Raw genomic sequence first — 72,089 nt, forward strand, 5'->3', positions numbered from 1 at the left:
TTTTAGTGAAAAAAAATTTTTTTTTCCGTGTACATATTTTTTTCTCAATTGTCCTCAACAATACCTACAACTTTGCCGAAGACACCAAATTGATCAAAAAATTCACTCAAAAGTTACAGCTGTTTGAATATTTACATAACATTTTTGTATGGACAGCAGCCAAAATTGTATGGAGACTTGTATGGGTGAACCAATGACACAAAATAGCTTATTTGGTCATAGGGAAGGCCCCCACAAAGTTTGAGTCAAATCAAAAAATACAAAAAATAAAAATGGTCGAAATCGGCCGATTTCGTAGAGAGTTGCTCAAGGAGTCAAAATAGAATTAAAAAAACTAAAAAATTTAATGGAAAATGAAGTATAATAAACTGCACAAACAAACAATTTTAAATTTATTTTCAAGCGTTACCTTAGAAAGTTTTTTTTCCTTAGTATTTTGATATTTTGAAAACTAATGATTCCAAAACAACTGGGCAGGTGAAACATTTTAAAACACTTTTCTCATTCAAATATTAACACCATGATTTGTAATTTAAATCATCAGAGTCGGGGGACATAAACTTCAAAAAATATTTGTAACGACCTTATCATTAAAAGTTTAATTTCCAAAATATATTTTTTAATATATTGCATTTTTTGTAAGATTAGGCTGGTTCAAATTTTATTCAAAGTGGGGCCGAAAAATCAGGGGTCAAAAAAAAAAAATGTTTTCAAAAAACATCAAAATTTCAATGGAAATATAAGTGTAATCAGCTGAAATCAATTTAAAATGCTTTCCCTTGCGTTTAGAATTTTTGCATGTTTGGGTTGATTTAAAAATCTTTTGAATTTTTCAAAATGTTCGATCTTTAGTATCGCAAAAAGTTTTTTTTGTTGAAATTTTTGTTTTCGTCAAATCTTACATTTTTTTTGAAGACTTATGATTGTAAAACAACTGAACTATAGTGTAAAATGCATTTTAAAACACTTTTTGCATTAAAATGTTGAGACTATGGCTTGTTATTTCAATTTTTATATTTTTTATAAAAATGCTGACGAACACTTTCAAAAGGAATTCGAATCAATGAAAATGATTTTTTCTAATTGTCACCTGCTTAGCCTGTAATTTCCAATTCAACATTGTCGTGCTATTTTGTCACACGTCGCTTTTGACGTTCCGAGAAAAACGCGTTTTCATGTTTGACCTTGAATAAACAAAAACTAGAGCACGCAATGAAAACAATAAAAAACACGTTTTGTTTGGCTGACCATTCTGTGAATTATTCTGAAGTTTGGTTGAATTTGGCTGCCGGAATCCCGAGTTATAAATAAACAATTTTACGGTAAACGCGTTCTGACCTGAATTCCCTTTGGCAAGTTGTCGCACTTAGGGGAGTGTGGGGTAATTTGGACACCCTAAGGAAATTGCTCTGCCACGGGTTGTATGGATATTTTAAAGGAATGTGGATGACACCAGAGGATAACAAAGACCATATTCGATGGAAAAATTTCATTCATTTCGATAAATTTTGATGAAAAACTCATTTTTATCGCATTAATTAAAAGGTGTCCAAATTACCCCCACATTTTTGTGTGGGAGTAATATGAACACCCCTATGGGGTAATTTGGACATGCCTTGTGGGGTAATTTGGACATGCCTTGTGGGGTAATATGGACATACCTTGTGGGGTAATATGGACACCTTTTGTGGGGTAATTTGGACACATGTGGATGAATAAGTTAAACATTTGATTTTTTGAGCATGATTTTTAACCTTCAACCTGGTTTTGTAATAGCTTTATATTTTTAAGTGTTTTTTTTGCTCACAATATTTTATCAAAGGTTTAAATAATGTTTTGTGATAGAACTATAATTCAATAGGAAGATAACAAATAGTTCAGTGTAGTTACATAATTAAATCATTTATCAATTTTGATTAGAACATTGATTCTGGATTAGGCACATGTTTAGCTTTTAGTGATTAAGGTATTATTTATCTTAATCAATCTTTATACAGAACTTATTAAACTGAAACCATTATTTTTTTTAATTTAACATTCCGTAGCCCTTCAAATTTAAATATTATTGTAAACCAGCATAGAAATTAGAAATGTCAAAGAAATTAATTCTCGATTAAATTTTCAAAAGGCCTTTTCTGCATAGGAAACCCATGAGGGATAGGTTGTTTTGAAAATTAAATCTAGAATTAAAAACATTAGAGTCTAGTTGAACGCCAAATGTGCATTAATCAGATTTTCATCCATTCAAATATTGAAATAAATGTATCTAAATTAAAAAATAGGAGTTTTTTTGAAAGATCTCATTGCTCACATTCCGAGTGTGTTGACATTTTAAATCCCTCTAAATTTATCTAAATCCCTTTAAAAACTCAACCAACCATGAAAGTAATTTTTTGATGATAAAAATGCAATTTTTGATGATACGCACATATATCAGGCATCGTCCAAGCAACCCCCTTAAACAAAAATTGTCAACTTTTTTGCCATATAATCCCTGCAAAACCTTATTTCCCAACCCTCAAATATTAGAACTTAAGGTAGTGCCAACCGGCCTTTGGAAACTTTTACATATTATACCAAAATTACTCAACCTATTCCAACTTTTTTGGTTTGTCCATACTCCTAGGCCATTACTAGTACTAGCCTTATCACTTAAAATGCCGTTTTAACTTTATATCCGAAGAAAAGGTGATTTTTAAAGGGATGTCCATATTACCCCAAACTCCCCTACAGCAAATTTTCAGGCTGTGTCAAGATAGCACGACGAGATTGAAACTTCTTTACCTGAAATGTTTTCGGTTTTTATTGAATGTCTCAGGATTGAAATCGAATTTCATCTGTACAGGTCAAAAGGTGAGGAATTGTGAGCTGCACAAAATGGCGTTCTAAACTCAATGGGACGAATTCCTGAAAAAAATGGACGTGCGACAAGTTAGCACGACAGCGACGATCTCACCACACACACAGACATTTGCTCAAAAGTTCATTCTGAGTCGATATGTATACGTGAAGGTGGGTCTAGGAGCTTAAATGAAGAAGTTAATTTTTCGAGTGATTTTATAGCATTTCTTCAGTGTGGTGAGGAAGGCAAAAAAGCATTTTAATATTGTAAAACTCCAAGAAAAATTAACTTTTTATATGCAAGGTGCCATTAATTTTTTTTTTGTTTTTGAATGTTTACTCTAACAAATTGTATAAAGTTTAAGAGAGGATCTTTTTTTTATCAAGTCAGATTTTATCAATCATACTATTTTAAATAAGGCAGTCAAAACCGGCAGTTTGACTCGTAATTCAAAGGTTGACAGTTCAAATCCTGGAATGGAAGGTAGAGGTTTGGGTATACTCTCAAATCAAACGTTCGGTTGCCTTGATTCGAGTAGGAATCTTGGAATGGAGACTTCCAATACCTGTGTGGGTTGTTAAGCGACTGGTTTCGTTTCTATGGCAAAAATAAATATATTTGCAGGAAAACTCTTCCTGGTAACATGTTACAACTAGTTACCGTTCACCGCTTGATGCGCAAATTAGTTGTTTCCTCGCACTATTTAAAAGTTTCAACGTGAACTTTGATTCCACGTTCTTTGTGTTTCCAATTTAGTTCTTCTCTACCGCAACACTGTTATTTCTTTCTGAGTTTTGCCATCCTCCCCTCGTGTGGTGCGGTTATAACTAGGTCGGCCGAGCTTTAGGTTCTCAACTGGGAAAGTGAAATGAGAAACACCAGCCAAGAGCATTTGCATTCTTTATGCAGCTTGCGATTAGTGCAAACAGCTGCACGTACCTACCTACCTCCTATACAAGTACAGTTGTGGGCGCCGAGCTCCTTGCAAACCGCATTCAACTAGCTTTTCTATGTTCTTGGCACGAAATCCGTTTTCTTAATCAGCTGTGTGGAGTGTGTGTTTGTGTGTGTGCGTGTGTGGTTCGTTCGGACATTCTCGCCCCTGACAGACTTTGGATTAAGGCTAGTGAGCCAGTGCTGATGCCCTTGGTAGCTGGAGAAAGCTGATTGTACTGAGTATAGAAAAAATCTAGCTGTTTAATGTTTTTTTGTTGGTATAAATCAAGGTACATATCAACATTTAGTTTTCTAAAGATTTTGCTATTTCCACCACAGTGGTAACTAAATAAGTAAATTAATCCCATTCCCCCCTCCCCCAAGAGATCCAGTGGCAAATACACATATTTTGATAGTATCCCAACTAACAAATTAAGTTTTCTAGTAGGGTGCCAGAAAAAATGATCCTCTGCTCCACAAGCGGAAAACGTTTTTTTTTTGGGTTGTTTTAAGCATCTGTGCAAATTTTTGAAATTGTTTGAGATTAACCCATTGATACCCGAGACTTAAGTTGGTAAAACAATGTTTTTCATACAAAAATGACTATTTTAGAGTTGTAGAGCATTAAATTTTCATTGAGAATCTCACTTTTGGGAATATTTGGATGAAAGTAGCGCATCGTGCAGACCAATCCGTAAGAAAATAGGGGTTTCCTAACATTTTTTCGATTTTTCCCATTCACCTTTCAGTAACAACGAGTAAATGTTGACCGATTTCGCTCATATTTGGCCCAGTGTCCTAAAATAGCTCAATGAACAATGATCAGCTTGTGGAGCACCCTAAGGAAGAGGCATTCAAGCTTCATTTGCTGAAATTGAAGATACATTTTGTTTTCTTCTAAGAGCAAAATGCCCAATTTTCTTTCGAGTTGGTTGTACTTTTCTTGTCAATATTATTTAAAGACTTGACTAATTTTTAAAATGTTTACAGTTTACCACGTTGGCTTCATCCATAAAGTACGTCACGCTAAAATCAGCCAAAATTTACCCCCCTCCCCCCCTTTGTCACGCTTTTCCTATACTTATATCATGCAATGTCACACTTGCTCAGACCCCCCCCCCCTCCCCCCCTAGAGCGCGACATACTTTATGGATGACGCCTTTATTGTCACGTTTTTCAATTTCGATGTAATTTGTTCGAAAATAAGTGAGGTTTTGTACCTTTTGTGAGAATGATTCTAAATCACACTCACAGCTCACATCGACTTTTGCCCTCGCCAACCAAAACTTCCATGTGGTCTACATTGGTTCGATGGATTAATATGGCATTAGTGGGCACCCTAGTAGAGCCGACGATTTTTTTTATGTTTCAATATTTTGACCACTATTTCAAAACAATTTGTACACCCAGAACTGGGCATCGGCATACGAGAGGATAAAGAGCACGATTCGGTAGTAAAATGGTACTGTGTGCGGACGGAGAGGATAAATCCCGAAATTACCGAGAGTACTTTACTCATGGTTCATCTTCAAAAAAGTTCATCTACCAAAAAAAAGTACCGGTCCCGAGACTCGAACCCAAAACCTTCGAACCGTGCCTTTGCCGTATGGGCCACCAAGGTTCGGTGACTAAGTGGTAGTCATTTGTCCATATAAGCCACTCAATAGGACGAACTGTTCCAATAAACGAATGAACACACGAGAGGACTATACTCTCGCGTATAGCACTTTCCTCACGTTTCTTTTAGTGAGGACTATCCCCTCGTTCTTTAGCTTTGGGTGTACAGAACAATGAAATCTGAAGTCTTTTTGAAAAGTCTGTCTAAGTTTTCTCATGAAATAAATGCTTTTATGCAGAAAAATATTTATTTCTACATAATTTTTTTTGCCTGTCATCGACCCCCTTTTCCTGTAGTGGACCCAGGTCCACAATACAGCGATTCCACGTCAAACAGGAAGTCTACAAATCAAAAGTGCTCAAATATGGCATGGGAGTTCCTTTGCCAAAATGATAAGACCCCTTTTTTTTTGTTTGGCGATTAGGGTGCTCCTATTCGAATAAGAGTGGTCCTAAAAATGGAATTTTTCGTCGATTTTCGAAAAAAGCACATTTTTAAAATATTCATATCTCCGGAACGGCTGAACCAATTTTTTTTTCTTTCTTCACGATTCAAAAGAAAGATTATTGGTTGCGTTTTTATGAAAATAACATGTTGAGGTTCGAAAAAACTAGCTGAATATTTGAAAAGGTCCTAAGAAAACTTTATTTGCTAATTTGAAGGTCTCGGGACCAAAGAGCTCATATTTGAAAATATGTTTTCCTGATTCCTTGTAGTATTTTACATAACATATACGAAAATTGTAAATATCCATTAACACGATCCGGGGATTTGTTTTTTTTGAATATAAAAAATGGGTTTTAGACGCACCGCGCGCAAAACCAAAAAAATGACAAAAACGGGTAAAAATCAACTTTTTTCCACTAAAACTGCGATGACTTGAAAAAATAAGCGATGAATTATTCTTGTTTGGGTACCAAAAATTGCGTATTTTAATAATAAAAATAAAATTTGCTTTTTGCGAAAATCGACGGAAATGCCATTGTTTGGACCACCCTAATTCGAATAGGAGCACCCGAATCGCTAAACAAAAAAAAACGGGTCTTATCATTTTGTCGAAGAAACTCCCACGCCAAACTATTATTTTTACAAAAACTTTAAATGAAATTTGTGCCAGCCTAATCTATATAAAATGTTATGATGCAGGGTTAGAGCGTCCAATTTCCCGGGGTTACAAATTTCCCGGGAAACGGGAAATTTTCAGCCAATTTCCCGGGAAATCCCGGGAATTCCCGGGAAATTTAAAATTTATTTAAAATTGTTATGATCTTGGTTTTATTTAATATTATGCAACAAAATTGTATAGGACATCAACATTAATGGTTTAAATAAGTGTAAAGATCAATTAACAGATTGACTGCATGTAAAAAATCATTCAACTACAAGAAAACGTATTTTGGTATTTTTTGATGAGAAATTTTGAACTTGCCTCTGTGACCAGTTAATTGAAATGAGAAAAAAAAAAACATGCAGAAATTATGTTTTTCATGACAAATACTGGTTTCAGCTCTTGAACAAATGGCAAAGCTTTTTAGTGTTGGTTTAACTTCAAACAACCCAATGTTTTCAAATATTTGAAGCAAGCTTTGAATATATTTTTGCATTTTTTGAGAACAAACAATAGAAAGTAATTTTTCAATGATTTTTTTGTATTATTATGCAACATGATTTAAATTATACGATAAATTAACATCATTACACAAAAAGCCTTCTATTTTTTTTACATTTAACCCTCTAATACTTGTAGCTGCACCAGTGCTCCATAATTCTGTTACTTCAAATTGTAATTTCTTTAGTACTCGGTATTCAACCAATTAAATTAATTCTTTTTGCACAAATTCGATTTTCATCTTATTTGTTTACGGTAAACAAAAACGTAAAAAAAATCTCAATTTTAATTTAGAGGTAAGGAGTTAATATTGTTTTGATGAAATAACATCAATCTGTTAAAAGCTTACCTAATTGTAATAATTTAATTCTCATTAAGCAAGATCTATTCCCAGTTGCTTCAAAAATTAATATTATCTGAAATAATTCTAAAATCAAAATTTCTGATAATCTGATTAATTATATATAAACCAAACAATACATTTAATTGAACAAAGTCATGTTGAGTTTGTTCGTTTATTATTTTTCAGAGCATTTTCAAAAAAATAGTTCCAAAAATTTAAGAAAATGTATACTTCCACGGGAAATATTTTTTTTCGGGAAATCCCGGGAATTCTCGGGATTTTTTTTCCCGGGACGGGAAATTGGACGCTCTATGCAGGGTGTATTTTGTTAATAAATAAACCTAACCAAACTTGAAACACATTTTTCCAAAAATGATCAAAAAAGGAATGTAAAATTGTCCATATCAATCAGTTAAATAGTTCATCAAAACAATTCATGTTTACAGTTTTTGATAACACATTTAATTTTCAAAAAAAAAGTTTTGTTATTGATTTATTATTATAAAATATAATTTCAAACAACAATAATAATGTTTCAACTTAGTACAATAAACTATAGTATTGATTCATGGTAAATTCTTACGGTTTCAGCAACTTTTGTACTTTTAACATAAAAACAGTTATTTTTATACTCATGGTTGAAAAAATATGCAATAAGCTGATCAAAACAAGTATTTATTGTATGTTTGTGAAAAACTATTGCTCAAATACACAGTTTTCATAATTTTTGTAGGTTGAATTTAAAAGGAGTCTAGTTTCGGAAAAGTAAGGATTTTCGTTGTCCTATATTGGACCCCCCTTTATTTTTGCTCTAAATTGAGCAGTTCCTATCAGCGATGGAATAATCATCATCAAAAGAAAATCTCTAGACGCTCATCAAGAGAAAAAATCCGAAAGGATCATGGCTCTCCTCTCTCACGCACGAAAGATCGGTAAAAAGAATCTAAAAAAATCATCATCTTGATTATTCGGTGGAATATCCTTTTCACTACTACACTTGCAAGTGTACCGTCACACGTCGAAAAATGACCTGTCACATTTTGTAGATGGGCAATGTGTGTAAACAAAGTGAAATAAATATTATTAAGTGGTGCTGACAAGGAAATTCACAAAAAATCATCAGCAGATTGATTTTCTTGAGATTTTTGGGAGCGATTTTCTTTTGCGTGATTTGCCTCCTCTCTCTTTCGCGGGTGAAGAAAGTTCGCAAGCGAAATTGATTTTTTTGCGATTATTCCATCCCTGGTTCCTATTGTTGTTTCAGTAAAGTTCCTTAAATTTACATTATTTCGACTTGCTGCTGTTTAATAATCAGTCAAAAATGTAATGGATAGTTAATTGAATCATATAAAAGAAACGTTGTATTGTTGTGAAAATGCTAGTGGCCATGAATGATTTCAGATGTAAAACTCAAAACACTTATTTTGGCGAAAACGACAATGTAATGTCAGTCAACAATGTTCAATGATGCTAAACATGCCAAACAAAAAAAAAGTTGAAAAATATCTCCTTAATATTGTAATTTGATTGAATATTTCATCAAAACATCTTCAGGGGTCCACTAATGGATAACATACCCTAAATAATAAATAAACATCCGAGAATACCTGAAAATGTATAACAAATAATTAAGCGGCCAGTACTACAATGTTTTGCTTACCGCAGAGAGGATTCCGAAAACAGATCGCATTTCACAGAATCAACTGGGGAGGAAGGAGGCGTGGACATACCGTACCAAACGCTCCGACAATGTCAAACACAAACTAACACAGCCGAGCTAATGGCATGCCAGATTTTGAAGGATTCAGACTAAATCGAATATCTCTGTTTAGTACCATTTTTCAAATATAATGGCAAAATTTGCAGTAGCGGGCTCATGAATCCATTTTCAAGTTTCTCGCAAATAAAACAAACAACACAAACTGACAATAAATATGCCAACATCGATCGTTTGTTTACGATTTGCATACCATAACTCGCAGCGTTATGCCGGCTTGGCGAAGAGCTTAAAAAGCTCGAACATATGGACGACAATGGCTCGATAAGCTTGGAGGCAAATTTCAAGTTCAATAAACACTTGTACCACAGCTTAAGCCTTACGACGAGAGTACCTGGCACGTACGGCGAAATGAAATCCGTTTTGGGGGCCGTTTTCTCGAAGGTCATCTAAGCTCATGTTTGCAGAAATTAATAGCGCGTGAAACGACCGTTTCCTTTATTTATTTTTTTGCATGCCTACCAACCAAGCTTATCAAAGGGTTTTTTTTCACTGCCACCGCGTAACGATGCTGTCTGTAATTAGAACTCGTGGGTAGATTGGGTGACCGCACGGGAGCAAACGAAAAGTCATTCTGGCCTGTGGGATCGGAAGTTTAGCATGACGGATGTTTGTTTAAATTTAACCCTCTACAACCCAACTCCGCCTTTAGACGGGCTTCGATTTAAAAAAATCGCCAAAAATCCATTTTTCAACCAATCTTTGATCTTCAAAAAGCATTGGAAAGAAAAACTCTTAAAATTTTAGAAAATGTATGGGTTGGAAGTTTTACTTGTTTAATGTGACTTCGCCAATGTTTTTAAAAATGTATTTTTTTAGGGGTCAACTTTGGCTGTGTTTTTTACTTACATTTCCTATTTTTTAAGTAAAAAGAAGTATGCAGGAATTTTTCAAGTGCCTCAGACTATGTCTCTACGCATTTATTAACAATTTAAATGATAATGGTGCCATTTTATAGCAGAAAATGTGAAAAACATGCAAAAAATTTACAAAGTTACTGTTAAAACATGAAAAAAATAGATAGGCAAAATGTTATGATAGGAGGTGGTAGAATAGGCCAAATACTACCGAAAACAAACATAAACTAAGCAAGATAAATGCAGATTAAAATATTAAAAATGAAGCAAGAAAAAGATAAAACAAGAGAAGTTATGTTTTTCGTAGAACAAAAGTTGCTTAAAATGACCTCCTGAATACGAGAAAAATAAAAATATTCGAAAAAAAATTTGGGCAGTAGAGGGTTAAGATAATTTTTTTCCGTTGCGTGATCCGCTCGAGTCAATTGTTATTATGATCAATTTTGAGCTTGACTAACCCTTAAGCTTAATGGTGATTGGCTATTCTGCGTAACTAATTTGGACACTTGCTTGGCAGTTCTGTTCAGAACACTGGTGTTCAGCAAACGTTGAGTAGTTTTATTGAAGTTGCTTGTTTTGATTTATTTTAGATGATGATGAGGCAGCAGAATTGCTTTAATTTGTGAACTATTACTTTAAAGTGGGTTAGTTGACACAATTCGATGTATTGCTTGGCTTGTGAAAACTCGTTACTTTCATCCTATTTCAGCGCCATTTCATACCAAACAAGGTGCACAAAAATGCTCCAAGCACGTCATTCCTCGGCAGACGGCCTAAAAATGCATTTGAAATGTGCCGAAATTGATTCCTGTTTTTTCGACTTCACTATTTTTGAGCAAAAAGCAAACCAAAAAAACCCATCCAAAAAAAAAAAATGCTCATGAACATGAGGAAAAATGGCCACGATGGAAGGATTTTCTTTCAATTTTCTTCCAGTGGTCTCCAACCAGTACCATTTTGTTGAGTAAATTTTGACTGTTTCTTATGTTACTTTTCTTTTGAAAAATGTTGATAATTATGAATTGTGTTAGTTTTTATGTTATTTGATTCATGTTTTTTGAGGACCACTGCCCTTCTTTATGCACCGACATGCTGCATTTGCCACACCTGAATGTGTGCTACCGTACCGTGCCTATTTGTATGAATGAAACGAAAATTGGAATGGCCACAGTTTGAAATAATCGGACAGCCGCATATCGAACGATTTTTTGTTCGCTTCTTCAAATCATTTTCGTCTGTCTTTGCTCTTCTGCCGGTTTTGGTTGGTGGTGAGGCAGATAATTAAATTGAATAACATCATGAAATTTGACAACGCTGTCGATTTTCGGTGGTCGATCGTTTGGCCGCACCTGATGACGTGAATTGCGATTGCTAATAATGGTGTGTGATTTGGAATGTGCTCGCGAGAAAGAGAGTACTCGTGGACAAGTGTTTTCAATGAGCAAAAATCCAAAAAAATCAACATTGTTGGCATGTCTCTTACTCAATAGGCTGAAATGACCCACATAAGCTGTGAATTTTTGACTGTAGGAAAGATTTATGATCGTTGGAGAGGTGCGGTTTAACCTTGAATCAGTACCGAAATGAGCTTTTCGTTGGTTTTAACATGTGATCATCTCCGTCGGAATAAAATGATCATTTTTCAACATAGGCTCATCTGCACTATGCATCCTGAACATAAGTAGATATTAGGTAGCTTGCTTTAAACGACAAACAACAAACAACAAACAACAAACAACAAACAACAAACAACAAACAACAAACAACAAACAACAAACAACAAACAACAAACAACAAACAACAAACAACAAACAACAAACAACAAACAACAAACAACAAACAACAAACAACAAACAACAAACAACAAACAACAAACAACAAACAACAAACAACAAACAACAAACAACAAACAACAAACAACAAACAACAAACAACAAACAACAAACAACAAACAACAAACAACAAACAACAAACCATTCGATTATCCAAAGGCCTTGAAAAAAATTCACTTCGAATAGTCGAATCATCGTAAAATCAAATCAAGAAAAAACAAGAAACATGTTTTTTCCGATATCTTATTTTTGATTGTCGAGCTAAACCTACTCTTAAGTGATTTAGAATTTGTATATTCAAAACCACGGTGAAGGTTATGGTGAACGATAATAAAAGACAACAAAAGACAACAAAAGACAACAAAAGACAACAAAAGACAACAAAAGACAACAAAAGACAACAAAAGACAACAAAAGACAACAAAAGACAACAAAAGACAACAAAAGACAACAAAAGACAACAAAAGACAACAAAAGACAACAAAAGACAACAAAAGACAACAACAGACAACAAAAGACAACAAAAGACAACAAAAGACAACAAAAGACAACAAAAGACAACAAAAGACACTAAAAGATAACAAAAGACAACAAAAGACAACAAAAGACAACAAAAGACAACAAAAGACAACAAAAGACAACAAAAGACAACAAAAGACAACAAAAGACAACAAAAGACAACAAAAGACAACAAAAGACAACAAAAGACAACAAAAGACAACAAAAGACAACAAAAGACAACAAAAGACAACAAAAGACAACAAAAGACAACAAAAGACAACAAAAGACAACAAAAGACAACAAAAGACAACAAAAGACAACAAAAGAAAACAAAAGACAACAACAGACAACAAAAGACAACAAAAGACAACAAAAGACAACAAAAGACAACAAAAGACAACAAAAGACAACAAAAGACAACAAAAGACAACAAAAGACAACAAAAGACAACAAAAGACAACAAAAGACAACAAAAGACAACAAAAGACAACACAAGACACATTGCCCCCTGTGTCATATTTTTTCAAAAAACTTAAAAATGTCAATGTAAATTTAAGTGCAATCAGCTGAAATCAATTTAAAATGCATTCTTCTGCGTTTAGAATTATTTTTAGCATGTTTGGGTTGTTTGAATTTTTGGAAATTTTCGATATTTATTATCGCAAATACTTTGTTTTTTCGCTGAAATTTTTGTTTTCGTCAAAAATACATGAGAACGAATGATTGCAAAACAACTGAACTAGTGCCAGAGCCAGAGCCGAGGCACAAAAACTTTGAAAAATATTTGCATTGGCCCTATTTACGGAAAATTATCTCATGTTTGGTAGGTTAAGCACCGGCTTCAACTCCATCTGATTTGCTGATTTTCTCTATTCAAACAACTTGTTTTAAAAACAAAAAGACAAAAAGACAAAAAGACAAAAAGACAAAAAGACAAAAAGACAAAAAGACAAAAAGACAAAAAGACAAAAAGACAAAAAGACAAAAAGACAAAAAGACAAAAAGACAAAAAGACAAAAAGACAAAAAGACAAAAAGACAAAAAGACAAAAAGACAAAAAGACAAAAAGACAAAAAGACAAAAAGACAAAAAGACAAAAAGACAAAAAGACAAAAAGACAAAAAGACAAAAAGACAAAAAGACAAAAAGACAAAAAGACAAAAAGACAAAAAGACAAAAAGACAAAAAGACAAAAAGACAAAAAGACAAAAAGACAAAAAGACAAAAAGACAAAAAGACAAAAAGACAAAAAGACAAAAAGACAAAAAGACAAAAAGACAAAAAGACAAAAAGACAAAAAGACAAAAAGACAAAAAGACAAAAAGACAAAAAGACAAAAAGACAAAAAGACAAAAAGACAAAAAGACAAAAAGACAAAAAGAAAAAAAGACAATAAGACAAAAAGACAAAAAGACAAAAAGACAAAAAGACAAAAAGACAAAAAGACAAAAAGACAAAAAGACAAAAAGACAAAAAGACAAAAAGACAAAAAGACAAAAAGACAAAAAGACAAAAAGACAAAAAGACAAAAAGACAAAAAGACAAAAAGACAAAAAGACAAAAAGACAAAAAGACAAAAAGACAAAAAGACAAAAAGACAAAAAGACAAAAAGACAAAAAGACAAAAAGACAAAAAGACAAAAAGACAAAAAGACAAAAAGACAAAAAGACAAAAAGACAAAAAGACAAAAAGACAAAAAGACAAAAAGACAAAAAGACAAAAAGAAAAAAAGACAAAAAGACAAAAAGACAAAAAGACAAAAAGACAAAAAGACAAAAAGACAAAAAGACAAAAAGACAAAAAGACAAAAAGACAAAAAGACAAAAAGACAAAAAGACAAAAAGACAAAAAGACAAAAAGACAAAAAGACAAAAAGACAAAAAGACAAAAAGACAAAAAGACAAAAAGACAAAAAGACAAAAAGACAAAAAGACAAAAAGACAAAAAGACAAAAAGACAAAAAGACAAAAAGACAAAAAGACAAAAAGACAAAAAGACAAAAAGACAAAAAGACAAAAAAAAACAAAAAGACAAATAAATACCTGTTTTTGAGGCGAACAAAAAAATAATTAGACACTTTATGTAATCAAGAGAATGAAAAAGTGAAATAAATTGTCGTGCATATCATGACTTGCAGACAACACCTCGACGCTGACATCTATAATTTTCGCACTTAAGAAGATTAAATCACCACACTCTTATGTCCACCTCTAACGTAGAACAATGTGTTCTGCACCATGTAACCTTGCAACCAATTTAGCCATGTCGGCCATTCCGGGAAGTGTCGCGCGGCCTTTACTGGTTAATGTGTCTGCCCAAGTTCACCTTCTTTGCTCTCTCGTAGAAAGCCCCCCCCCCCCTTCCTTCACGGGCCAACCCGCGCATAATGGCGCACGGAGTGGCGTGATCGCGATCGCACCGAAGGTCTTTGGCAGAAGGGCAACCGCCAGCAAGAAAGCTGCGCACGAGCAAGTCCGGCCAGACACACACGAGATTTGTGCGCCGCCGAGAGCGATACCACGCAACTCTCGAGGTTAAGTTATGGAAAAAAGAGTTGGAGAAGTTGGAAAAAAGTGGTCGTGGGTTTGAGTTGTAGTACTTCTTCATCGACTTTGCGTATTGAGCGAGCTGCTTACTCGTTTTTTACTTCGCTTCTCTATTTAGCCTGTTGTTGCTGAAGTTGGTGTTGTTGTTGTTGCTGCACTTGAATATCGCAAAGCTTCTCGCGTGAGGCTCCGCCAAGCATGGTCGCAGTCTTGGCGCGTCCGTTGAATTGAGCCGTTCGCTTCTTTTGCGCGTCGCGATCTCTGGCAGTGCGCGCGTACTCGCATGCAAGTTGTTGGTGCAAGTCAGGAGAAGTCCGAGCAAGTCCAGCAGTGGTGCAGTGTGTGCGCAAGAAGCTTTCCACAATTGGTACGCGAAAGTTTGATTAGAAATACTCAAATATTGTTGAATATCTGGAAAATATCAGGAAAAAAACTAGCAACAAACCCCTGTTCAGTGACCACCACGTGCTCCCAACCAAGTGTACTCAGTGCAGAACTAAGGAGTGGTGTGTGTTTTACGGCAAATTTCAGTGGTTTCAAATTATGGCCCAACAATCAAAGTCCGTGTGTGCCGTGTTGGCATTTGATGTGTGTGGAGTGCAGCAACGAAGGCTCTTACAGTCTTACAGTACACACCAAGTACATGCCGCTGGTGTGTGGATGGAAATAATAAACGAAATTAAAGTGAAAACATTCACCCTGGCCTAATAGTCAAAGTGATCCAAGGTGGTGGTGGTGGTAGCAGCAGCTGTTGCAGACATCGTCGTCGTCGTCGTCGTGTTGAAAGATGATATTTTCGAGCTTCCGAAGAGGGGAGAAAGAGTGCAGCAGAGGCTTGCTCGAAGCCACGGCTATGCAGCACGGATGCAATTTCAAGTTTCGCAGAGCGATGGGGAAAAAATAGCATGCTAGGGAGCATGGAGTAGGGTGACCGGGAAGAAAAGTGGAAATCTGTGATTGATATGGAAAATATCACATTTCAAATTTAAATGACAAAATATTGAAGTAAAATTCATACGGAATATTATCAAAGAGGCCAATATTTTGTAAAGTACAGTAGAAGCCCCCGAAAAAACATTGAACAATCTTTTTATTTGAAAAAAAAAATCTTCAAAGTTTCGATGGAAATCGAAGTGCAATAAACTGAAAACAATTTCCTGCGTTCATAATCATTTTTAGATTGTTTATTTTATATTTAGGAAATTTGGATATTCAGTATCAAATAAGTTTCCAATCTCTGGCATTATACGCCAATTTCGAAAATCCAAATTTGATTCGAATTGAAAAATAAACCCCACAATGTGGGGTAAGGTAGGGCTGCGGCACAAGCAACCTAAGAAATTGTTCAAAATTTGGTCTGGGGATAAACGCTAATTGATGTCATTTGATCGTTTATAAAGCCGAGGTAAATATTAAAAAAAGTTCCTTGACACTGGTCAAAATCAAGGGGGAAGGGGGCAAAAAATAAAAAAAAAATAAAGGAAAATTTTAATAATATTCTATGGTTAAAATTTTTTTCTTTAAAATGCTTTATAGCACGACAAAAATGTTTTTGGGATTTTTCAACATAGAAATATTATTTTTTTTTCAATTTCAATTAGTATTTCATTAGAATTTAACAGTTCTGCACCAGGACATTTTATTTGCAATTTGAAGATTTGGAGATGACATGATTTATGGATGATCTCTTACAGTTAGATTGGATGATATTGGGCATTTCGATATTACCTCAGAATGTAGACTTGCTCATTGCCAATTTTATTCATTCTAATTTTTTGTACACCCCTTATCAATTTTCAAAAAACTGAGAGGGTAAAACAAATAACTATAAGTAAAATTTAAATTTTGTATTTTTTAAACTTGTAAAATTGATTGTAAAATATTTAGAATACATTGCATGACGTTTTGACATATATTTTTCAAATAAAGGCTTTTTAATCTATTTACATTTTTTGCATTTTGGGACCACACATCAAAAACAGACATACGGTGGCGTCGTCGATGACGATAATATTATAAACCGAGGTACCCCATCGGAGATGTATATGTAGAAAATTTTGTTTCACCGGCCTGAATCAGAATCTGTATGTATTAAAATATTATATTGGTAAAAATTGCGCTTTTAAAAATTAAAAGATTTTCGATTTTTGGTACGGATTTTTATTTATTTAATTGGCCTTATAAAACATGAATTTTGACAATAAAAAGTCCGTACTAAAAATCAAAAACCTTAAAATTTGTAAAACAATTTTCACCGATAGAATATTTTCATTTAAACAGATTTTGATTCAGACCAGTAAAACAAAACTTTCGACGTATAAATTTCCGTATTTAGGTTAATAATATTTTGCTCCAGCCACGCCGTGTGGACCTATTGTTAGAGGACACTCGAGCTAGTTCATGATATTAAGCTTATATTGTTAAGTGAGTTCTAACATGCCAAAAAATAGGTGTGAAATATACTTAACATTCCAACTACCATAGTTTCAAAAAAAAGTTGGAACGGTAACTTCAACTCTCTGGTTCTCGGGCAAAACTCAACCATTCAAGACGATTATTTTTTTCAGTGATTTGTTAGGATGGCTTAGATGACTTTGCAGAACTCAATTTGATCAAATCTGTAATTTTTGCGATCAAAAACATCGTTCCAACTTTTTTTTTTTGCGCGTAACAAAAATCTCCAAAAATTCCGCGGAGGTTGCCCGAGAACCAGCAAGTTGAAGTTACCGTTCCAACTTTTTTAGGAGGCTTGGGCGTCCGTGTAAGTTGGACATGCGTTGGTCATTCCAGTGTTAAGGGGTCACATACACGTAATCGGCAAAAATGTGAAAACTTTTTTAAATCTGTTTTCAGGGAATTAAAATATAGATTTTCAACTATTAATAAAATAATTTTGAAAACATTTAGTTGAATTATTGCCTGCATCTCACCTTTTAAAGTAGGGTTGAGTAGTCATCAATGAGACACGGGGAACAATGATAAAATGGCTCTCACAAATCGTAGTTTCAACCAATCAAGCTTATATTTGGGGGAAAGGTGTGTCTACTGGATACACGTCTGCCATAATAGTGGCTTTGGATATGAACGCTCCTTTGAAAAGTTATTCATATATGTTTGATTCTGGGGTGTAAAAGAAAACAAATTACTCTTTCGCTCGTAGGCTGCCATTAACACCAAAACTAACATTTCTTCAAATTTCTTTCGACATTCCATAGGGAATGAGTTGGGCTACAATGTCCTTTCATTAGGTTTGACCACTGATTTCAGCCCATGGGTAACAATGAGACACTTTGATTTTTCTTCATTAAACTTTTCAAAATTTATGGAAATCTTGCAAAACATGAATTGAAAGTTATTTTTGGCATATTTATAGAGCTTAATTCATTTAACCAAAAATACAAAGTTATTTAGTATCTATATATATAAAAAATTTCGACGGTTTTGTTCGAACGCGAATCACTTCAATACGGAGCGTCGGATCGAGGTGCTCTTTGTTGCGTTGGGTTCGTATAAGCCCAAGGAAGGTTCTTACGCCAAAAACTGGCAAATTTGGCCACTCTGGAACCGATTCCGGAAAATCTGCAGATTGTATGGAAAAAGTTGCGTAAAATCAAGTTTGATCATAGGAGGCTGAACAAGGAAAAAGCTAAAAACGTCAACAAACGAAAAAAGGAAAAAACGAAGTTTGTCGGGTAAGGCTTGTCTATATATATAAAAATTTCGACGGTTTTGTTCGAACGCGAATCAGTTCAATACGGAGCGTCGGATCAAGGTGCTTTTTGTTGCGTTGGGTTCGTATAAGTCCGAGGAAGGTTCTTACGCCAAAAAGTGGCAACTTTGGCCACTCTGGAACCGATTCCGTAAAATCTGCAGATTGTATGGGAAAAGTGGCGTAAAATCAAATTTTGATCATAGGAGGCTGAATAAGGAAAAAAGCTAAAAACGTCAACAAACGAAAAAAGGAAAAGACGAATTTTTTCGGGTAAGGCTTGTTTAGTATAAATATATGGATATGGAAAATTTAAATGGGTAATTCTCCGCCAACTCACACAGCAGTTGCCCCGACCCCTCTTCGATTTGCGTGAAACTTTGTCCTAAGGGGTAACTTTTGTCCCTGATCACGAACGGAAAGTGGGAGAATTTTTAAAACTTTTTTAGTGTTTTTTTCGATGAAAAATACGTTTTTTCGGAATTCTGAGTACGCCATCAAATCGGGCGTCTAATTTTACATAAAAGTCCCTTTGACACCAAATTTCTATCTCATCACCGTTTCAGGCTGGAAATTATTGAAAAACACCTCTTTTTTCGCATGTTCAAAAATGGAAGGGGTCGTACCGCCCCTCCGTCACGAGATATCAAAAATCGGACCTCGGATTCGTGATCAGGGACAAAAGTTACCCCTTAGCACAAAGTTTCACGCAAATCGAAGAGGGGTCGGGGCAACTTTTCCCGATTTCGTGTGAGTTGGTAGAGAATTACCCAAATACTTTTTAGTATAACTTTTGTTAATGAAAGTTTCATTTTGGCAAAATTGCTCTAAAATGTTCAAGGCAAGTCACCTGCAATGGAACAATACAAAAACATGATGTTTTACTAGAAAAGTATTGATTTTCGTAGAGTGTCTCATTGTTCCCCAGCTGTCTCATTGTTCCTGCTAAGTGCGTCTACAATGAGACAGTTGACTCTGGCTGTAGAGGTCGGATCGATCTCATATTTTGGTCAATGTTAGAATTAAAAGAAAGAAAATGCAACAAAAAGGTCATTAAAACATGCTGATGAAAAAAAAAAAAAATAGTTGAAAGTTGAAAACCAAAAGTGTCTCATTGATTGACCCTAAGCTGTTTCAAAAAATCGTGTGTCACGATATCTCAACACTGTTTTGACCAAATCGGCTCAAAATGTTGTTATGTTAGAAATCTTTTTAAAAAACAATTCTGTATGGGTTTTCAACCATAAAACAAAGTTTCCCTTCACACTTAGGTTACAAACTTGGTTTTTGTTTGTTTACGCATTGTATTTATTACGTAGTTTTATTGACTAGCTCGTTTAAACAGAAAAAAATAACATGATTTCCTGCGACTAGTCTTTTTGGCAGTTATTCGCAAAAATAACCTTACTAAGTTATTGTTGCTTTGCAACGCAAAAAACGGCTGGTTTAGCTTTGGCAAATATTCGCAATATAAATTTAAAAAAATCTTTCTCATGATTTGGCGATGGATACTTTTTCCATGCGTGGTTGACCACTACTTGTAGGTTTGTACGAACCTTTCACGTCAGAGATTTTTCAATTTACATTTGAAATAGTGTTCACCCTATATTTTTACTTCTGATTTATTCGCAGGATGTACACAAATGTTTAGATATGTTGAGCTCTTATTCGAAACCATGGAAAATGACTTCAACTAATGGGTGTAAGCTGGTTAAGCCTCATTTGTAAATTTATAACCTCCTGCATAAGAAATCAAAAACCACAATTAAAATAGCTTGTATTTCAAATTGAGCTGAGATATTTCAAATTGTGATTATTATTGTTGATTTTATTAGGGGAACTTTAACCCTATGAGTCATTCGCTCTCGAAATTGTGATTGGAAACTAGAGGTGGGCAAAACCGCTCTTTTTTAGGAGCCGCTCATTTTTGTTCGCTCATCAAAAAGAACCGCTCTTTTGAACGGCTCCTTCGCTCTTTTTCAAAACTTGGATGAAAAGGTTTTTTTAAAGAATCGTGTGATTTTATAAGTTATTTATTTGACATTGGACTTTTATGATTTATTTGTTAAAATAAATTAAAACTGAAAACGAGAAGATGCCCGTGAAACCCCCTTGATTTCTACTCGAACCTAAACATTCGAGTAATTGAATGGCATCCAAACTTATATCTAGGATGCCGGAAAAAATGTTTTGAATTTAAAAATTGCGCAAGAATTCTGCAAGAATTGAACTAATGCTGGTATTTAATTTGGAGAAAATATTCTGTGAACTCTTTTCTACATTCTGATTTAATCGATAAAGTCTATGAATGCTAAAGTTTGATCGGACAAAAGGGTATATTATTTTTCAAAAATCTCTAAACTATTCAGTAGATTTTTGGTAATATTTTAAAATTATGCAATTTGAAATGCTCAAATTTGTATTCCGGTAATACTTTAATGTTCAATCAGTAGTAGAAAGAAAAGTTTTTTTCGTTTTGTTTACTTTTTACTTTTGGAATTAATTTTTATAAGCATTGAAATTTTTAAAATTGTATTTCTCAATTCTCAAAAACAAATTTTATACTACATTTTTTTGTAAATTCAATAAATTATATTTATAACATAAATCATGCCATCTTGAAACGTTTCCCACCTCTATTGAAAACATAAAAATAACTTTGTTTGAATGAATGTATAAGAAACAGATACTCAAAATAGATAAAAAAAAGTGGTCACCCTACCCCAAGGCAGGAAGGCAGGAACAGCAGCTTAACCGCTTCCACCCTCCTTCCGAATGGGGGAGGTGGGCGGTGGGTGGTGTGTGTTGTTGGAAGTTGCGGTTGGTCTACAACATCAGAGCAGAGAGAAATCATGTGATGGAGTGTGCCTAAGTGAAATGCATTTCGCGTGCAATTTGCCGTCATACCATCACACAGGCAGTTGTTGTCGTCGTCGTGTGGCAAAGGGAAAAGCGCTGGAATTTTAATACACAAACACTTGTGGCGGTGGCAGAGTGGAAGGGCTGCAGCCCGCGGAAAATTCGATGAACTGCGGTGGAATTGTGATTTGTGGATTGGAAAACAACGTGTGTGGGATGCGTTTTGCCCGATGAATCGATAAGTATTCGAAGGAAAAAAAATGGTTTCGTTTCATCGACGATTGGTTATTAGTCGTAGTTTAGCAAAAGGAATTTTTAAATGACAAAAAATTCCTTAAATTCCCTGTTGTTTAAATTTTTTGAGTTGTTTATCCGCAACAAGAAAACATGCTTCTTTGAGTTTATTCTTCCTTGCTCTTCTGGAAATTTATGCTTGTTTATTGATTGGCTACTTCAAAAGTTGGCATTGCTCAAAGTCAATTTCGCTGAAACTTTTCCTCCAGCAAAAAAGAAAAAAAAAAGTCGAGTTGAAAAAGTATATGCATTGCATTTAGTATTTCCGTGAACGAGGGCCTGTTGTGATAAACATTGCACTTTTCCGGAATCGCCTCACCACAAAGAGCGGAGGAGAGAGCTCGGTGATATGGAAAATGAAAGAGAAAAGATAACCGGAAATCCTCGTTAGTTATTGGTGTTTCTTGGGTCAGTGCCAGCAGCCAGCAGCCAGAAGCAGTAGAAAAACATCCCGTGTGATTGATTGCCTCGTACATATTTGCATACAAAGTGTGGGGGCTCGGCTGGTTTTTTTTGCTTTTGTCGGTTCATTGTAGTTATGAAGTGGATTTTTAAAGTTTTCTTTTAAAGTTTTTTAAAAGGGTAATTCTCTACCAACTCACACGAAATCGGGAAAAGTTGCCCCGACCCCTCTTCGATTTGCGTGAAACTTTGGCCTAAGGGGTAACTTTTGTCCCTGATCACGAATCCGAGGTCCGTTTTTTGATATCTCGTGACGGAGGGGCGGTACGACCCCTTCCATTTTTGAACATGCGAAAAAAAGGTGTTTTTCAATAATTTGCAGCCTGAAACGGTGATGAGATAGAAATTTGATGTCAAAGGGACTTTTATGTAAAATTAGACGCCCGATTTGATGGCGTACTCAGAATTCCGAACAAACGTATTTTTCATCGAAAAAAACACTAAAAAAGTTTTAAAAATTCTCCCATTTTCCGTTACTCGACTGTAAATTTTTTTGGAACATGTCATTTTATGGGAAATTTAATGTACTTTTCGAATCTACATTGACCCAGAAGGGTCATTTTTTCATTTAGAACAAAATTTTTCATTTTAAAATTTCGTGTTTTTTCTAACTTTGCAGGGTTATTTTTTAGAGTGTAACAATGTTCTACAAAGTTGCAGAGCAGACAATTACAAAAATTTTGATATATAGACATAAGGGGTTTGCTTATAAACATCACGAGTTATCGCGATTTTACGAAAAAAAAGTTTTGAAAAAGTTACTTTTTGCGTTTCTCTTTGTTTCGTCGTCCGTGTCTGTCGCGGGTGACCATGAACGGCCATGATCAACGACGACCAACATTTTCAAAACTTTTTTTCGTAAAATCGCGATAACTCGTGATGTTTATAAGCAAACCCCTTATGTCTATATATCAAAATTTTTGTAATTGTCTGCTCTACAACTTTGTAGAACATTGTTACACTCTAAAAAATGACCCTGCAAAGTTAGAAAAAATACGAAATTTTAAAATGAAAAATTTTGTTCTAAATGAAAAAATGACCCTTCTGGGTCAATGTAGATTCAAAAAGTACATTAAATTTCCCATAAAATGACATGTTCCAAAATTTTTTACAATCGAGTAACGGAAAATGGGAGAATTTTTAAAACTTTTTTAGTGTTTTTTTCGATGAAAAATACATTTTTTTGGAATTCTGAGTACGCCATCAAATCGGGCGTCTAATTTTACATAAAATTCCCTTTGACACCAAATTTCTATCTCATCACCGTTTCAGGCTGCAAATTATTCAAAAACACCTCTTTTTTCGCATGTTCAAAAATGGAAGGGGTCGTACCGCCCCTCCGTCACGAGATATCAAAAAACGGACCTCGGATTCGTGATCAGGGACAAAAGTTACCCCTTAGGACAAAGTTTCACGCAAATCGAAGAGGGGTCGGGGCAACTGCTGTGTGAGTTGACGGAGAATTACCCAAAAGAAACCCTCCTAACATCGTAGTTGGGTGTCAAGCTGATTCAAGTCACAATTGCAAACCTTCACGACTTATCAAACATGCATCGTTGGGTATCAGCACCTACCTTCATGCATTTGTTGCTTACACAACTCGATGTTTGTCCCTTCTAATAGCAGCATCTATCAAGATCGAACGCGGAAGCGTTCCCCCTTACCCTCCCTTCCTGGCTTGACGCAAGTGATGGAAATGAATACACTAACCAACGGACCTTTGATCCGACGTGGGTCACGACAGTGATTGCATAGCTTGGAACGACCAATTATTTCACAGGTGAAGGAGGTTGATGGCATCTTTTACGAATAGGTCGGAGATGATTTTTATTGTGAAATTTCGTCGTAAGTGGCAAATAAAAAAATGTTAGAAATTCAATATTTATTCAAAATATTCAGTACCAAATAGCGTTAAGCTTTTAGCATGATAGTGCTGTAAGCCAATCAACCCGAAATCCGCGAAATTTTATTTTTGTTTTAATGGTTATGTCATATGTGGGATTGGCTGTTGTTTGCCGCCAAAATTCGTTATATATGAACTCGTCTTTATTCGATATTCGAGAGAGGACTGAAAGATCGCGGCTCTGATGACATGATTAATGCTTTTACATTGATGTTTATGAGTTTTTGGTGTTGCTTTTCCGGAACGCATCAAACTCACAGCGACCCCAAATGTGTATTTTCAGTTACAGCGAGTAAACTTGCGATGGAAACTATTAATTGCATTCTTAAACAGTAAACTTGTACCTCTAAAAAAAGTGAGACGTTATCAGAAATGCTGACGGGAATCTCTCCCAAACTCTCAAAAAAACATCAATTAGTAAACGAAATATTCATGAATATGTTTGAGTGTTTTCTCTCAGCAACTTCTGTGACGTATTGCTAAACAGATTTTGGTAGATCCGTTGTAGATTTTCTTAAAATATGTCGTTCGCATCGATCTGACAAAAATCCACCTAAGTTTAAATAAATTTTAACTTTCTACAAAAGTCCTTGATTTGAGCACCGATGTTTATAACGGCTTTCCTTTACTAAAAATGAAATGTTAAGACAAAACTAATATGTGGGATCAAAACCTCTCAATAGGCGCACACTGTTAAAAAAATGATGTAAACCCAATGAACGAAGAATTAAGAAAAAAATATTCCATTCATACCGCATAATGTCGCAAAAATGTAGCGTGCGTAGACCTAAATTTGGTCTAACTGGAATCGTTAAAATAACAACAAAATGAAAGCATGGCATTGAAGAACAGTGAGGGGTAAATTTTAATCGTCGTTAATTTTTTGTTATTAATAGGGTATATGACCCTTTTTTTGACCTAGTACCTATTTTGGACCTATTTTCATTAATCGAGGTAGTTCAAGCTTTTAAAGTACGAATTCACTGAATCCAACCAACAGAAAGTGTAAGCAGGATCGTTTTGTAGCTTACCTCTTCCAAAAATGTAAACATTTTTGATTATTTTCGCTTTTTCAGCCACTTTTTCCAATGCCACTCGTATTTACTACCGTTTTCCTAGCACATCGATTAGGTCCAAATATTCCAGCCTCGTTGCTTATCAGATTTGGCTCGCGACACCTTGATGATTTTTTTCTGTTTTGCACTGACACCAAGCAATTTTGTCCGGTTTCCGAGCAATGTAACTGTTGTTTATTTAATTCTTTGATGTTTTTCGTCACTAAACCATTGAAATAACTATTCTATCACCGAAAAAAACGCAATTCAAAATATTTTTTCAAATCAGCCGCGTTGGATCAGTTTTTGGAGCTACTTTGACGTCGGTTCAAGGCTATCACCAACACATGTAAAACAAGGTGTTGCCAGTTTTGTTTATCAATTTATTTCGATATTTCATTGAAATTAATTGATTTTTTTTAATTTAATATTTTGAATTGCATTTCTTTACTGTAATTATTTGAAAGAAATCTAAGCTTTAAAAAGCAAATGATTAACAGAAACAATGAAAATAAGTTTTTTAAACGATAAAAATGCAAATTGATGATAGAGATTTAAATGATTTTTAGGACCGATTGCAAAGTATCCCAAAATTTAAACTGATGTTGATTTATTTTTGTCTTAACATTATTATCACCAATTTAGCTGCATATATTTTTAATTTTTGCTTCAAAAAATGCAAACTGGCTACCCTGTTGGAATTGAAGGGGAAACGATTGAAAAACCTAAAGGGTCTAGTTCATTAAATCGTCAGCTGTCACCGTGACAGGAGCTGTCAACATTACTTACGAGTGGTTTTTGAAAAAGTCGTATGAATTAAATTTAAAAAAATATTGAGTTAGTTTTAAAAGATCCTAAGCGCTACTTGTAAACAAATCAATATTCCGATCAGTTCTCGATCATTTTACGAACTATAAATAAAAAAATGCTTTGAATTGTCATCTGCACGTCTTTTAAAATGCTCTTTACTGGAAAACAAACAAAATTTGGTTAGATTCAGAGAAAAAAATCAAATAAGTGTCGGAGATCGTGATGTTACGACGTATTGCAAACTAATAAGAGAAATATACACATGGAAAATATATTTTTTGTAAGTTTTAACTGATTTTTGCATATCTATCTATATGTGTCCCGCTAGTGTGGATCAATCGGACCGCGCACTGGACTCCAATCCAGAGGTCGCCGGTTTGAATCCCGCGGCGGGCGCTCTAAAATTCTTTGTGTAAATATGGGTATTCGGCGCCGTCGCTCCGTGCAATACTTTCATACACTTAGGAGCCCAGGGCGGCGAAGTCCTTGTAGATAAGAAGGATGTGGGTCTCGTGGCGCAGGGGTAGCGGCTTCGGCTGCCGATCCCGATGATGCTATGAGACGCGGGTTCGATTCCCGCCTTATCCACTGAGCTTCTATCGGATGGTGAAGTAAAACGTCGGTCCCGGTTTCTCCTGTCTCGTCAGAGGCGCTGGAGCAGAAATCCCACGTTAGAGGAAGGCCATGCCCCGGGGGGCGTAGTGCCAATAGTTTCGTTTTAGTGGTTGGTACTAGCAATGGTGGCCGACAGCTATAAAGTCAACTTCGTTTTTTTATCTATATATAATTTTTAAAAATACATGTATAACGTATTTTTCCACAATTGGCAACGTTGGCTTATAATAAATCACACTTTTAGGTTTTACCGTGTCAATCATGTTGGAAACACAATTGATCCAGCTAGAAAAACAACAATCTTCGAAAAAAACTAGCATAAGAGGTTAATGCGATGTTAACTTTATGAATTTTATGATTTGAGACATATCTGATTACCGTAAATCTGGGTGACTTTGATAGCCGAGGTGACTTTGATAGGTTTGAGATTTTTCCGCAAAATGAAGAGTAGAAATTAAATACGTACGGAATGGTATGGAATCATACTGACCGTGGTAGAGAAGTGCTCAAAGTACCTCATGAAGAAGTTTTCATGAAATTTTGAAAAGTTTAAAAAGTTAGTTAATTATAATTAAGAAAATGTTGATAAATAGCTTTATTTTAATCTTCTCAAAGTGTCATGATTTTCTCAATGAACATGATTTTGAATCGTAAAACGGAATGCATTTTCGGATTCTTCGGACAATCTTCTACTAGGAAAAGGTAAAATAAGTTTAATATAAATATTATTAAATATTATTTGTTTTTGAAACATAATTTTAAAAAATCTCCCAATTAAAATGCATTTTCAGTAAAACAAATTTCATATCAAATGTAAAAACTTTATTTGAATTCAGTTAAACATGTTAAACAATATAAATTTATAATTTATAATATAAACCTATAATTTAATAAACAAAACTAGTTTCAACGAATTTCAGGCAAACTTCTGAATTTTTAGCAATTTTACCTAAAATATATATGTATTATGTTAAAAGCTTATAAACATAGTTAACTAAATATTGACATAAATAATTTTCTTAAAAAATATATCAGCTACCTAAGTGATGGCAAGTTCGAAGAAAAAATAATGTTTGAACATCTCAAATCTGCTTTTAACAAGACAAACTATGACTATCAAAGGCACCCTGGTATATAAACAAAGAGTTTTTCAAATATGACATTGTTTTTAAAAGTGCAACGGGTTGTCTTTTATGTTCTAATGCTTGAACAATTAGTTCGTAAGAATACGCAAATTGTAAAAAGGACATAGACCTGCTAAAGATGCGTGAGTTTCCATTCAATATAATTAAACACGTTTTCAAATTCAAATCCATTGTTATATCATAATTATTTAATTTCTGAAATAAATATTTTCCAAATTATAATCGTGGATAGGCCCTTTGGTTTATAAAACCGAGTTTTTGTAAGTGTGCGTGTTGCCGCCACACACCGCAATTCGAGTTGGCCAAATTTCAACCAATCAGAGTGTGGGTCCAAAATAGGTTCAGCGATGTCTCCAAAATACATTCAATAAGTCCAAAAAGCATCCAAAAAATGTTTTACTTGAAATGCTTATTACAATGAAATGGTTAAATTATTTTCAATTTTCAATAGTACACTTTGTTAAGCATAAATTAAGGCACAAAACAATCCTGAAACGAGCCAATTTAGTTAGACCATTCCTGAGAACCATGCGAAATATGTTGACGCTTTGCATAGTAGGTCCAAAATAGGGCCATATACCCTATTATTTATATATAAGATCAAAACGAGTGCGTTTACCTTCAAATTTGACTTTTGAACTCTTAAATTTGAAAAAAATATCATACAAATCTCACAGTGTAGTTTTTCGGAAAGTTAGTCAAATTTAGTACAAGTTTGTATCTAACCACTCTTGGATACATTGCAACATATTATGGTTATTTTTTATTGCAATTGGCTTCATAAGCACAATAATGACTTATATGAGCCTAGCGCAACATATCTACAAAGTTGTATTGATGTCGGAGAAGGTCGAGTAAACAATTAGCCGAAAAAATCTGTTTTTAGAAAATTGCTCTATTTTTGACCTAATCAAACAAAAAGTAGCTTGCCAACAACAACTGAATAACCGTGATGAATTGCAAGCGGCTAAATCAAACGCGTTGTGCAACCTTTCCCCAAACACGCCAAACCATCATTTAACAAGTGCCACTTTTAACACTTGCTCCGGGGGAGGAGAAGCATCGCGGTTTGAATTGCCAGTCAGTATACTTGCGGCACTAAAATTTCGTGGACCCCAATTGCTCTGCACACGAATCTGTCGAGGCCACCACACGCTAGCCTCCTTTGACCGTCCCGCCGGCGCGCAATGATTCGTTTCAATTGAAGTTGCATAACTTTGCCAAACCTCCCGTGCCCGTGTCTGACTGCCTGGCAGTGACTCCCCATGGAAATATGAGTCTCCAACGCTGTGGCGTCAGGAGGCCAGCCCATGGCGCGGGGAGAAACATAAGACGAGGTCATTATGCCTCACACACACACACCCAGTAACGTAACGTTGTTGGAAGAGGCTGCTGAGTCAAAGATATCTTTGCCACCGTAGCCTAATCTGCATTTTGATTGTTGATTGCTGAGTAAATATCCGGCAATTATCAAGTTTTGTTTTTTTTTATTACTTCTAAATATTAGCTTTTTTGCCTTGCTTCTTCGTTTCTCGAAAATGAGCTGTAAATAACTTTTGGGATAATCTTACTGAACATTGCTATAATATTTGCGCTCTCTATTAAGTCAAAAACTATAGGCTATATAGCTCAGTCTTAAACTTTAATCTTGCAAGGTCTTGTCGCTTAATTGAAACCCTGATTTGACAGCTCGAGTGGAAACCCGAAAGTAACATATCGCCTCTCCATATAGGCTATCTAGGAAAGACTGATTGTTACACTTCGTTTTTGGCCCAATTATTTTTTTTTGCTTGATTTATTTTTAATAGTTTTAGTGAAACCTGCAAAGCAAACTTAATTTATTTGGGTTAGGAAATCTCTTCTATTTTTGGGTTTCTTATTTTTCATCCAAATGGAGTATAAACATTGAATTCGTTTTTGTTTTATGTTCAGGCCATTTTTTCCGAATTGGTTCAGGATGACTTTTCTCCAAGGATGAACTTTCGATCAAAAATAACATAGTTTTTTGTAAATTATCTAAATGCCTTAAAATTTGGTTTACTTCATTCAACACAGATTGAAACCCTACAAAAAAATATTGCAAACTGACTCGGGATATGTTCATTGGCATTGTACTTTAGAATATTTTGGATATATATATTTTTTTTTAATTTTCGCTTTGACTCCAAAAAATCTTCTTCCAATATAAAAAAGATAATAACAAATTTCAAGCCTAGTTTTCAATAAGCCGATACAAAAAGTATTACAAAAAGATTTGTACATTATTGCAGTTATTCATGTAATTTTCAAAATTGTGCAAATTATCAATGAATTATTGATTTTTTTTGCCAAAAGTATTCCGTTTTTTTCAATCTGTGGTCCTAAAATAGAAAAAAAATGCAAAAAGCTTAACAGTGCCCAACTTAAAAAAATACAGTATGTAAAAAAAGTATTTACACCCCTTAAGCACTATGCACATTTTGTGATGAAACATGTAAAAAATTTAAAGTTTGACAGGAACCTAGTACTACGTTTTGTTCAGAAACTCATGCCAAACATTTTGCTACAAAAAGCTCATGAAAAGATGATTTCTATAAAAAGTTATATAACAAATACTATTACGAAAATAAAAAAGGTGCAAAAAAAGTTTGTACACCTTTCGAAAAATTAACATAAATAATGTTATTTGTTGACAAATCACCATAAATCCAGTCTCCCAACTCCAAATAGGCATCCTTGACTGATTAAAAAATAATTTGGATTGAATATAAAGTTTACTAACTACTTAGTATAAAAGTTTATATAACTCTGGAAATTCTATATAAAACTTATCTAAACTTAATTTTGCAAACTTTTAATTCAACTAAATGTCAATATATTACCATAGAATTGCTAAATAAACATTTTGGAGTGGGTATAACACCGTTTTGGGGGTATTAGTATCGATAGCATAGATTTTTCGTTGGAATTTCGTACCAACCCGGAATTACGTCGTAGGAAAATCCGCCGGCATCCGAACCGGTCCACGATTCACAAGTCAACCTATGTGGAATCGGAAAGGGCATAAAATTTCCGATCTTTTGATACCCAAACATCTAGGTTTTCTTTAAAACCTACGTTTTTAAATACCTGGGCAAAAAGTAAGTTTGATCCACGAGAACAAAAATTACGAAATTCCATACATTTTTGGCAGGTTGCTCAAACGAAACCATAACAACGTTTTTGCTTAGGTATTTAAAAACGTGGGTTTTATAGAAAACCTGGATGTATGGGTATCAAAAGATCGGAAATTTTATGCCCTTTCTGATGCCACATAGGTTGACTTGTGAATTGTGGACCGGTTCAGATGCCGGCAGATTTTCCGACGACGTAATTCCGGGTTGGTACGAAATTCCAACGAAAAATCTATTCTATCGATACAAATACCCCCAAAACGGTGTTATACCCACTCCAAAATGTTTATTTAGCAATTCTATGGTAATATGTTGACATTTAGTTGAATTAAAAGTTTGCAAAATTAAGTTTTGATAAGTTTTATGTAGAATTTCCAGAGTTATATAAACTTTTATACTCAGTAGTTAGCAGGGATGGAATAATCGCAAACAAATCATTTTCGCTTGCGAACTTTTTTCACCCGCGAAAGAGAGAGGAGGCGAATCAGGCAAAAGAAATTCGCTCCCGAAATTCTCCAAGAAAATCAATCTGCTGATGATTTTTTGTGAATTTCCTTGTCAGCATTACTTGAAATCATTTGTTTCACTTTGTTTACACACATTGCCCATCTACCAAATGTGACAGGTAGTTTTTCGACGTGTGACGTTACACTTGCAAGTGTAATAGTGAAAAAGATGTTCCGCCGAATATTCAAAATGATGATATTTTTAGATTCCTTCTACCGATTTTTCGTGCGCGAGAGAGGAGAGCCATGCTCCCTTCGGATTTTTTCTCTTGATGAACGTCTAAAGATTTTCTTTTGATGATTATTATTACATCGCTGGTAGTTAGTAAACTTTATATTCAATCCAAATTATTTCTTTAATCAGTCAAGGATGCCTATTTGGAGTTGGGAGACTGGCTTTATGGTGATTTGTCAACAAATAACATTATTTATGTTAATTTTTCGAAAGGTGTACAAACTTTTTTTGCACCTTTTTTATTTTCGTAATAGTATTTGTTATATAACTTTTTATAGCAGCGATTCTCAACCTTCTTCTAGGCTGGTACCCCCTGCCATGTAAATCAAGTAGGCCCAGTACCCCCGTTGAGAATCGCTGTTTTATAGAAATCATCTTTTCATGAGCTTCTTGTAGCAAAATGTCTGGCATGAGTTTCTGAACAAAACGTAGTACTAGGTTTCTGTCAACATTAAATTGTTTAGATGTTTCATCACAATATGTGCATAGTGACCAAGGGGTGTAAATACTTTTTTTTACATACTGTATATACGATAATTATCATATTCTGAGTAGTTTACAAACGTTAAAACGAGTGGTATCATTATCGAATAGTAATGCTAGGAAAAACTCACATTAATGATGATTTCAATAGTTCATCCATTACTACGCAAAGAAATCAAGGCTGTTCAATAGGGTGGTTCAAATTTGACACTTTGCCTCCCATCGCAGAGCTGAATTTTCTGGATGTTCTGAGCTTAAATCTCAAATTAGAGCCCGATTGGACGAAAACTTGAGCTGCCCAATGACGATTTTGAATAGAAAATATAAAAAAAATATTTTCATATTTGTCTGACTTCTGACTACACTATCTTGTAGAATTAATTTATAAGTAGGAATTTGAAATTAAAAAAAAATCTTAAAAACTGCATTATGCTTGAAAAATGCAGTTTGACAGTAGAGTTACTTCATGAACAGTCATTTTTAATACTTTTACCTTTCATACCTGTATGTAGAATAAACATAAGAAAAAATCGGCTAGTCTGAATTTTATATAGCAATACATCCGATGGTAAAATCGCATGAAAAAGCATGCACATCACCTTCGTCAAAATAAACACTTAATATTACACGCTGCATGTACAATTTTTGCAAACACAAAAAAAAGTTGCAACCTACGGGATTCAAATCCAGCACCAACAGTAAGGACTGGCGCCTAAGCTCACTCGACCATCATCAGACCGGTGAATAGCTGTAAAGATAAACGCATATATGAGCTTGGCATTTCGGTCAAGTAGGTTTCCCATACTGATGGACTACATATTTCAGGGTGTAATATTACACAGAATTTCATAAAATAATGCAAAATTTATTTTACACTGAGGCCTTTTACACGCAGCTGGATTACTACTTTATTTAATGTGTACATAGGTCATCCTTGTGGCCCTTTTAGTTATCACATCAATTCAAATCAAATCAAATGAGTTCCTAAAAGCTTTATTTTTATCCTCAGCCATATTACACCATTACATTTTAAAACATTTTCGAATCAATCGCAATTACACATGAGTTTTTTTATGATTCTTGTGAAACAATTTCCATGAATTTCATCATAATTTGATATTATTTTCATGTTTCAGCAAAATATTATCAACATTACAAATATCTGAGTAAGCGGTGTTCAACATGTAAAAGGGAATCAATTCCAGAAATATTGCAGAAAGTCACTTTTTATATTATGTAATTGGGCATAGCTTATATTGAACAAAAATTGATACTTTTTTTCAGCAAACTTGTTCTGCAAACTGTTCTCTATAATGTGATTGATTCAAAAATGTTTCAAAATGAAATTGTGTAATATGGCAGAGGATTGAAAAAAGATGTTAACCTATTAGGTAATAAATAGCTTTTTGATAAAATATTCTAGTAAAATACTAAGTTTAGCATTATTTAATCCTAAAATATAGTCTGTACAATATATTGCTTTATATTCATTACAAAATGTATCCATAAAGTAGACTTTTATTCTCGATCTTGGTTCTTCCAGCTTTGATTTTTAAGTAATTTCAAAGAATGCAAGAAATCTGGTATATTTTGCCAGGGAACTTTCAATTGGAGGTCAAATATTGGTCAAACATGTAACTTAGAGCCAAGGCATATTCATCGATTTTCAACAACTTTTCTAAAAAAAAATCTAGAATAGGTTGTGCTAGACCCCCGACGCAATATGTCGATTCACCCCACAAAATGTTGAGAAAGAGCCTTTCTTTCATGGTGCAAAATAAGTTTATATACTTAATGTCTCCCCATGATACGGTTTCCCTGAACTAGGACAATCAAGCCGGCTACGCGTTGCGGTGGCAAGTGCCTGCCAACAAAGCAGCTAGCTCAGAGCCCTGGCAAAATTGTCTTCTGATGAAGAATGCGAATTTCATGAATACCCGTACGGTCACGTGCGCCCGGACTTTATGGGATAGTACCTCTACATTTCGCTCGGCTATCCTCCCCCACCCACCGTGTCGTGGCCCCTGGATGGCAGCAGACTGGCAGTCTCCGGATTGGCGAAGGTGGCCAAGATTATGGGTACTTCACAAACCGGGCAGAGCCGAACCGAACGCCAAAACCCGTCCGTGCATGCCAGCAACTTTCACAGAAAAAAAAAGAAGTGAAAAAAAAATCTTCACGCGCAATGAATTTATGCTTTATTTTGTGTGTACTCTGTGTGTAGTTTGGGGGTACTTGGTCTCTGGTGGTGTGTAGCTGACGCAGCATGGTCTGGTCTTGTGCTGCATGCCATGCTTTATGTTTGTGAGTATACTAAAGCAGTAGTACCAGCATATCGCGATTATCTGGTCGCTTTGTTGCGGAGAGGACAGATATTTGTACATAAAACCGGACCAGGTGACCATCTCCAATACAATATACCGTGTCGGAGTCGATGGATGGAATATTATGCGCAAGTGATGTTTTCGATTAACTTCATTAGCGTAGTTTATGGTTTAATTTTTGAGATGTTGATTACAACATATGTCCAGCGGTGAGGGTTGATCTTTTCAAATAACCTGGTGGTGAAACGTTGACAAACAATTTGTTTGAAGATCAAAGAGTACCTAGAGACCTTTTATCTTATTAGCAAAGTTTTTGTTGTGAGCAATATGGAATCAGTGGGAAATTTTTGAGTCACATGGAATTACATGTTTTTATATATGCGACACTGATTACGTTTTGGTTGAATGTTAAGACAAGAAACAACAATATTTTTTAAATCTTTGATTCAGTTTTATTTCAAAAATAAAATTTCTATGAATTGATCGATCTTATGGTTTATTTCAATTTGGCTGTAACTTCGTGGAGGGGTTGTCCATGACTACAAGAAGGCATCATTAAACAAGTCTTTGGATTTCGGCAGCAGTCATTACAACAACGATATTTTTTGGTTGATGATTAATAATTCCCATTGATTTTTGAACGTTTTGGATGATGCCGTTGCAAGATAGGCCGTTGGTATTCCTTTCAGAGTTTGAATAAACTCCACTTCCTTTGAGTCAGGTTCTTAGCACGTTTAAAGTTTAGTGACTAGTATTTTTAGAGTGATTTTTAATGACTTGTGGTCATAGTGCCCTTTTTCAAAAAAGATTAATTTGTCTTTAATTATTGTAATAAAATCACAAACCGTATCAAACATTGCCCAAATACAACGGACGATTCATGGATCATGGTTTTACTTAATTTTAGTACTGACATCATCTTACTCTTTTGTTTTGAAAGAAACACGTTGTTGACTTTGAAGTGTGTAGACCCGACATTAGCATAAATATTTGGATCTGCTAATTGTTCGTTTCTTGAAGAGACTCGAATAAATTAAAATGTACAAAGTCCGAGGCACATTGTTTAACGTTACATTTTAATACAGCCGACTTTCTGGCTGTCGATCTTCTCGATGTCATTACTGCTCCACCTGTCAATACATTTTTCCGTATTTTCAAAATCATGCGCTCTCGACGGTCCCTTCAATATCGACAGAGGGAGAGTCCACTGTAACAAATTGCAGTAATATTTCGGAATTTATTATAGATAATGAAAACAAGCTATGATCATGAAGGACATCGATTAGAACAAATGGACTCTCTTTCAATTCTGCACTCCATGCATCGACACTGCAACTTTTCGAAAGTTCATTGTACATTATTTACCAACGGCGGCTGCACCAACTCTCCAATGGCGGAAGAGTTTTGCATGTGCGAGCAAATCGTGGTCACGGTCATGGCCTCGAAGCATTAATTAATTAAAGGCCAAGCGGTACGGCCCGGCCAGCTTGGGTATAGGCCCGGCCCCAGCACAGTGGTTTGCATTTTACGGTCCAACGCCAACGACTTTGATGTGGTGCATAAATTAATCGACAAGCTGTGACAAAAACTGCACTCTCCAAATAGCTTTGCCACCGAAGAGTTCATCGAACTGTGACTACACGTGGCAAATAATTACAGTTTTCGCTGGGACCGGTGACACATATTGCTCAGCTGAAATTAAATTAAAAATGCATCGAAATAATCATCATTTTTATTTGCTTTCTTTGCAGGTCATTCCGCATGTTCCCGTTGAGATCAGCTGTCGGAGGGAACAATGTGTAACGAGCTGCTTCCGGGGATAACTTTAGCGAGCTGAGCTAGGGGACCATCCACAAACCACGTGGACACTTTTTTTGGTAATCTCAACCCCCCCCCCCCCCCCTTGTGGACGATTGTCCATACAAAAAAATCTTTTTTGTATGGAGCGTGGACAATCGCCATACCCCCCCCCCCCCCCCTAAAGTGTCCACGTGGTTTATGGATGGTCCCTAGTCTTTCTGTCTACCTATTTCAACTTTAGAGCCTCCTAGTTGATCACTTCTACCTAGATGCGTCTGTAAATAGCTTAACAAAGCAATCTTAGCCAATCCATAGTGTGCCAAAATGTCAACCCTATCACATCCCTACAAAGACTGTCCGGAACCGAAGGAAGTTCCCACCGAGTACCGGAAGGACGTGGACGCGCTGTTTGAGTGGTACGTACAGTTAGTTTTTTTTTTCGAAATATTACCAAAAATACAATAATTAAAAAAAAATCAAAAATACTGAAATACTAAAACACTAAAATACTAAAAAAAAAAAATACTAAAATACTAAAATACTAAAATACTAAAATACTAAAATACTAAAATACTAAAATACTAAAATAATAAAATACTAAATACTAAAATACTAAAATACTAAAATACTAAAATACTAAAATACTAAAATACTAAAATACTAAAATACTAAAATACTAAAATACTAAAATACTAAAATACTAAAATACTAAAATACTAAAATACTAAAATACTAAAATACTAAAATACTAAAAATACTAAAATACTAAAATACTAAAATACTAAAATACTAAAATACTAAAATACTAAAATACTAAAATACTAAAATACTAAAATACTAAAATACTAAAATACTAAAATACTAAAATACTAAAATACTAAAATACTAAAATACTAAAATACTAAAATACTAAAATACTAAAATACTAAAATACTAAAATACTAAAATACTAAAATACTAAAATACTAAAATACTAAAATACTAAAATACTAAAATACTAAAATACTAAAATACTAAAATACTAAAATACTAAAATACTAAAATACTAAAATACTAAAATACTAAAATACTAAAATACTAAAATACTAAAATACTAAAATACTAAAATACTAAAATACTAAAATACTAAAAAACTAAAATACTAAAATACTAAAATACTAAAATACTAAAATACTAAAATACTAAAATACTAAAATACTAAAATACTAAAATACTAAAATACTAAAATACTAAAATACTAAAATACTAAAATACTAAAATACTAAAATACTAAAATACTAAAATACTTAAATACTAAAATACTAAAATATAAAAGTTGGAGTGTCTGATATTTCAATATAAAAATATTCGTTCAGGAAATTTCACAAAGGTTGAGAATATTTCTGTGTACAATCGATGTCAATAATCGATTCCTCTGTAGACCATCATGAATCGATAGATTTAGTCCCTTCTTAGGCGTCATCCATAAAGTATGTCACGTAAAAATCGGCAAAAATTAACCCCCCCTCCCCCCTATGTCACACTTTGTCACGCAAGGTTGAACCCCCCCCCTCAAAAAGTACGTCACATTTTGCCAGACCCCCTTCCCCCTTGTTTTCGATGGGATTTTTTTTCTAGTGTTTATTTCTTTAAACTCTCATAATTTTAGTATTTTTTTCAATTTTAATATGAAGAAAAATAATAAAATGTCTAATTCTTATTTTTTTTGGAATTAACATTGCGATATAAAAAAACTATTTTGTATCTTTTAAAAATTAGAAGACCTGGTATTACATTCAAGTATTCAAAAATCTTGAAAACTATTTTTCACAGCTAATAAGTTCAAACCGTTTATAGCAGTTTTCTTATGAACGCCCTGCTTTCAAAGAATTCATCGAGCATAAATTTGCAAAATATTGAATTTCCAGCTGAATAAAAAAAATGTGTCTATAAAACAGAGACGCATCGAGCTCTACAGGCTCAATAAAAACTCCTTACCTGCTCTGTATGGTAGAACAGAGCTAAGCTCTGTATGCAGCGAACAGAGCCAGCTCTGTATGGGGAAAAATAATATTGAATTGCATATATCTCAAAAACGATAAGTTTTAGAAAGTTGACATGTTCTAGAAAGTTGCTGGTACCAAAAGGTTCTATATTATTGTCTCAGACGTCATTACAATTTGATAGATTTTAGTTGTGCAAAACAAGAAAAAACTATTTATTTTCTAAGATACAAGGTACAGAATATTTTTGTTTTCGACAAAGTTGCTCAACTACCAAAAATGAACAACTCTCTCGAAGAAACCAAAGCTCTATCTTCAATAGATACCGAAATAAAAAATAAAAACTATTTTTATAATAAATACTGCTTGCGACAAACACAAAGCGACCGCGTCGTAGGCACAGGTAATATGAGGCATGTTTGGTAGAGATCGTCTGAAGTGAAAACTAGTATAGCAGAGTGTTCATAGAGAGTTTTTATGTTAAATGCTCTCGCATGGATGGTTGAAAGAAATTTAAGATAAAATTATACAAATTTATAAAATTATAATCTTTTTATTGTACTGGTAAGTAATTAAGATTAGAAACAATAAAATTATTTTACTGCTATTTTTATATTTGTCTTGACAAAACAAATGTTAAATCTTCTAACAATTATTTTAATTTGAAAAAAAAAATCAGTGAACATATGTTTAACCTTATAAAGATTTCAGGAAACTTTGCTATTTTATTTAATTCAACAGAAAAAAAAAACTATATTTTCCTTATTTTTCAAGCAAGATAACCATTAGAAAGTTTCAAGCTCTAACTAATCTCTATGATATTTTTTTACATTTTGTCACCTTTTTTAAATAAAATAAGAAATTGAAATCAAATAGCAAAAACCATTTTTTCTTTATTTCTCAAGCAAGGAAATCAGTGAAGAGTTTTTAGCTCTAAATGCTCTCTATGGAAATTTGCCATTTTATTACCTGTATTCTAAATATTTTTTTTTTATTTTTCAAACATAGGAAAGCAGTGAAGAGTTTGAAGCTCTAAATGCTCTCTATGGAAATTTGCCATTTTATTACCTGTATTCTAAATATTTTTTTATTTTTCAAGCCTAGGAAAGCAGTGAAGAGTTTGAAGCTCTAAATGCTCTCTATGGAAATTTGCCATTTTATTACCTGTATTCTAAATATTTTTTTATTTTTCAAACATAGAAAAGCAGTGAAGAGTTTTTAGCTCTAAATGCTCTCTATGGAAATTTCGCTTTTTTTATTACCTGATTTTAAAAAAATAAAATTAGCCATTAAAATAAAATTAGAAAAATCCAAGGAAATCAGTGAATAGTTAAAGCTCTAAATGCTCTTTTTGGATTTTTTTCAATTTTATTGCCTGATTTTTAAAATAAATTTAGCCATTGAAATAAAATAGAAAAAAAAACTATTTTTCTTTACTTCTCATGCAAGGAAATCAGTGAAGAGTTTTAAAATGCTCTGCTAAATGCTCTCTATGGAAATTTGCCATTTTATTACCAGTATTCTAAATATTTTTTTATTTTTCAAGCAAGAAAATCAGTGAAATATTTATGTTCTGCATGCTCTCAATGGAATTTTGCCATTTTATTGCGCGTTTTTTATTTCCTTGCTTGAAAATAATTGAAAAGAATTGTTTTTTTTTTTAATTAAATTTCGAATGCTTTTTTTTTTAAAAAAAGGTAATAAAGAGCTTAAACGTTTCACTGATTTCCTTGCTTTAAAAATAAAAAAAAATATTTAGAATACAGGTAATAAAATGGTAAATTTCCATAGAGAGCATTTAGAGCTTCAAACTCTTCACTGCTTTTCTATGTTTGAAAAATAAAAAAATATTTAGAATACAGGTAATAAAATGGCAAATTTCCATAAAGAGCATTTAGAGCTTCAAACTCTTCACTGATTTCCTTTGTAAGAAAAATAAAAAATATTTAGAATACAGGTAATAAAATGGCAAATTTCCATAGAGAGCATTTAGAGCTTAAACGTTTCACTGATTTCCTTGCATTAAAAATAAAAAAAAATATTCAGAATTCAGGTAACAAAATGGCAATTTTCCATAGAGAGCATTAAGAGCTAAAAACTCTTCACTGATTTCCTCTTGAGAAATAAAGAAAAAATGTTTTTTGCTATTTGATTTCAATTTCTTATTTTATTTAAAAAAGGTGACAAAATGTAAAAAAATATCATAGAGATTAGTTAGAGCTTGAAACTTTCTAATGGTTATTTTGCTTGAAAAATAAGGAAAATATAGTTTTTTTTCTGTTGAATTAAATAAAATGGCAAAGTTTCCTGAAATCTTTATAAGGTTAAACATATGTTAACTGATTTTTTTTAAATTAAAATAATTGTTAGAAGATTTAGTTTTTTATTTTTTTAATTTGCGTATTTGAAATTGTTTTTATCATAATTTGTTGTACGAAACTTGTAATTTTGTTAAACATTTGTTTTGTCAAGACAAATATAAAAATAGCAGTAAAATAATTTTATTGTTTCTAATCTTAATTACTTACCAGTACAATAAAAAGTTTATGATTTTATAAATTTTATAATTTTATCTTAAATTTCTTTCAACCATCCAGGCGAGTGCATTTAACATAAAAACTCTCTATGAACACTCTGCTATACTAGTTTTCACTTCAGACGATCTCTACCAAACATGCCTCATATTACCTGTGCCTACGACGCGGTCGCTTTGTGTTTGTCGCAAGCAGTATTTATTATAAAAATAGTTTTTTATTTTTTATTTCGGTATCTATTGAAGATAGCGCTTTGGTTTCTTCGAGAGAGTTGTTCATTTTTGGTAGTTGAGCAACTTTGTCGAAAACAAAAATATTATATACCTTGAATCTTAGAAAATAAATAGTTTTTTCTTGTTTTGCACAACTAAAATCTATCAAATTGTAATGACGTCTGAGACAATAATATAGAACCTTTTGGTACCAGCAACTTTCTAGAACATGTCAACTTTCTAAAACTTATCGTTTTTGAGATATATGCAATTCAATATTATTTTTCCCCTTACAGAGCTGGCTCTGTTCGCTGCATACAGAGCTTAGCTCTGTTCTACCATACAGAGCAGGTAAGGAGTTTTTATTGAGCCTGTAGAGCTCGATGCGTCTCTGCTATAAAATCAATTATAATGCGATAATTCATAATAAATGTGCGCAAACAATTTTAGAAAAGAGGATTTAATTTAATTGAGTTCATTTAGAATTAATATTATGCAATCATAAAAAAAAACCAAGCGTGACGTAACAACGTGTCACATCCCCCCCCCCCCCCCTCAAAGCGTACGTACTTTATGGATGACGCCTTATAGCATGCTTTGATTTTTTGTTTTATAATTTGATACCTCTTACTCTTGACGGTCCATTAAAAATCGACACAGAGAGAATCCACTGTATTGTGATTCATTGCACAAAATACAGTCGACTCTCTGGCTGTCGATCTTGTCGATATCAATATTGGCCCTGCTGTCAATAAATTTTTCAGTCCCTTCAAGAAGCATGCTTTGATTTTTTGTTCTATAATTTGATTACTCCCGCTCTCGACGGTCCCTTCAATATCGACAACGAGAGAGTCCACTGTAGTTGAAAATCTTTTTTTGTATTTCTGGTGAATCTAGGTGAAAAATTACACTTTTTTTCTCTGAATATCTTCATAAGTTAAAAAAAAGTTGTAAGCAGCTTTCTAAAATTTTTAAATAAATTAAATAAATTCCTCTGAATCTGAATAAAAGGGCTGTTTCCGAAAAAATCCTCCACAAAGATGGCATCGAATCATGATTAAAGTCCTATTTTTTTGCTTTTTGTATTCCCTTCCCACAGGATCAAGCAGCAGCCCCGGTTCCCGGCGTTCACCCTCAACCATGCCCATCTGTTCCTGCACGCGTGCCATTGGGTCATCGAGGACGCCAAGAAGGCCCTGCAGAAGTACGCACACATCCACGCCACGGCGCCGGACATTTTCGACAATCGGGACATCCTCTCGTCCGGGGTGCAGCTTGTGCTGAACATGACGTAATTTTCCCCTTTCTCGTGCCAACCCCTTTCCTCGGGCAATTCAAACGAAACCCCAAAACTACCAACTACTATTGATACTGTTTGTTTTGTTTTTCTCTCTCGTTTTACGCCACCCTCCTCGTTATGTCTGGAATTCTTTGTGTAGCCACATGGTTTCGCTGCCGAAATTAACACCGGAAGGATATCGATTATTGTGTTACCGCCTGTCCGAAACCGATCCGTCCCGGATGAACTTTGCCGAGGCGGTCAAGACGTTCTGCATGTTCAACGACGTCCAGATCAGCAAGGACGGTCCGATTGAGGGCTACATCGTGGTGTTCGACATGAAGGGAGTCCGGTTGGGTCATCTGGCCCGGGTGCAGTTTGGCCCGCTGCGGACCTTCATGAGCTACATCCAGGACGCGCATCCGGTGCGGCTGCGGAAGATCTACATCGTGCACACGGCCTCCTTCATCAACCAGGTGATGGCGCTGATTAAGCCGCTGATCCGGTCCGAACTGCTGGGGCTGCTGCAGTTTTGCTCGTCCGGACCGATTGATATCCTGCCGGCGGAGCTGCTGCCCAAGGTTGGTGTCTGGTACTTTATATTTTCGAAAGATTTTTTATTCTAAATTTGGCTGATTTTATTGTCATAGCTTAAACCTTCCTTCACCCCTAAAGTTATTCTTTCAACAAATGAAATTGCATTACCAGGTTTTGTACAAAAATGCACAACATAGTTTTTTTTTAAATCAACTCAAATCCCCTCGCGATGTTGCCACCATGATGCCGCTATTCTTCCATCAGCCAGTCAGTCACTCGGTGTGCTGTTGATAGTTTGAAAAGTTGTTTTTGCCCGTCAATTGAATTTTTCATTATTAATTTGTTTGCCCTCTGCCGCTTCACCAACGTTGACCGGATCGGAGATAAACTGTGTGGAATGGTACAGAATATGGAATGAGTAAAGGTATTATTTTTTCAAGCTCGTGTACACTGTTTTAACCTTTCCGGTGAAATGGATACAAAGTTGTGGGAACTTCCGGGTTGTGGTTTCATTCGGGTGGGTCCATCAAAATATAGATGAATGTCCAAGCTTTGGGTGGCAAATTATTTTGGGGTGAACTTGACCTTCCCTGGTTTTGTTTTGAGTATAAAAAATAATTTTCATCATTGACCGAGCCACGTAGCCTGGTGGTAACGCTCCCGCCTAGTAAGCGGCAGATCGGGGTTCAAATCCCGGCTCGGACCAACACAACTGGTGATCTTTTCCCTTCTGGAATCGATTGCTTAGTAAAGGGAAGGTAGTGTATCGTCACAAACTGTACCTTATCACGACACCTTAGGGAGGCGACCTATGGAATGTTAACATTAACCTTAACATGTTAACATTAAGTTGAGAATGAAATTGCCACTGAATCCGCTTTGTAAATGCCGGCCCCGATACTCTTCAAGGGTGTTCCCCTCAGGAACTGGGAAAGATTTACTTTACTTTACCAGCAAAAAAATTACGATTTAGAAACAAATGCTTTCTAGTTCGTACGAAATGTTCAGGGCTGATTTTTTAACCATTAAAAAACAATTTTTCTGCAAATAATAAATGCTTTCTTTGGAATGTTGAACCAGAGTCTTATTTTTTAAATTTTTGAAGCATAACTCTGCAGTTCATCACTTTTAAATTTGAATTTCTGTATAAATTTATTAAAAATCGAATCATAGCAGATAGAGTTGGATTTAAGGTATTTGTTGCGTTTGTTTGACCTTAAATATACAAAATTAGAGCACGCAATCAAAACAATAACAGAAACTTATGGTTAAATTTGATGGCTGAGGTCCAAAGTTATAACAAAAACGTTACTTAAGCCACCCTAAGGTGGTTAGTGCCTTCCTCACATTAAGAGGGTAATGCTATCCAAAACAAAACAAAGGTGCTCTGTCAATGTTCTATCAACCAACAGATTGGAGAGTCAGATCTTCATAATTTAGGGCACTTATGTGCTTACAACTTATGATAGGGTAGTCAGATCTCCAATCCAATTCGTGCACGTTGAAAAGGTCTTTTAATTACCTATCCAAAGGTAGGTCGCATCATAGATCCGGACAACGTTTCCTTCAAAATATCTGAGATCCGGCCTTCATAAATAACACTTAAGTACTTATAACTTTAAATAGGGTTGTCAGATCTTCAATGTTTTGGACGCATTGAAAAGGTCTTTTGATTACCTATCTAACGATAGGTTTCATCAAAATATCTAAGACTGCTAAATTCTAATAAAAACACAAATTGGATTGAATTGAAAATAACACTTGAGTGCTTATAACTTTTGATAGGGTTGTCAGATCTTCAATATTTGGAAAGGTCTTTTGAATAACTAAAGATGTATAACAATGTGGGGTTTCTTTTAAAAACTACCCTTTTCAAAATCTTCCGGACTTTTGGTAAAATCGTTTTTTTTGACTTTTGAAGTACTTAACTAAACTTTATAATTTTCAATAGCGGCTTATGGGACCATAAGACGGATCGAAAGAGACCAAAACAGACAAAATCGGTTGAGCCCGTGCCGAGATAATCCAGTGCAAAATTTTTTGATCAGTGTGTGGTGGGCACACATACACTTGCTCAGAATTTGATTCTGAGTCGAATATCATTTTTCGAGTGATTTTTTTTTTGCCTATTTTCAGTAAGGTGAGGAAGGAAAAAATGCAACAAGTTGACGTTAATATAAAAGGGACAAAAGTCCCTTTATGCAATTCTTTATGAAATAGGCTTGTTTTAAATTAAATTTTTGTTTTTTTTTTTAAATCTGGCTGAAACTTTTTAAGTGCCTTCCGTATGTACTAAGAAGCTATTTTGAATCACCAGTTTGTTCATAATAATTCCATACAAATGTAATAGCAGTCTATTAAAAAAAGTATGTGAAAATTAAAAAATCTGTATCTTTTGAAGGAATTTTAGGATCGATTTGGTGTCTTCGGCAAAGGATAGATGAGGACTACACGGCAGTCTGCCGTTCTACGCATAATTGTCCCATGTAATTTTTGGACGATTCTGACTTTTTATCATTTTTAAGTTTAGTTTGACGTATGTTGTTGTTGTTGTTAATTCATTTATTTCTGGCAGCTTTAACCTTCTTGGTCATTCGCTGCCCTAGTTTGCGTATACTTTTCAAAAAACTCATGAAAACTTTTTTTTTCGAAAAAACTTTAACGGCCTTACAATATTGAAAATATTTTTTTGCGACTGCGACTTTATGCCCAAAAATTTGCTTATACGGTCTACTGTTTCTGTTTGCATGAATAAATGGGTTATTGATGCAGTTTGGTTCGAAATCTTGGGCTCTTTCAGAAAAACCAAAAATATCCAACATTCCAATATTGCTTAAACCAGGGTGACATTGACAGGATTTCGATTTATTTTTGAAATGTTATTAAAAAAGTAAGACTTGTCTCAAGATTTATATTTTTAAAACATGTACTGGGCTGGGTTAGGCAACTCAATATCCATGTAGGTTTTTTTTCAATTGTGCTTTCTAAAATATTTTCGTTGAAAATTGGTATTTCAAAAACAAATTTTTGGCTAATAGTGCGCAAATTGAATTAATTCCGTCAAATTGATCACTAGTAAGGTTTCTTTTAATGCTTCATTTGAAAATAAAAACAATAAACTAAATTTGAGGATAGTTAAATACAAAGTTACAAGTTTGATCAAAATTGATTAAAAATTGAATTTTTGATTCAAATATTAATTTTTGTTGCAAACAACCCATTTTTGCAGGATGATTCATAATTTTGCTAATTTTACTTAGAAAATTGTTCCACTGGAAATGCTTATAAATCTGAAGATTTTTGATTTCTGTTTCTTTTGAAACTTAAAACTTGTGACCTAGAAACTTTTTCAGCTGTTCTTTGTGTAAAATTGTCTAAAGAATCCGGTAATCGGTCCGTTTTCCAATTCGAACAAATTGCCAATAAGAAAAGCATGACATTATGAAAGTATTTTAACAATCCCATTCATCAATGTATTCATAATTATAGTTAACTAACTTTTGACATTTTTCAAAACCTTTTTGTTGCCCTTGCTGGCAACAAGATCGAGGATTTTTCCGTATTTGTAACCACCGAAGAAATACGCTCAGTTTTTGCTTAACTAGGTTTGTATTTGGCGATTTGAGCTGGTTTTAAACGGCTAGTTACAAATTGCCTAAAAATACAGATTAAGATTAACTATTTATCGTTTTAGAAAAATCCAAACTAACGTTTAGTAACTCGATACAAAAAATGTTCTTTTTTTTCCAAAAAGACGATTTGGGAGCTGCATGAGCACATGCATGATGATGGCAAATCTAAATGATTCTAGGTTAGACTTGCATTGTAAGAAATGCTAAGGGAGGAGAAATTATCATGTTAAGAACTTCTAAATTAACTATTCTAGTGAAACTTACTACTGCTTCACGGGGTATCCAGATGGGACTTAAATTCAGTATTCACTAAAATTAATCGCGAAATATATTTGTTCGTGCACAAAGTGCACTTCTACTCGTGACTCTGGTTGATCACCGGCAAAGAGCCATCGCGAGATGACTTTCGATTAAATGTCAGTATCTTCTGACAACACGATTGCCAACGGGTATGCGCCGGTAAAGACGTGAGGTGCGTTTAGCGCTTTTCCACGCGTAACACTGTTGAATTTTTTTTCTTGAGGTACTTTGAATACTTCTCTACCAAGCTTAGTATTATTCCATATCATTCTGTTTGTATTTAATTGGTATTTATTATTTTGCCAAAAAAATCATCAGCCTATCATTGTCTTTCCGGCTATCAACTTTTAACGTTAATATTCAATGTCGCAAATTGTAAATTACAACGAGTTTTATCTCTTTACATACTCACACTTGGATTTGTTTAAAATTTATTCTGGCGTAAAATAATGTAGGGAACATCATGGCAGAGAATAAGGAAAAAAGTTAGAGAATTCGTAAAAATTAAAAAAATAGCGTTGTGTGGCATTTGAGCGAGGAAAATACATTTTTTGCAATTCCGTTGTGAAACTACTTACCTTTTCTGTCGTTCTCGAATGACAAAACGGCATATGGTACCAAAAATAATAAATCTGGAAAGTACTTTTCAGCATCCATTTGAGTGCTGAAAAGTCATCAACCAGAGCTTTTACACCAAGATTTTTGTTATAAATATTTTAGTAGTTCGAAACTACGGAAACTATCGATATATTTTTTTTATTCACCTCCTATAGTACTGTCTTCTAAGCGATTTACAACATAATTTGCCTATTTTTACAATCGGATTGTTACAGGATTGGGTCTGTAAGTTTGTCAATTTAGGAATAAGAAGACAAAAACTTCCTTGGTTGCTGTGCACCCTTAACGTAATACTTTTCGATATTGTTTTGGTTGGAATTTGATGTATTTATCCAACTCGGTAAATAGTTGTGGTCTCGACGGTCCCTTCAAAATTGATAACGAGAGAGTCCATTGTAATAAATTCATGGTAAAATTACATCTGCGAAGGGGTACATCTTTTATGCGAGAAAACTGTGTTATTTTACCTCTGAAAATGTGTAATTTTACCACTTTTCTGGTGTAATGTCACTTTTTTATTCTAATTTGAGATAAAATTACATCATAAAAGGGGTAATATTCAACCTTCCAATATTACACCATCCAAATTTACAAAAACTTACTGTGAAGTTGTAGTTATGGATAAGGAAATAAATACCCTGATAGGTGATCGACAATTTCATCATTTTTTTCCCTTTATCTGTTTTTTTCCAAGGACTACGGTGGCCCACTTACGGAGCTGGCCGCCATGCACGCGGAGCAGAAGAAGGAAATCGAAACCGACTATCGCGAGTGGCTGATTGACTCTGGCAGCCTGAAGGAAGCGCCCAAAAACAGCACAACGTCCTCCTCGGGCTCCAGCTCGATAAAACCACCGGTGAAGGGCTTCCGGGGGTTGGAGATCGATTGATTAGTAGTGGGGGTAATTTCGTACGAAAGGATAAGAAAATTTAAAAATACACATACATATCACCTACCTTTACTCTGGTGTCAAGACAGGAGAGGACATCGTTACGAGGAGCGCGTGATAGATTATGGATCATTTGGTTGAGGCATATTTTAGAAATTTTAGTCGTATAGCGTGTCAAATATTACAGAAAAAATCCACAAGTTTGTATGGAACTCTCCGTTGTTTATTACAGCTAGTAATTTATTTTGTGTATGGTTTATCTCATGTTCTGAAAGAAAGTCCTTACCGATCTTTTACTATGATACCGTTATAATAAGAAAAAGGTCCATCAGATTTGGTATGCAGATGAACCGGTCTGTTGCCAAAGTTTTTAGCCAGATTCTCTAACAAAAACGAAACGCAAAATCCATAACCCTACGAAATGGTTCACCTCACAAATAAAACAACCCAACAGGCGAGCAAGCTGGCAAACAAAAAAAAAATCACCTGCAAAATCGCGAACATTCAACAGGGGGCTTTATATGCAGTTTGCCAACCTCAGCTGGCATAAAACCGTGGCGAAAACCGCTACTAAAAAAATCCTTACAAACATTAGCTTTTACATCCCGGCCGACCTGTCCGCACCGCACCGCCACCAGGCCAGCAGCTGCTGCTGCTGAGGTGAGCTTCGCCGTGTGTCGGCTGTTGATTAAAAGTCTATTGGTGTTTTCGCCTCTGGCTTTGCGATAAGGGTTTTCCCCAGAGAAAGAGAGAAAGAGCGTACTCTGTTGATAAAAACGTGACTTTGTGTGGTCACCTAGTAGGGAGATTTGCATTATTACGAATCGGATGGGATTTATCCAAAGTTTGCATGAAGAATTACACAGTTAGTGAAATTTCACGATTTCGCGGGCAGCGTGAAATCCGCGAAATTAGGCTTTTTCCGCGAAATCCCGTGAAATTTTATGTTTGTGTGAAACTGTAACGATTTATCTCAAAATAATTTATCAAACTCAAATAGGAATAAAAATAATCTTATGAACTACTGTAGAATTAAGCGGTTGAATATCCTGGTTTAATTACTGATCTAGGGTTAGTGATTTTCGACGATTTCGTAGACGGCGTGAAATTCGTGAAATTTATCAATTTTCTCAAATATTTATTTTCAAATAGTAACATAATAAATATTACATCCATAAAGATTATTTAACTAAATTTTATTAGTTTTCAATTGAAAAGGTTGGTATGAACAATTTGAAGAATTGTTCAGATTTTTCAGTTTTCTTATAAACTAACTAAATTTAGTAATATTTTCATTCGCTGTAATAAACATTTTACTGCTTTTTTATTTGAAAGGTATAGTTTCAAAAGAAATTAAAATAATCAAGCTTGGTTTTATTCAAAATAATATGAAAAGTATTTTTAATTTTTTTTAAAAGGTCCAATAAGCTATTGTGTTTCATATGTTTATAGGGCCTTTTATAATAAAACTCTGGATTTTTTATCTTTGAAACCACATTTTAAAAACATTTCAGATTTTTTTTGAGTTTAATTTTAACGATATTTGATTATTTGGGTGGATGATTCCCGTGAAAGTTCAAAAATACTTTTTTGTTTTCTGTTCTCATTTTGAAAAAAATCGTTTCCGTTGCAAATTATATTATTTTTGATTATTGATTTTATTTTTTTTTAAGTGAGATGAAAACCTTAAAAATTATGTTTAATGGGCTAAACGTCGCAGAAAAATCAAATTATTTGGACATAGAGCTCATCCCTAAACTAGGTGGATGTTTTTTTTAGAAAATAAGGAGATTTTTTTTGTCACATTCAAATTTAGTGAAGATTTTTTTTAGTTTATTGAAGAATAATATATAATCAAGCAGAAAAAGTAGTTTCTGTGATTTAAACGTAAGATTTTGAGAGTTATTTTAATTTTTTTCAAGTTCCGCGAAATTTGCGTGAAATTTGGTGTTTAAAAATTGAGGTGAAAAATCACTAAGCCTAAACATCAGGGATACCAACTGACTCAATTCCTTAGGCAAACATAAGTAACTGTGCCAATTTTGAGTCAAGTCGGTTAAGGTTTAAGGGTCGCTATAGATTGTTAAAATGGTGAAAAAAAAAACTTTCAATACAAAAACGTCTTCTTTAAATCGGTAATTACTCGTCAGGGTTAACTCGGGTCGTTTTGCGGTCTTCGACAAAATGATTTGACACATTTAAGGCCACCTTTTGGTGGAATTTTGAAATTTTTGCTTTTACCTATACACAGTGAAAAATTGTGTAAAATTGGAAGGTTCAAAATTACCTCATTTATGATGTAATGTTATCTCAATTAAGACTGATAAAGTGGCATTACAGTAAAAAGCGGTATACTTACATATTGTTGAAGGAATTCCTAGATGTATATTACTAGGCTTAGTGATTTTTCACGCTCGAAAATTGCAAATTTCACGGGGACCTCAATTTTTAAACACCAAATTTCACGCAAATTTCGCGGAACGTGAAAAAAATTAAAATAACTCTCAAAATCTTACGTTTAAATCACAGAAACTACTTTTTCTGCTTGATTATATATTATTCTTCAATAAACTAAAAAAAAATCTTCACTAAATTTGAATGTGACAAAAAAAATCTCCTTATTTTCTAAAAAAAACATCCACCTAGTTTAGGGATAAGCTCTATGTCCAAATAATTTGATTTCTCTGCGACGTTTAGCCCATTAAACATAATTTTTAAAGTTTTTATCTCACTTTAAAAAAAATAAAATCAATGATCAAAAATAATATAATTTGCAACGGAAACGATTTTTTTCAAAATGAGAACAGAAAACAAAAAAGTATTTTTGAACTTTCACGGGAATCATCCATCCAAAAAATCAAATATCGTTAAAATTAAACTCAAAAAAAATCTGAAATGTTTTTAAAATGTGGTTTCAAAGATAAAAAATCCAGAGTTTTATTATAAAAGGCCCTATAAACATATGAAACACAATAGCTTATTGGACCTTTTAAAAAATTAAAAATACTTTTCATATTATTTTGAATAAAACCAAGCTTGATTATTTTAATTTCTTTTGAAACTATACCTTTCAAATAAAAAAGCAGTAAAATGTTTATTACAGCGAATGAAAATATTACTAATTTTAGTTAGTTTATAAGAAAACTGAAAAATCTAAACAATTCTTCAAATTGTTCATACCAACCTATTCAATTGAAAACTAATAAAATTTAGTTGAATAATCTTTATGGATGTAATATTTATTATGTTACTATTTGAAAATAAATATTTGAGAAAATTGACAAATTTCACGAATTTCACGCCGTCTACGAAATCGTCGAAAATCACTAACCCTAGATCAGTAATTCAACCAGGATATTCAACCGCTTAATTCTACAGTAGTTCATAAGATTATTTTTATTCCATACTCAAATGAGTTTGATAAATTATTTTGAGATAAATCGTTACAGTTTCACACAAACATAAAATTTCACGGGATTTCGCGGAAAAAGCCTAATTTCGCGGATTTCACGCTGTCCGCGAAATCGTGAAATTTCACTAACCCTATATATTACCATGATTTTTTACTGCGTACATTTTTTCTTGTCACCCTACTTAACAGTCAAAAATATTAAACATTCTCGTTTCTATCTCTACTTTTTTTTATTTTTCAGGAAAAAACGTTACTTAATCCACCCTAAGGTGGTTGGTACCTTCGTCACATTTAAAGGGTAATGCTATCCAACTGGGATGGGATAAACAAAGAGAAAAAAAACCTATTGTCAAACTAAACCACTTTCAACATGGCCGCTTCTGTCAACCTAAACCAGTCCTTTCTTATGAGGAGAAAATGAGAAGTATTGTAATTTGAGTTGAAAAAAAATAAAACAATTTTAAATCAATTTCACAAATAATTGTAAATTGCATTAATAGATTGATTAAAATATTTTCAATTGAAAGGCGTTTATTTCTATCGTTCACCGAATGTCATTCATCAATGTCAGCATTTTCATTTTAAAAAACGTTGTAATTTTTTTTGCGCGTTATTTAGAAATGTCATCTAGATTGAACAATATTAAACCTGTGCTTCCCGTGAAATTAAAATGTTGCGTGAAGAAACAACATCGTAGAACTGGTTTTGAAAAGCAAACAAAAATAATGGCCACAGTTTAGCCTATTTGATTTGTTCGCACTTTTTCATTTCAACACGTTGCCACAAATTGAAAAACAAACTTTTTTGCTCTTTGAAGTGAATGAATTGGTACAAATGTGAATTTTTGCCAGACATTTCGGGTAATCGAATCATTCTCTTTTTTTGTATTTTCTTATTTTATTACTTTTTGCATGAAATTCGAGTTTCGCAACCCCATTTTAGTCAAATTTGAATAGTTGATTGACTTTTGAATTACAAAATGCATTTTTCAGTGTTTCATCTTATTTAACTTTGAATGATTTCTATGGACCTGGAGGTTCGACTATGGGCAGGCTTATTAATTATGCGAAATCTCAGACCCTTAGTGTCGTGACGATTAAACAAGGGTGTTTGTGTGATGTGTCCCTACTCATATTACAAATTTCCGTTGTTTTGGACTCTACCTCCACCAATTTGGACCAAACTAAGAGGGGACGTTCAAAAAAAAAAAAAAAAAACTATGAATTTCCTATGCAAAAACGGTTGCGCCAAGTACCAGTGCATTGAATTACAAACCCCTGAAAGTATGCCTTGAGTGCAAGCATAGGCCTCGTGCATATTTTTGTATAGGAATTATTCAAAGGCTGTTTCTCGGCAATGCACAGTGGGATAAAATTCGGAAAAAGGCGATTACGACCACATTTCGGAGCGTGGCTGGCCCCCCATTATGTAAAAAATCTTGGGAATCGTTACATCGTTGCATTTCAAACGTCATGATTTCAACAGAGTAGCCTACTACTAGTGTCCAATTAGTATAACAATCAATTCTGACCTACTGCGACCGGTTCCAGGTGCTTTGGAGAAAGAATTGGCCACTTTGGTCAAGTTAAAAGGGCAAGATATGCATCTTGCCCTTTATGGAGCAGCCGTGGCTGACTGGTCACGGTTTTCGCTTTGCAAGCGAATGATCCTGGGTTCGATTCCCATCTGGTCCCAACGAGAAAATTAAGGAAATATGAACTTTTGAAACTCTAAACATGAACGAAAAATCAAAGTCGTTTGAACCGGGGTTCGATCCCCCGTCCTTTGGATTGGTAGAATTAGGAATACTATTACTACAAACTATATACACGCTGGGCCTTTGTCCATTTGACAAGGGCTCGGAAGTTCTAAATAACGTTTGAATCCGATTGATGCAAACGTTCTTTAGGGCGGGGCTTGTCGATTCAAGCTGAGGTACCTCGCGCATGGCTAGCCTGCGTAGAAATGGGTCACCGAAGCTCGGCAGAGCTAACACCGTCCAAATGCCTATGCGAGTTATTTGCATGTATCGAATACAAAATCTAAAATACATGGAAACAACTCAATTTGTAAGAGGCGACCGCGTGGTCCCGTTTGGTTGGTTGCACACACACACACACACACAAGATATGCATCTTGCCCTTTTAACTTGACCAAAGTGGCCAATTCTTTCTCCGGGGCACCTGGAACCGGTCGCAGTAGGTCAGAATTGATTGTTTTACTAATTGGACACTAATTGGATCGCCTCAATAGGGAGCTCTGATTTTCCCTGTACATTTTATTTGGACCATGCGAATTTCGGTGACGCCAGAATGAATTCGCCTCAAGGCATGACAAGAGGTCTCAGATCGTTTTGCACCCTTCAGAGGAATTGTTCCCCAATCCATACCCTTTGGACCCCATGGTATGTAAAACTCGCCAAATTGCTCAAGTCTTACGGGTTAATTCACATTTAAACTTGTTCCTGCTCAAGGCAAGCCAGTATTCAATCAAATGGGCTGAAATTTGGGCTAGAGGCCCCGTTTTCAATACTCTTTCGGCAATTTCATATAGGGGAAATATACCCATTTTAATCACTCTAAGCCGTTCGACCAATTCTCATCACTTTTGCAGTTTTCCGCTATTAAATCAACATTTTAGATACATCGACAATGGAGAGTTGCTTGCTCACTTTTATTTGAGCTATTTATTACTTTGGAACAGTCAAAAACACTTTATGAAAGCTGTGTGAATGGAAATAGGCTGAGAAAGGGTATATTTCCCTTTCCTTTTTGATTTGAGCTACTTTTTTTTTAACTCGGGCTAATGGGTATGATGTCAGGATTCACCATTATAGTTGATTTTTTTCAGTCAGCAGTTCGAAATTTTATGTGTTTCTATTTTCAATGCATCTTGTTTCTTATTGATTGAATTCTATTAGTTGCTCAGGCTATGTCAAATGCGACTAATGCAATCTTGGTTGTTCTTGAGTTAAACTTGCATTCCTCTAGTATTCTCGTCCGATACAGTTTATATCAGTCTATGCTCTACTAAAGCTAACAAGACTCATCGTTCTTGACGATACCATTGGAGTCGAACCCCGCCGAGAGCTCATCGATTTCAATCATTTCAGAGATCATTCTGTGCAGAACCTTCAATGCAAATATCATAGCTAGTCAGTTCTCGCAAATAAAAAAACATGGCTTCGCTTCCCATGGTTAGAAATCTCCAGGTATGGAAAAGAGATTTGAAACGCATTCTGATTACAACTCGTATCGCTTTCAATGATACAAACAGTAACTAAACTGCTCGATACCATGTGATAAAAAACTAGTCCAACGCACACCGAGAGAGAGAGGGAGCGTGCGCTCAGAAATTAAAACCAAGAGCACAAGGATAACGTAAAGAGAGTATGATAGCGAACCAAGCACGGGACTGTGTTCGTGCTCCTTGTTGGTGTCCATCTATTTTCAAACGCAAAATACACTGAATGACTTTTCGGTGCCATTTACCCTAATCCGCGTGACGACGACGACGTTGCAGGGTGACCACCACCCAGCACCCACCCCCCCCTTTCCACGCTCGTGTGTGAAAAACTCCACTCTTCACTTTGGCGCGCGCTCTCTCTCACTCTCTCCGCTCCCACAATCGCACCTTCCGCTTTGAGCCTGTTCTTCGTTGGTGACCGCGCGCGTGAGCCTGGCAGTGCGCCGACGCGGGAGCTTTCGGAGAAAGCTTTCGACCTTTTCCGAATTTGGCGTCCCGCTCGAACTTGGGGCAGCTCGTATGGGGTGGTCTCGTTCTGGCACGGCAGGTAGTTTGGCGCAGCCACGGTAGGTGTCGTCGTCGTCGTTGCCGTCCTCAATCGATGATGTTCCGACACCGTCGTAGAGTACCGTGTACAACCAGCTCCGGAGCGGATGGTGTGTGGAACCTTTGGTGACCCATTTTTTCCACCGAGCAAAAGTGTGTGGACGACGGGCGGGACGTTTTTTTCCTGGAGACTTTTCCTCGTTGATCTTGGCTAGGAAAAAACGATTGGAAAATTTGGACAGGAGTGAATTTCGTGGTGTTCGCGGTGCGAAGGACGATCTCCCGCAGGAATCGATGACCTGGGGCAGGTTTTAACCTGCGGCCGCACGAGACTGTGTGTGTGTGCGTTCGTCTCAAGAAGTTCGATTTTTCACCAAAGGAAAAACCCTCTGAGCTGGTGTGAGCTTCCCCTTCGCGAACGGGGACTAACGGTGTGTCGGGAAACCCGGAGATCCGTGGTACGTGGTGTGTGGATTGAAGTTTCCGACAAGCCGTGGACGGGAAAAGGAGAAAAACTCCGGATTTCTAAGGTTGAAGAAAAAAAAAACGCAAAACACGTAACTCGATTATTAGATAAAGAAGGTAAAGAGAGCTCAACGAACCAAAGAATTCGAAAGGTGGCTGGGAAAAGTTTTCCTCCGGTTCTGCCTGTGTGTCTGTGTGCTTTTGTGTGTATGGGTGTGTGTGTGGAAAAATTCCAGCCGAAAAATGGTCCACGTGCATGTGTGAGTGTGTGTGTGCTCTCGCGCGTGTGTTACGAAAGCATCGTGGATGCAAATGAGTGAATAAATTATCTCGGTCTAGGCCTAGAAAATCGCGAGCCGAACCCAAAGAAGAAACAACAATTGTTCTGCCAGCGAAAAAAAGTTGCGAAAAGTGGTTTCAGAAAGTCGATACCAGGACACACGGAGCGAGTGCCGAGAAGCGCAGAACCAGTGATAAATCTTCTAGAGTAAAAGAAAAGTTAATTAAAAGTTTTGCTCCAAATAGACGAGAAAAAATTGGCTCTTTTTCGTCGCAAAGCAGGAAGAACTAAATCAGACAGTGAGGTGAAAACGAACAAACGAAAATCCATAAATCGCCCAATCGTTCAGCATCGTGATCAACGCGAGAAGAGGACCCACACAGAGTGTGAGAAAGTTTTCCACCGAGCAGCAGTAGCACAAGCAGTGTCAGCATCGCTGCACAATTCACTTAGTTCCAGGATATCTCTCAGCCACCCACCCCCACAACACTCCACAACTCCAACCCACCGGCTGAATCTGTGCGCTTCCCATTAGGAGGTTTCCCCCCTCCAGCAGCGGGACCACTTTTTTGCTGTTGTGGTTGGTCCCGGTCACGGTACGGCACAGCTCATTCCACTTTTTCCTCACTTCTACTTTGATCCTTCAGCGTTGCCAGCTATGGAAAAAAAAGTTCATATCTTAATTGCATGAATATTGTATTTCTGAGAAAAATTCTTGATTACGTTAACTTTACTTAAGTTATTGCTACATGCTGGTATTCCAAAGAGTTTTATTTTATTGTGTATTTGAAAATTTTGCATTAATCACAGATAAAAAAAAAATCTTTCTTCTCTTTTTGATTAACATAAACAACCATGCGCACCCCCTTATTTTTTCTACCTCAACAGATACACGTGGGAGCGCATGGTTGTTTATGATAATTCCATAGCATTTATTCCCGAAATTTACAATAGTATGAATTGAGGTGAAATTCTCTAAAATTCAATTATGTCAATTGAAGCCCAGATTCAGTGAGCCCAAATCTATCATACCTGGATGAAACGGAATCGACGTAACACCTTATAATGTGGTCCTCTTAAACCTTGCAGTTTCGTCAACGGATCCACAGGCGTGTATCGTTCTTTTTGCGACAAGACTCCGCCTCCCGGGTCTCCTAAGTGTGAAGGTATGGCGTACCTATATTAATACAATTTTTTGCGTCCGCCTCGGGATTCGAACCGGCGACCTTTGGATTGTGAGTCCAGTGCGCGGTCCGATTGATCCACACAGGCCATACCTGGATGAAACTGAACCGTTCACTGACATTAACTTTAAAAATGTCGAGTTGTGTTAAATATTTTATGAAGTTATATGCAATAATACACACATCAGTATGGGAAACAGGCTTGACTAAAATTCCAAACTCATTAAGGCGTTTATCCTTCCCAGCCTTCAACGACCTGATAGCCGCGCGAGCTAAGGCGTAGTCCTTTACGTGTGTGCTGGGTTTGAATACTGCAGGTTTGAAATTTGGTTTTGTATGTTGAAAAAGTTAACATTATTATTTTTTTTTGCTTGCAAATGTGATGTGTATGCTTTTGGATGCGATTTTACCATCGGTTTATTTGCTATGTGCATCTAATTACAGGTACACCTGAGATAACCGATGGCTTCCATAAGGGTACATTTACCCTTAGTTTAAATTCAATATTTCAACAAAAAAAAATCGTTCACACAGAAAAAAATTAAGTTTATATTCATCAGGAAATAGTGACAGATTTTGTGTCAAAAAAAGTGTAATATTACATCAGAAAATGACGAATTTTCATCAGTTTCATATTTCATCACAGGCTCACATTTTTCAAAAAATTTTAAGGTAATATTACTCAAAAAAGAGATAATATTCAACCTACCATATTTCCAACATTCCAAAATTCAACTTTTTTTTTGCTGTGTATTAAGTTTGATGATACAAAAACTTTTGGTGGATTTCGAAATCATTTTGGAAAAAAATAATTTCGGCATTTTGGTGTCCCATACTGATAGGCTACATAATTTGACGTGTAAATTCATACGCTTTTGAAAGTATTGGTTTCGAGCGAGTTGTTGGCTACTGTACATACATTTTTCAAAAAGGCTTTAGGGCCCAATTCACGAGTAATGGCAGAAACTTCAAAACTATTGTTTAACGCGCACAAAAGGTCGTATGCCAAATGGCCGAAAGACATAAAGTCAAATGGACGAACGGTCAAAAGTGGACAAAAGGTCGGTTGGACAAAACGTCGAAGGACTAAAGGTCGATTGTGGAAAAAAAATAAACTAACAATAATAATAATTTTTTGTGTGCATTTTGCCTTCCTCACCTTACTGAGGAAAGGCTATAAAATCACTCGAAAAATTAACTTCTCAATTAGACCTCCTAGACCCAGCATTATGTATCGACTCAGATTTAAAATCTGAGCAAATGTCTGTGTGTGTGGTGGGATGTTGATCAACAAATTGTCACTCGATTATCTCGACATTGGCTGAACCGTTTTTGTCCGTTTGGCCTCAGTCGATCCGTCTTGGGGTCCCATAAGTCGCTTTTAAAAATTATGCAGTTTAGTTAAGTACTTCAAAAGTTATTCTAAAAAAACAATTATGACTAAAGTTCAGAAGATTGTAAAAAGGGTGGTTTTTGTTAAAAAAAACCCCGTCATGCTATACATTTTCAGAGGTATTTGAAAGACCTTTCCAATGCGACCAAAATATTGAAGATCTGACAACCCTATCAAAAGTTATTAGCACTTAAGTAGTATTAATGAACTATTTGGAGGCCGGATCTAAGATATTTTGATGGAAACGTTGTCCAGATATATCGTGCGACCTATCTTTGGATAGAAAATTGAAAGACCTTTCCAATGGGCACGAATTGAATTAGATATTTGACTACCCTATCATAAGTTGTAAGCACATACATAAGTGCCCAGAAATATGCAGATCTGACTACCCAATCTGATGGTATGAAAAATGAGTCAAATTGATAGATCACTGAAAGGTTTGCCCTAATGTGTCTATTTTGAATAGCATTACCCAACCAACCACCTAAGGGTGGATTAAGTAACGTTTTTTGAATTAGAATTTATGTTATGAAACATGTACAGTTAGACTTTTAAAATATTTTTGTTGATGTTGTGAGTTTTTTCCATTCTTTCAAACATGAGCAGTTTTTTAAAAAAATAGTCCGAATACTAAATTATTTTCTCAATTTTTTTTTAACAGCCTATCTATGACTGCGTTTTATTTTTTTTTGAGTTTTTCCATTTTTTCAAATTAAGCAGATTTTTTAAAAAGTCTGACCTCTAAAACATGACTATTTTCATTTTCTCAAACACAAACAGTTTTTGGAGTTTTCCATTATTTTCAAAAAGAAGAGTTATTTTAATAATTGTCATTGTAAATATTTTTCAAGGTATTTGTCACCCCCCTGCATAATTGCTCGAAAAATCAGGGGGCAAAAACATATTTCAAAATTTGTTTCGAAAATACTAGTGATAAAAACTTAAAACAATAAAACAAAATTTTCAATGCGAAGTGACGAGTAGCCCTCGGGACCCTTTTTAGGCGCATTTTAAAATATATCTTTTTGCATAAAACATAAAAAAAATTACTTATGTCCTTTCGACGTTTCGTCCACTCGACTTTTTGGCATTCGACCTTTTTCAGACAAAATAGTTTGTTTTTGATAAACTAAAACTGTTCAACCTACAAATCTGTGCATAATTGAAGTTTCGCGACTATTATGCTAAATAAAGTATTCTGAGAAAATCGCGTTTTTGTGCTTGTCACCAATTATTCGCCACGGCAATTTTCAAGGGGAATGTAGGGTATTTGTCCTTATTTTTGGCCTAGTACCTATATTGGACCTACCATACATAATTTATCAAAATTGTGCATTCCACCAAAAATTTGCAGGAAACTGCCTTGCGAATGATACTTGCTGTTATTAGCTTCAGTTTGTTGGGCATGATTAATTCACTTTTTCCTTTTAAATAGGAAAAAAACGGAATAAACCCATGTTGCTTTTGTTGCCCATTAGGTCCAACCTTTTTTCACCACTTTTGCTTACCGCTTCTTGAAAGCCTTCCCCCGAATCTCCTGTTTGGCGACCGTACTTTTTGAAACTGAACAGTATGTCAAAAAAGTTCGCCACGTGCTTCAGAATTTCAACCAATCAGAAGGTGGGTCGAAAATAGGCACTTCAAAGGTTGGATCCTAGGAGCAATAGACCCAAGACAGGCACAAACAGTGTTTTAGTTTTCGGGCTTTTACAGCGATTTGAAGTATTTTTATCGAAACGTTGATAATGTACGAGCTTCAGCATTAAAAACCTAACTTATTCATGTAAAATAAACTAGGCTGTCTATAGCAGCTCTTGAGTATACATCAAATTAAAAGTACGCTCGGTGTATTTTCAATACCTTTCTAAAAATGTTTAATAAGATGGATAAAATAAAATCCTTACAAAAACCATCCTTTTTACAATCTTCCGGAATTTAATCAAAATCGTTTTTTAGCATAACTTTTGAAGTACTTGAGAGCGAGTCCATGAACAGGGCATAACCCTTTTTATGGGACGTCATTTGGACCTCACCAATATGCCTGAAATCAAAACTATCATCTGGGCCAAATATGAACACTCTAGGTCAACGGGAAGTGGTGCAAATCGGGACACAAAGTTTGAAGGTTCAAAAATGTCAAAAATGTTTAAAAGGCTGTAACTTAGGCAAAATTAAATTAAATTTAAATATTCGAAATGCTTCTGAAAGCCTTTTTTCAAAGGGTTAAAATGGATGAAAATAAACATTTTAATGCATGTTTCTATTGTGAAATTGACTCAGGAACACGGATATGATAAAATTATCACCAGAAAATGGGATCTAAGGGTTCCCTGAGCAAAAATTGACAACCAAAAAATTCACTAAAAAATGTGTTGAATATGAATGATGAGAAGACCTCACCATTCGTGCAGATGAGCAGTTTACACGTGAGTTTTACTTTCGAACTATCAAAGGGACATACAAAGAGAGTGCAAATGGTGCAGAGCAAGATTGCGTTGTGCCATTCTGCTAACAAAAAGTCTTCGTGGCGTGGTGGTAAAGAGTTATACTCTTACCCAAAGCGCGTGGGTTCGAATTTCGAAGTACAACTAAAGCACACAAAGCTATTATACGTTAAAAATAGAATTACTACACATTTGGTAGGACCGAGGTCACATCGAATGTCAGACCGTTATCTTCTTACATCTATTTGCAGAGCCTCTGAGAAATTTGTTAGAGGATTTGGCTTCTCAAGTTTTGGTTGTACCTGGATCATCATATTTGCCCATCATTGCAGTTATAGAATTTAGCAAAAGCTGGCAACACTGAACAATTTTTTCATTCTAAATGTCCCAAAAATAAATCATCACATCGATTGTGTACCGATTTGCACTTATCTTCCTACTCCTCGTTTTTTACACCTCGTAAATTCACACACACACACTGCATAAAGAGTAGCCCACTTTGAAAGCTCATCGTCGACGGTCCGTCATGTGACGAAGGGAGTGCTGCTGCTGCTGGGTAGTCGCGCTAGCAAGGACGTGGGACTACGTCAACACACATACACACACAAACAACACTGCACGCGAAGAAAGTGCTTAAGAGCAACTCCACCGCGCGCGAGCAAACGTATGTGTGAGCGCGTTTTAAAAATAGCTCCCGTTAAATATCGCATTAGACAGTGCAGAAAGAGAAAGAGAGAGAAAGAGAAAGGGTCACACACACGTGCACACATGACACGTATGGAGAAAGGAGGTGTGGAACACGCGAGTGGTCCTCAAGTGAGTGTGACTGTGTGTGATTGTGAGAGTTTGTGTGGGCGTATGTTCGAGTGAGTTTTTCCGTGGAAAAGTCACCGATAAAAGCGTATCAGGCGGCAGCACTTAATCATCATTATCGTCCTCATTGTAGCCGGGCGCCGTGTCATAATCGCGACGACGAGTGCCGAACGCCATTAGTCGACGGCGACGACGGTGATACATTTGGGCATTTGTGTTTGTGTTCTCGCACGAGTGACAGTTCAACAATAGAGCAGCAGCAGCAGTGGAAAAAACGCACTCATTGGAGTAGCATCACATACTCACACGCACCATCGTGTAGTGTCGTCGTGAAAAAGATTGCACTTTGTGGCTTAAAAGCGCAGGAGTGAGTGAACAAACAAACAGTGAGTGAGTGAGAGGTGAGCAAGTGTGCAAGCGAGAGGCAGAGCAGTATCCTACGGAGGAGATCAGAGCAGCAGCGCGCATTAGCAGTTATGGTGATGCTGTAAAACACTTTGAAAGCTACTAAATAGGTCAGTACGGTAAAACTTTTCATTTTATTACGCTACATTATGGGTGGTGGTGGTGAGACACGGAAGAAGGAAGCGCGGGAAGTTGCTCAACAGTTGAGGGAAAAGGACACGGCGACGTAACACTTGGTTGCGGAAATTGTTGATTCTATTCAGAGATATCAAGTTGCCGCAAGTGAAGCATATTTTACAAAGTTTGCACCATAATTTAAATCGAGCGCATCCGCTGAGATCCGTGCTTCACAGGATCCGAGAAAGCGGTAAAATCAAACTTTTTATCCCACAGTATCAGTCGTCGTGTAAAAAGTTTTAATTGCTGCTACAGAGAAAAATTGCTGACTCAAATGGAATTGCATGCACATTAAGCATCATCTGACGTCCATCTGTAAATGTAAAAGTAAGATTGAAAGCGTCCTCAAAAATCTTAACACCCTTTTAGAGAAAATAGAACAGCCGTATTAAGGGTATTAAGGTGATTAGAGTAGTGCGTTCCCAAATAAATTTCAATGATGTTCGCATGTTTATGCTTCCAGCTGAAAATATTTTTTGAAGATGTTTAAGAATGTTTTACGTAACATACCCAAAAATGATGAATATCAAATAACATTTCATTCTGAGATACGATTAAAAAACAGATTTAGGTATAAAAATCGAACTTAAAATACCATGATACTCCATCGAAACGAGTTCCCAGTACATATTGCTGGAGACGCATGGTGCTTTACGGTCGATTAATGTACTACGCAGAAAAAAGGCATATTTGAATCCACAAAACGAACAAGACGCAACGCTAAACGTCAAAGCAAGTTTTTCGTAATAACAAAATACTTTTGTGGAAATTAGAAAGTACAAGTTTTAATTCAACCCAAAATTATATTCAACCATTTTTTTTTGTTGAATCAAACCTCGTATAGACTGATCGTACAACATACTTTTCTGCGTGACCGAATTCCACACTTTTTTTTTTTTTCAAAAAAAACATATCCAAGAATCTTGTTAATAGACATTCCCCATTTTTGGAAATGATACGTATAATAAAAGAACATTATTTTCCTCATTAGTCCCGATACCTTCAAATCAGCAACCAAAGTTTTCATTTAGTCTGTAAGTGTATTCATATACGTTTTTAAAATGTTTTAGCATTTTTTTTTATAAAATGCTCAACTTATCACCTTTCATTCGCAACCAGCGAGCTAAAACTTGTTCACCCACTCCGAAGATATTTTTTTTTTGCAAAAATCGTCAAAAAACGTCATTTTTTGGAACACCGAATTTTTGCAAGGACCACCCTAATAACCAAACAAAAAAATATGGGTCTAATTATTTGGCCATGACTACTAGGCCAAAATTGAGCCAAATCGATGCACTTTTGATCTGGACCCCGCTGACCTCAAGGTGCATTGCGTTTTTTAAGGCCAGATCTCATATACAGTCATGCCCCGGTTTTGCACGCCTCGGTTTTGCACTGCCCCGTTTTTGATTAATTCAGCTGCCTCGGTTAAGCACGGTCCAGTGCTTAACTGAAACTCAGAGCTTATGGGATTTTGGCTACATGGGAGGCATTGGCTTTATTCGTATGAAAAATCATGCAAACATCAAAATATTATAGTGTTTTGGAATCGGGATGATGTCAGCTATCCATTGAAATTATTATTTCATGAAAATTTTCACAAAAATACGTATTTTTCCTGTATTTTGAAAATACAATGTTTCTCGAAAAAATACTCAAAATTATTGTTATTGCAATATGGGTATCAAATGATTGGAATTTTTTCATACATTTCGAATGTAAAATATTTTGTTGTGTTGTGAGACCGTGACGTCACGCTAGACTATTTCTAAAACTTTCACTTTTTTTTCAGTATCAAAATATATTTAAAAAAGCATTATGTTTGATAAACTTTAGTTATAAACCAAATACGATACATGGCTTCAAGACACAGAGTGAACTGAGTAAATCATGCAACAATTGACAAAACAAGATGGAGAGGGGGGGGGGAGGGGTTCTGACAAAACGTGACGTACTTTTCGAGGGGGGTCGGAGCCACCGTGACAAAGTGTGACATAAGGGGGAAGGGGGGTCAATTTTGGCCGATTTTAGCGTGACATACTTTATGGATGACGCGTAAGACTTCTATTTCCATAAAAATTTAATTTTCTTGAAAAAATATGTGTTTTCCCCCTGATGTTTCGAGCTGACTTTAAAGGGGGAGGTGACATAAACTTGTATGAACATATTTTCTTCTGCTTATTTTGTCAATTCAAAATAGGGGAAATATACCCATTTTCGTCACGCTTTTCAACCTATTCTCGTCACTTTTGCAGTTTGCCGCTACTTAAACAACATTTTTAGATGATGTAATTATAGAGAGTTGCTTGCTCACTTTTAATTGAGGTATTTATTACTTTGGAATGGTCTATAAAACTTTAATTCATGATCAAAGGCCGAAAAAGGGTATATTTACGCTACAACTGATAAATGTTATGTTATGTAAAAAAAACAAGCATCAAATTGGCCTACCAAAAAAAACACCACACTTCTGCAGAAACTATTCAAAAGGGAGTAACCTTAGGCAAAATAAAGCCAAAATTACGCCCTATTGAAAAATTTAGGGCGAACTTTTCATCTTAAAATTTGTGTTTATATCACATTTAGGCCGTTGCAAATATTTTTTGAAGTTTATGTCCCTCGACTCTGGCCAAAGTCGAGGGGGGAGGTGGGGTAAACGAATAAAAAATTATACAAATTGAAATCTCAAACCATTGTATTAACATTTGAACGAAAAAAGTTTATTAAATGCATTTTACACCTGCCCAGAGTTTTTGCAATCTTAAGTTTTCAAAATATTTTTTTTGTCGAAAAATACTTTTTGCAGTACTGTACAACGGAAATTCACAAAAAGAATAAAATATTGTTGATCGATCTCAAATATGCAAAATATGATTTTAAACGCAGGAAAATGCATTTCGAATTATTTTCTGTTCATTAGACTTCTTTTTCCATTAAAATTTAGAAGTTTTATGAAAATTTTTTTTTGCTCCCTGATATTTCGGACAGATTTTGAAGGGGGGTGGGCACATAAACTTCAAAAAATATTTGCAACGGCCTTATAAGGTCACAAACTATTTGTAATGCGTTTGGGTTCTGGAACAGTTTATGAATCTTTTATTTTTAAACAGTTTAAATTGTTCATATGCATATCTTTCAATTGTTCATCAGTAAACTTGCAATCAGTGGCGTACTAAGGGGGGGGCGGCGGGGGCGGCCCGCCCCGGGTGTCACCCATCTTGGGGTGACACCCGAGCTGATGGGGTGACACCTGACTCGGACGAAGAAAAAAATATAATTGACCTAAAATATGTTCATAAAAAAATCATCAAGTATCTAACTAATATAAACAAAACATACTAGTTAAATTTTCTGAAACATTCATTTTAGATGGGGGTGACACCCAAAAGTAACACTCATGTTTTAGAATATGTTTACATAGTATACTTATAATGATGAAGTTAAGTATTCACAGTTAGTAAAAGTGCATGTTTATATGAAGACTGAAGACTTCAAAAATTTAATTTTCAGGGGTGACACCCGATCATCAAATAAAGAAATTTTGATAAAGATACTAATATGTAAGGGGTGTCACCCCTATATTATTAATGTACAAGCTTATAAAAAGAGTTAAATGGAAAATGTTTTCTCATGTTCTTGTGACAAACCACTCTTGAGTTTGATTTTTTTTAAATTTTCTTGGAATGTGGGTATATTTTTGTTTTCTTCGGCAATGTATCAATTGAAAGCAAAAATAATAAAAAACACTTTGAATTGAAAAATTAATAAAACAACTGTTTGCTATCAAAACTGGATGCTAATAAAAGGGTGCAGAAAACGGCAAATTATTTTAATGACAATCAGGGATGGAGTAATCGCCAAAAAAACTTTTTCGCTTGCGAACTTTCATCACCCGGAGCCGATACACGCAAGAGAAAATTGCCATTGAACTTAAAAAAAATAATCAGTTGAAGATTTTTTTGTGAGTTTGATTGTTAGCAACACTTAAATTATTTTATATCGTTTTGTTTTGTTTTTTGTTTTTTTTTTGTTACTCTACGAAATGAGACAAGCCATTTTTCGACGTATGAAGTTACATCTGAAAGTGTAGTAATGAAATCGGTGTTTCACCGAACGGACTGATGTTTTTTTGGTTACATTTTACCGATCTTTCGTGCACGATTAAGAAGAGCCATGTTCCTTTTCGATTTTTTTTTATTTGAACATGTACTTTTATTCATGTATTCAACTATTTTATATAAAAATCACCGTATTTCTATTAGGAAGTCAAAGTATAACCTAACAGTAGATACAGTTTCAACCGCAGATCCGTTTGAAAATGTGTTTAACATTTTGAACAATATTTGATTATATTTATTATTCTTTAGTAAAACTTTACATTTTGCACAACCTTTGATATGATTTTTAGATTTAATTAAATGTTTTAAATTTTAATATTTAACAAGATTTACGTCCGTCTCAATCCTTTTTCATAAATTTCCTTCTAATAAAATTTCCTGTGCAAAAAATAATTGTTATTCAATTCGATACTTTAATTCAATTAAGTTTAAGGTTTCTTTCACCGAATTTAAGATTTTTGGAAAGTAATCTATTTTTCATTTTTACAAATATGTTTGTACAGAAATCCCTTTTTTTACATTTTATTTACTACTCTTTTCAATTTGAATGAATATTGAAACATACATTTAAACAACAAAATCTAAAAAATAAATTTAATCAAAAATTACATCAGAGAAATTTATGTTTTGCAAAACAATGCATATTATGATGTTTTTCGAAATTCAGTGTTTAATTGTAGAAAAAGATCCAATTTTTTTGTTTCTAAATCCAAACGATCTGACTGGAAGAAAACACACGCTTTTTCAATAAATAAATATTCCAGCTAAATCTTTACTAGGCAATAATGAGAGATACAAAACAATCTTAACGTTACCATTGTTTTCTTTTTCATTAAATTGACAGAGAATATTTAAAATTGAAAATTCTTAAAAAATGTATTTAATTAGATTCTTGACTATTTTTTGTACCAAATTTTATCATTTCATAATTATTAATAAAAGATAAAAAAGATAAGGAATAAACATACAAATTATATGAAATATAATTGTATCATCTTTTTTTTGTTGTTCGGGTAGTAGAATTTAACATGAAAATAATAATTTTGATGGGAAATTTAACGACAATTTCAAATAGGTACGAAAAATCCGAATTCGTTTCCTAAACAACATTTATTAGGATTATGATTTTTTTGTTAATAATGATTAAAATTTGTAACTCCTACTTGTAAGATAGTATTCATTTCAGATAGATACACATGATTCGAGATATTATTTGCAAAATATAGATTTAAAAATATCGCCATTTGTCAGGTTAATTTAAATTTGTTTATTGTTTATTATTTTTGTTTCAATGAAATTGTTTTATCGAACTTTCCTTCGACCGAGCACTAACTACCATGTTTTAAATTTTATTTTAAAAATTGTCAGGCAGATCCGAAGGGGTCCACAGAATTATGATTTTGAAATTAATAAAATTTACTTTTTGAATATAGTTAGAATCTATGTTTCAACAAAGGATATATTTTTTTCCATTATCTTCCCTCCACTTATATTTTTTTTAGTTTTTAACGTTTAATAAATCTTTTTGGAAAATGTGCTTATGCTTCAATCTTTTCCGAATACTCATAAATATATTAGGTATTAAAATGTAATTGTAGTTTCTCAGTTTTTTTTTAATCAAATTTCATATTTTTTATTATTTTAGTTTATAAAAGCACTTATTCATCATTTTCCTAAACAACTTCATAAGAAGAATCCTAAATGGGCCGGATTCCACAGTAATCTTAAGACCAGCCTGCAAGTCTCTATATAAATTTTAGCAACTGTCCATACAAAAATTGTAAGTAGAGTAAGACTCGGCAAGAGTGCCCAACAACCTATTCAAACCCTATTATAATTGAAATAAACAACAAAAAAACATCCATGCCAAAAACGTTGGATATTTGAACAAATATCCTAAATTATGATCAATTAAAAATATAAATTAACGAAGCATTAAACTATTTGTCACAAAAACCATTTTGATATTTTCACATGCAATTTAGTTGAAAAACAGCACCGTAAATCAAAAAAGGTAGAGTAATCGGCAGTTACATTAAAATACAGAATGCGCAAGCTTTGCTCGTATTGTTGCCGTGCTTCTAGATTATGTGAAAATCCTTGTATTCGATTTTTTTGTTTTAGATTATAGTAAATTTAAGATAATCAAAAACACATCTTTTGATTTTATGAAAGAGATAGTCAAAAAATGTCATGGCGGTATGATACAAAATGCGATTTAAAAAAAATATTAGGATGTTCTCATAGCGCTTTCAAAAGCATTTTTTTGTTTTTATTTTCAGAATAATTATATAGTAAACTTAACTATTGTAAAGTTTTTGGAAATTTACTAAAAGGCATTATTTTAAAGTTAAAGGCAATAAAAGACCAATGCATTTTTTTAAGTAGTCCCAAGTATGTACATTTTTGTTGATTTTAAAAGATATGAAATTCTCTTACTTAAGATTTTGGAAATTTTAAAATTCAAAATAACAAAGGTATTTTCATGTTTTTTCAAATACCTTTCATGTTTCAATAGAAGTTTTTTCTCAATGTTTTTTGTCAGCAAGGTTATATCTCAACTATTATTTGTCTGATTTTTTCAAATTCTGCAAGTGTTTCCATAAATGGGCACTCCCTTGAAAAATGAAAAAAATACTTATTTTTCTGAAATTAAATAAATAAAATGAATTAAGTTGTTTGACATGCGTTGGGTGTTCCAGTGTTAAAATAAAGCTTTAAATATCAAATATATATATATTTGTTCATTTGAAAATCAGATTTTTATAATATTAAAGTTACAAATACAAAGATGCGTGAAAATCCATTCAATACCTGAGGAGAGCAATTAAAAAAACGAAGTTGACTCCATTCTTTTTGTGAGTGTTTTCAAGTCAAGGCAATATTGATATATTGACAAATATTGAAAGGTGAATCTACCTCTAACTTCAGTCTTAAGTACAAAATAAATGTTTTCTGAAAACAGTAAGATAATTTTTGAAAAATCAGTGATTTTTTTAACATTCTGTTCTTGAATTTAAATCCATTATAATAGATTCTTAAAAAAAAACAGCTTGATAAAAAAAATAAAAGTAGATTAATTTTTTTTAGTACATCTTCAAAAGTTTTTTTAAATTATTTCATAAAATAAAAATTTATTTAAAAAAGATTCAGATCTCGTAAATGTCTTTAAATGTTTGTTTTGTTTTCAATTGTGCAAATGTTTCTGATGTATGATTTCCCATCAATCAATCAAAAAATCAGAATTCCTACAAAAAAATGCAGTTAACACTAAAAAAATACTTAAGACATTTTTTCTCGAATTTTCCATGAAAATCAGAAATGAGTTCATTCATATTTTAATTTTGAAAAATATGTTTTTAAAAAGGGAAACTAATTTTCTAAACTTCCCTCATCAATACTTATGATTTGTCTGGTCCTCGGAAAGTTTATAATGTTTCAACAAAATTAAACAAAATATGAATGAAACTGATTAACGCTTTTCAAGGAAAATTCAAGGCAAAATGTCTCAAGTATTTGGATTCAGTGTTAACCACTTTTTTTTTAATTCTGATGTTTTGATTGATGGGAAAACATGCATCAAACATATTTGCACAATAAATAAAATAACATTTCAATTCTCATTTAAAGACATCACTGAGTTCTTAATCTTTCCGGAATCAATTTTTAATTTATAAAATAATTAAAAATAAACTTTTAAATATGTATTTAAAAAAAATTAAACCATTTCAAGATTTTTGAACATACTGTTTTTTTTAAATGAACAAATATATTTAAAGCAAAAACATAAAAATTAAATTATTGGTTGAAATAAAATTCATTGATAGTTGAAAAATTTACCCTTTTTGTGTTTTTCCGTTTTTATTATTTTGAAAGCTTAATAGAAAATTATTGAGCATTTTTATTTGATTAACAAATTTTACAATTTTAAGTTTTATGTTAACACTGGAACACCCAACGCATGTCAAACTTACACGGACGCCCAACGGCAACTTCTACTCGCTGGTTCTTGTGCATAATTCAATCAATTTGGACGACTCTTTTTTTCTTTTTTGAATGGTAAGAATGTCTTAATGATCTTAGAAATTTAAAGTACTCGATTCAATTTGCGCAATTTCAGCGTTTAAAAATTCGCCCAAAATTCCGCGGTGCAAAAAAAAACTAGGAATGATGTTTTTGATCGCAAAGAATACAGATTTGATCAAACGAATTGTTGATCAATCGTTGGAATTAAAAAAAAAAAAAAAACTAGTGAAATGTAAGTTTATCTGGTGTCAAAAATTTCAATTCAAGAAACCCTAAGTCCAAAAATGTTTTTTTTTTGATCTGCAGCTCTTAGAAAAAAAAACTTAAAAGTGTCTTTTCTAAAAAAAACAACGGGAAATTTACGTTTCAAAATATCCTACCCTTATCTGCTTAAAATATTTTGCTTAGCTTTAATTTATTCTTATTATTTTTAAGCTTAAACTGACAATTATTTTAGCTTCCAAAGATTTTGGAAAATATGAAATAGATGGTTTTTTAATTACGGCTATACATTATGTATATTAAATCAAATCTGTTTGCTTTATTAAATTTGTTGCCTTTGAAAAAAGATTTATAAAGCTTGAACAAATGTCATGTCTTATAATTATTAAAAAAATATTTATCTTAACAAAATTTCTAGAGAATACTATTACCACGCATTTTTTTCAAAATAAATATTTGAATTTAAATCAACATTCAAAATTTACGAATTTTTCAATCGTATCGAACAATTTTCTGAAAATAAATGCATCATTTAAAAAGCATAACGTTTTACTTAAAAAAATAATGAAATTCAAATATTTTTATCAAGCGTATATGAATTTTAAATGTTTCTAAATTTTAAGGAAAATGATTTTGATTTTGATGAAAACAATATTCTGTGTAAACACTATAAAACGATAAAAATAATGTATTGTGTATTTGATGACACAACATATTTTCTGAATATTTTTCATTTTAAAAAATCTGTTATTTATAAGGAAAATCGCCGAGCTGAATGATATCTTCTTTTTTGAACTAGTTCTTCGATATAATTATTTCGATAATTATAATACGTGTTTTTGCATATGAGAAAAAAATCAAATTATAATTACTTTTTTAAAAAGTCTTTGCTTTAATATAAAAAGTTTAATTTTCGCTATTAAAAATATTTTTTTTTTATATTGCAGGATTTTTGCTCATTGCAGAGTATTATTTAGAATTCCAGTTTGTAAGAAGAATACCATGTGACATAAGTTTGGTGGGATTAAACCTAGAAAGGGGGGTGTGAGAAGGGGGGGGGGGAGGGGTGACACCGGGCAGCCCGCCCCGGGTGACACCCGGCCTTAGTACGCCTCTGCTTGCAATTGAAGTCGTGAAGGCCGCATGACCTTTTGAAAA

General features: G+C 34.3%; 2 protein-coding genes and 1 long non-coding RNA gene across 20 annotated transcripts in view; 2 read left to right on the forward strand and 1 right to left on the reverse strand.

Annotated features, from left to right (window-relative positions):
* The first annotated feature begins 15,063 nt into the window (after positions 1-15,063).
* Positions 15,064-48,447, forward strand: LOC120429665 (alpha-tocopherol transfer protein-like). Its single transcript, XM_052710373.1, has 6 exons — positions 15,064-15,229; positions 36,166-36,252; positions 36,424-36,630; positions 42,042-42,233; positions 42,382-42,802; positions 48,003-48,447. Exons 3-6 carry the CDS (start codon positions 36,539-36,541, stop codon positions 48,195-48,197), a joined length of 900 nt encoding a protein of 299 aa, XP_052566333.1. The 5' UTR covers positions 15,064-15,229; positions 36,166-36,252; positions 36,424-36,538; the 3' UTR covers positions 48,198-48,447.
* On the reverse strand, positions 44,644-47,975 carry LOC120429666 (uncharacterized). The gene is made up of 3 exons (XR_005607462.2): positions 46,655-47,975; positions 46,469-46,593; positions 44,644-46,413 (listed from the first exon to the last, which is right to left on the reverse strand). It is a non-coding gene; the product is annotated as an uncharacterized LOC120429666 (long non-coding RNA).
* A 7,016-nt stretch (positions 48,448-55,463) lies between the features above and the next one.
* The window catches only part of LOC120426310 (RIMS-binding protein 2), a 214,501-nt gene continuing 197,875 nt past the window's right edge, over positions 55,464-72,089 (forward strand). For 4 of the 18 annotated variants that reach the window (XM_052710804.1, XM_052710812.1, XM_052710808.1 and 1 more), the window contains exons 1-2: positions 55,469-55,983; positions 62,117-62,498. The gene's annotated coding sequence lies outside the window, so the exon portion shown is untranslated. Of the gene's footprint in view, positions 55,984-62,116; positions 62,499-72,089 lie in introns of all 18 variants that reach the window. The other 14 variants (XM_052710810.1, XM_052710809.1, XM_052710813.1 and 11 more) reach the window with 6 other exon arrangements.

The sequence above is a fragment of the Culex pipiens genome, chromosome 3, assembly GCF_016801865.2.
Source record: "Culex pipiens pallens isolate TS chromosome 3, TS_CPP_V2, whole genome shotgun sequence".
NCBI lineage: Eukaryota > Metazoa > Arthropoda > Insecta > Diptera > Culicidae > Culex > Culex pipiens.

Bases quoted from the DNA above. Each gene is read 5' to 3' on its own strand.
- LOC120429665 (XM_052710373.1), top strand. From the start codon at position 36,539: ATGTCAACCCTATCACATCCCTACAAAGACTGTCCGGAACCGAAGGAA. The intron at 36,631-42,041 runs GTACGTACAGTT...CCCTTCCCACAG, and splicing joins GTGGACGCGCTGTTTGAGTG to GATCAAGCAGCAGCCCCGGT. The intron at 42,803-48,002 runs GTTGGTGTCTGG...TTTTTTTCCAAG, and splicing joins CGGCGGAGCTGCTGCCCAAG to GACTACGGTGGCCCACTTAC.